We start from the raw sequence: 70,130 nt of genomic DNA, 5'->3' as shown, positions 1-70,130 counted from the left end.
TTTGTTCCCAACGGCTCCTAGCTGCCTTGGGGCTATAAAAGGGACCCCTTGGTGCATGGAGGAGCACACCAAGTATTCCTTGAGCACTCTTGATCACTCACACATCAATCTCGCGCACTTGTTCGACATTCTAGTGATTTGAGCTCCGTTCTAGTGTGCTAGTCTTTTGAGCTCAAGTCTGGGTCTTGTGTGTGCGTATTCGCTGTGATCTTTGTGTCGTGTGTGAGTTGCTAATCCCTCCCTTGCTCTGTGATTCTCTGTGAACATCTTTTGTAAGGGCGAGAGGCTCCAAGCTGTGGAGATTCCTCGCAAACGGGATTGAGAAAAGAAAAGCAAGAACACCGTGGTATTCAAGTTGATCATTGGATCACTTGAGAGGAGTTGAGTGCAACTCTCGTCCGTTGGGACGCCACAACGTGGAGTAGGCAAGTTTTGTACTTGGCCGAACCACGGGATAACCACTGTGTCATCTCTGTGATTGGATTCTTGTGGTTATTGTGTTTTGACTCCTCTCTAGCCACTTGGCATTAACTGAGCCAAGGGATGACAAGTCCAACAACTCGGGCTCGGGACACAAGCGAAAAGATGGGAAGAAGAAGAAGACAAGACGCATCAAGGAGATCGTCTACTACGACAGCGATGAGTCCTCTTCTTCCCAAAAGAACGACGACAACGACTACAGGAAGACGGTTAATTCGAACTTCTCATTTGATTATTCTCGTATTCCACATAGTTCGAATTCGCATTTACTTTCCATTCCTCTTGGTAAACCTCCACATTTTGATGGGGAAGACTACGGATTTTGGAGTCACAAAATGCGTAGTCATTTATTCTCTCTCCATCCAAGCATATGGGAGATTGTAGAGAATGGAATGAAATTTGATAGCTCGGATAGCCCTATGTTTATCAATGAACAAATTCATAAAAATGCACAAGCTACTACTGTTCTCTTAGCATCTTTGTGCAGGGAAGAGTACAATAAGGTGAGCGGCTTGGACAATGCCAAGCAGATATGGGACACCCTCAAGATCTCTCACGAGGGGAACGACATCACCATGCTCACCAAGATGGAGTTGGTGGAGGGCGAGCTTGGACGATTCGCCATGATAAGGGGAGAAGAGCCAACTCAAACTTACAACCGGCTCAAGACCCTTATCAACAAGATAAGGAGCTACGGAAGCACGCGTTGGACGGATCACGACGTCGTCCGCCTAATGCTCAGGTCATTTACCGTTCTTGATCCTCATCTCGTGAACAATATTCGTGAGAACCCCAGGTACACGATGATGACGCCCGAAGAAGTACTTGGAAAATTCGTGAGCGGGCGGATGATGATCAAGGAGGCAAGGTACGTCGATGACGCGTTGAACGGTCCAATCCACGAGCCTCAACCCATTGCTCTCAAGGCATCGAGGAGCAAGGAGGCACTACCAAGCAAGGTGGCGCAAATTGAGGCGGCCGGGCTTAATGATGAAGAAATGGCTCTCATCATTAAGCGCTTCAAGACGGTGCTAAAGGGTCGCAATGGACAGCCGAGCAAGACTAAGACCAAGGGGAAGCGATCATGCTTCAAATGCGGTAAGCTTGGTCATTTTATTGCTAACTGTCCTGATAATGAAAGTGACCAGGAAAAGGGAAACAAGAGGGAAAAGAAGAAGCATTATAAGAAGGCAAAGGGTGAGGCGCATCTAGGCAAGGAGTGGGACTCGGATTGCTCCTCATCCGACTCCGACAATGAAGGACTCGCCGCCACCGCCTTCAACAAATCAACCCTCTTCCCCAACGAGCGTCACACATGCCTTATGGCAAGGGAGAAGAAGATATGTACTCGCAACTCTACCTATGCTTCTTCAAGTGAGGACGAATCTAGTGATGAGGATGAAGTAGATTATTCATGTTTGTTCAAGGGCTTAGATAGATCTAAGATAGACAAAATTAATGAATTAATTGATGCCTTGAATGAAAAGAATATACTTTTAGAAAAGCAAGAGGATTTGTTGTATGAAGAGCATGATAAATTTGTTGAGGCACAAAAATCCTATGCTTTAGAGGTTAAAAGAAATGAAATGCTTTCTTTTGAACTATCTACTTGTCATGAAACCATTTCTACTTTGAAAGGTGTCAACAATGATTTAAATGCTAAATTAGAAGTAGCAAATAAATCCAACTCTTGTGTTGAACATGTTGAAATTTGCACTAGGTGTAAGGATGTTGATATTAATGCCTGTAGTGAACACTTAGTTTCCATTTCAAAATTGAGTGATGAAGTAGCTAGTCTTAATGCTCGACTTAAGACTAGCAAAAGTGATTTTGAAAAACTAAAATTTGCTAGGGATGCCTACACGGTTGGTAGACACCCCTCAATTAAGGATGGACTTGGCTTCAAGAGGGAAGCCAAGAACTTAACAAGTCATAAGGCTCCCATTCCCGCCAAGGAGAAAGGGAAGGCCCCTATGGCTACTAGTGCTAAAAGGAACCATGCCTTTTTGTATCATGATAAAAGACAAACTAGAAATAGAAGTTATGATGCTTTTGATTCATATGTTTATGATTCTCATGCCATGTGTGCTCCTAGTTCTTCTTATGTGTATAATAGAAATGTTACTAGGAGAAATGTTGTTTCTAAAAGAAATGTTGCAAATGTTCATAGAAAAGTAGTGAATGAACCCTCTACAATTTATTGTGCTTTGAATGCTTCATTTGCAATTTGTAGAAAGGATAGAAAAGTAATTGCTAGGAAGTTAGGGGCAAAATGCAAAGGTGATAAAACTTGCATTTGGGTCCCTAAGGAAATTGTGACTAACCTTGTAGGACCCAACAAGAGTTGGGTACCTAAGTCCCAAGCCTAAATTTGCCTTGCAGGTTTATGCATCCGGGGGTTCAAGCTGGATTATCGACAGCGGATGCACAAACCATATGACGGGGGAGAAGAAGATGTTCACCTCCTACGTCAAGAATAAAGATTCCCAAGATTCAATTGTATTCGGTGATGGGAATCAAGGCAAGGTAAAAGGTTTAGGTAAAATTGCGATTTCTAATGAGCATTCTATCTCTAATGTATTTTTAGTAGAGAGTCTTGGATACAATCTGCTATCTGTGAGTCAATTATGTCATATGGGATATAATTGTCTATTTACAAATATAGATGTGTCTGTCCTTAGAAGAAGCGATGGTTCATTAGCTTTTAAGGGTGTATTAGACGGCAAACTTTATTTAGTTGATTTTGCAAAAGAAGAGGCCGGTCTAGATGCATGCTTAATAGCTAAGACTAGCATGGGCTGGCTGTGGCATCGCCGCTTAGCACATGTGGGGATGAAGAACCTTCACAAGCTTCTAAAGGGAGAACACGTGATAGGTTTGACTAACGTGCATTTCGAAAAAGATAGACCTTGTGCAGCTTTTCAAGCAGGTAAACAAGTGGGAGGAGCACATCACAGCAAGAACGTGATGACCACTTCAAGACCCCTGGAGCTGCTGCATATGGACCTCTTCGGACCTGTCGCCTATCTGAGCATAGGAGGAAGTAAGTATGGCTTAGTTATTGTTGATGACTTTTCCCGCTTCACTTGGGTGTTCTTTTTGCAGGAAAAATCCGAAACCCAAGGGACTCTCAAACGCTTCCTCAGGAGAGCTCAAAATGAGTTTGAGCTCAAAGTGAAAAAGATAAGAAGCGACAACGGGTCCGAGTTCAAGAACCTTCAAGTGGAGGAGTTCCTTGAAGAGGAAGGGATCAAGCACGAGTTCTCCGTTCCCTACACACCACAGCAAAATGGTGTGGTAGAGAGGAAGAACAGGACACTCATCGACATGGCGAGGACGATGCTAGGAGAGTACAAGACCCCCGAGTGCTTTTGGACGGAAGCCGTGAACACGGCGTGCCACGCCATCAACAGGGTCTACCTTCATCGCCTCCTCAAGAAGACGTCGTATGAGCTACTAACCGGTAACAAACCCAATGTATCGTACTTTCGTGTATTTGGGAGTAAATGCTACATTCTAGTGAAGAAGGGTAGAAATTCTAAGTTTGCTCCCAAAGCTGTAGAAGGGTTTTTGTTAGGTTATGACTCAAATACAAAGGCGTATAGAGTCTTCAACAAATCATCGGGTTTGGTTGAAGTCTCTAGCGACGTTGTATTTGATGAGACTAATGGCTCTCCAAGAGAGCAAGTTGTTGATTGTGATGATGTAGATGAAGAAGATGTTCCGACGGCCGCTATACGGACCATGGCGATTGGAGAAGTACGGCCACAGGAACAAGATGAACGAAATCAACCTTCTTCCTCAACTATGGTGCATCCCCCAACCGAAGATGACGAACAGGTACCTCAAGTGGAGGCGCTCGATCAAGGGGGAGCACAAGATAATCATGTGATGGAGGAAGAAGTGCAACCGGCACCTCCAACCCAAGTTCGAGCGATGATTCAAAGGGATCATCCCGTCGACCAAATTCTGGGTGACATTAGCAAGGGAGTAACTACTCGATCTCGATTAGTTAATTTTTGTGAGCATTACTCTTTTGTCTCTTCTATTGAGCCTTTCAGGGTAGAGGAGGCCTTGCTAGATCCGGACTGGGTGTTGGCCATGCAAGAGGAGCTAAACAACTTCAAGCGCAATGAAGTTTGGACACTGGTGCCTCGTCCGAAGCAAAATGTTGTGGGAACCAAGTGGGTGTTCCGCAACAAACAGGACGAGCACGGGGTGGTGACGAGGAACAAGGCTCGACTTGTGGCAAAAGGTTATGCCCAAGTCGCAGGTTTGGACTTTGAGGAGACCTTTGCTCCTGTGGCTAGGCTTGAGTCCATTCGTATTTTGCTAGCATATGCCGCTCACCATTCTTTCAGGTTGTACCAAATGGATGTGAAGAGCGCTTTCCTCAACGGGCCAATCAAGGAGGAGGTGTACGTGGAGCAACCCCCTGGCTTCGAGGATGAACGGTACCCCGACCACGTGTGTAAGCTCTCTAAGGCGCTCTATGGACTTAAGCAAGCCCCAAGAGCATGGTATGAATGCCTTAGAGACTTTTTACTTGCTAATGCTTTCAAGGTTGGGAAGGCCGATCCAACTCTTTTTACAAAGACAAGTGATGGTGATTTGTTTGTGTGCCAAATTTATGTCGATGACATAATATTTGGTTCTACTAACCAAAAGTCTTGTGAAGAGTTTAGCAGGGTGATGACGCAGAAATTCGAGATGTCGATGATGGGCGAGTTGAACTACTTCCTTGGGTTCCAAGTGAAGCAACTCAAGGAAGGCACCTTCATCTCCCAAACGAAGTACACGCAAGATCTGCTAAAGCGGTTTGGGATGAAGGACGCCAAGCCCGCAAAGACTCCGATGGGGACCGACGGACACACCGACCTCAACAAAGGAGGTAAGTCCGTTGATCAAAAAGCATACCGGTCAATGATAGGTTCTTTGCTTTACTTATGTGCTAGTAGACCGGATATTATGCTTAGCGTATGCATGTGTGCTAGATTTCAATCCGATCCTAAGGAATGTCACTTAGTGGCGGTGAAGCGAATTCTTAGATATTTAGTTGCTACGCCTTGCTTCGGACTCTGGTATCCAAAGGGGTCTACCTTTGACTTAGTTGGATACTCAGACTCCGACTATGCTGGATGTAAGGTCGATAGGAAGAGTACATCGGGGACGTGCCAATTCTTAGGAAGGTCCCTGGTGTCATGGAACTCTAAGAAACAAACCTCCGTTGCCCTATCCACCGCTGAGGCCGAGTATGTTGCCGCAGGACAGTGTTGCGTGCAACTACTTTGGATGAGGCAAACCCTCAGGGACTTTGGCTACAATCTGAGCAAAGTCCCACTCCTATGTGACAATGAGAGTGCTATCCGCATGGCGGAAAATCCTGTTGAACACAGCCGCACAAAGCACATAGACATCCGGCATCACTTTTTGAGAGACCACCAGCAAAAGGGAGATATCGAAGTGTTTCATGTTAGCACCGAGAACCAGCTAGCCGATATCTTTACCAAGCCTCTAGATGAGAAGACCTTTTGCAGGCTGCGTAGTGAGCTAAATGTCTTAGATTCGCGGAACTTGGATTGAATTGTAGCATACATGTGTTTATGCATTTGATCAGGTTCATTCTGCATTTTGTTGCTTATTGTGGTGCTCAAGTTGTACCAACACTCCCTGGACCTCACAAGTCCGTTGCAAAGTGATGCACATGTTTAGGGGGAGATGTGTTACAACTTGACCCTTTGAGACTAACCATTTGCTTGAGTTTGCTTGATTTAGTCTCGAAGGAGGATTGAAAAGGTGGACTTGGACCATGAAAGACTTCCACTGCACTCCGATGAGAGGGTAACTAATTCCAAGTTCATCTCATGAAATCTTATTGCCATTTGCTCTTAATTGAAGACTTTGGTGAGGCAATGGGGTTAAAAGGCCAAGATTGATCCCGTTTTGGTGCTTGATGCCAAAGGGGGAGAAAATAAAGGCCAAAGCGATAAATGGATCAGCTACCACTTGAGAGATTTTGAAAATAGTAGGATAGAGTTTTTGTTTTGTCAAAAGCTTTTATTGTCTCTTATTGTCTCTATTGTCAAAAGTTGGCTTCTTGTGGGGAAAAGTATTGAGTATGGGAAATAGGGGGAGTTTTTGAAATCTTTGATCAATCTCTTTTGGAATGACTCTCTTTATACTTCAACATATGTGTTTGACTTAGAGATAGAGATTTGAGTTTGATTTGCAAAAACAAACCAAGTGGTGGCAAAGGATGATCCATATATGTCAAAATTGAATAAAACCAATTTGAGTTTTTATTTGAAGTGATTTTGCACTTGTGCTATCTACTTTATGTTGTGTTGGCATAAATCACCAAAAAGGGGGAGATTGAAAGGGAAATGTGCCTTTGGGCCATTTCTAAGTATTTTGGTGATTGAGTGCAAACACAAGTGCTTAAATGTGAAAATATGCCCAAGGATGAACAAAGTGCAAATCACAAGTTAAGGTATGTTTCTAAGCCTTAGTACATTGGTTTTGTGTACTAATATATTTGTCTAAGTGTTAGAAACAGATAGAAGAAGAGAAGAGAAGACTTGGCTGTGTACAGCCAAGGGGCTGCTTCGGTCTGGGGCACCGGACTGTCCGGTGGTGCACCGGACAGTGTCCGGTGCGCCAGGCTGCCTCGGCCGAAGAGGCCGCTCTCGGGTTTTTCTCCGGCGACTTCGGCTAAAATTCACCGGACTGTCCGGTGTGCACCGGACTGTCCGGTGAGCTAACGGTCGGCCGGGCCAACGGTCGGCCGCGCGATCGGCGCGCGACACGTGGCCGAGCCAACGGTCGGAAGGAAGCACCGGACTGTCCGGTGTGCACCGGACTGTCCGGTGCGCCAGATCTGCAACGGTCGGCAACGGTTGGCTTCGCTTTTTATGGAAACAAATCGGGCACCGGACAGTGTCCGGTGTGCACCGGACTGTCCGGTGCGCCACGAGACAGAAGGCAAAGATGGCCTTCCAGATTTGTTCCCAACGGCTCCTAGCTGCCTTGGGGCTATAAAAGGGACCCCTTGGTGCATGGAGGAGCACACCAAGTATTCCTTGAGCACTCTTGATCACTCACACATCAATCTCGCGCACTTGTTCGACATTCTAGTGATTTGAGCTCCGTTCTAGTGTGCTAGTCTTTTGAGCTCAAGTCTGGGTCTTGTGTGTGCGTATTCGCTGTGATCTTTGTGTCGTGTGTGAGTTGCTAATCCCTCCCTTGCTCTGTGATTCTCTGTGAACATCTTTTGTAAGGGCGAGAGGCTCCAAGTTGTGGAGATTCCTCGCAAACGGGATTGAGAAAAGAAAAGCAAGAACACCGTGGTATTCAAGTTGATCATTGGATCACTTGAGAGGAGTTGAGTGCAACTCTCGTCCGTTGGGACGCCACAACGTGGAGTAGGCAAGTTTTGTACTTGGCCGAACCACGGGATAACCACTGTGTCATCTCTGTGATTGGATTCTTGTGGTTATTGTGTTTTGACTCCTCTCTAGCCACTTGGTATAAACTGTGCTAACACCTAATCAAGTTTTGTGGCTATAAGTTTAAGTTTTTACAGGATCACCTATTCACCCCCCCTCTAGGTGCTCTCAAGGAGCCAACCCAAACATACAACCGGCTCAAAACCCTTGTCAACAAGATAAGGAGCTATGGAAGCACACGATGGACGGACCACGACGTCGTCCGCCTAATGCTAAGGTCCTTTACCGTTCTTGATCCTCATTTGGTGAATAATATTCGTGAGAATCCCAGGTACACCAAAATGTCGCCCGAAGAAGTTCTTGGGAAGTTCGTAAGCGGGCGAATGATGATTAAGGAGGCAAGATACGTGGACGACGCGTTGAACGGTCCTATTCATGAGCCTCAACCCATTGCTCTCAAGGCAACAAGAAGCAAGGAGGCACTACCTAGCAAGGTGGCACAAATTGAGGCGGTCGGACTAAATGATGAAGAGATGGCTCTCATCATCAAACGCTTCAAGACGGTACTAAAGGGTCACAAGGGGCAGCCAAGCAAGACCAAGGCAAAAGGGAAGCGCTCATGCTTCAAGTGCGGTAAGATTGGTCATTTCATCGCTAACTGCCCTGATAATGATAGTGACCAGGAACAGGGAAACAAGAGGGAAAAGAAGAAGAATTACAAGAAGGCAAAGGGCGAGGCGCATCTAGGCAAGGAGTGGGACTCGGACTGCTCCTCTTCCGACTCCGACAATGAAGGACTCGCCGCCACCGCCTTCAACAAATCAACCCTCTTCCCCAACGAATGTCACACATGCCTTATGGCAAGAGAGAAGAAGGTATGTACTCGGAATTCTACCTATGCTTCTTCAAGTGAGGACGAATCTAGTGATGAGGATGAAGTAGATTACTCATGTTTGTTTAAGGGCCTAGATAGAACCAAGGTAGACAAAATTAATGAATTAATTGATGCCTTGAATGATAAGAACATACTTTTAGAAAAGCAAGAGGATTTGTTGTATGAAGAACATGATAAATTTGTAGAAGCTCAAAGATCTCATGCTCTAGAAGTTAAAAGAAATGAAATACTTTCTTGTGAATTATCTTCTTGCCATGATACAATTTCTAAATTAAGGAGCATCAATGATGATTTGAATGCTAAGTTAGAGATTGCTAGTAAATCCACCTCTTGTGTAGAAAATGTTGTAGCATGCTCTAGGTGTAAAGATATTAACATTGATGTTTATAGTGAACACCTAGCTTGCATTTCTAAATTAAATGAAGAGGTAGCTAGTCTGAATGCCCAACTTAAGACTAGCAAAAGTGATTTTGAAAAACTAAAATTTGCGAGGGATGCCTACACGGTTGGTAGACACCCCTCAATTAAGGATGGGCTTGGCTTCAAGAAGGAAGCCAAGAACTTAACAAGCCATAAGGCTCCCATCTCCGCCAAGGAGAAAGGGAAGGCCCCTATGGCAAGTAGCACTAAAAGGAATCATGCTTTTATATATAATGATAGGAGACAAACTAGAAATGCTTGTAGGAGTTATAATGCTTATGATGATTTTAACTCACATGCCATGTTTGCTTCTAGTTCTTCCTTTATGCATGGTAGAAATATGCCTAGAAAGAATATTATTCATGCTCCTAAGAAAGTAGTGAATGAACCTTCTACAATTTATTGTGCTTTAAATGCTTCCTTTGCTATTTGTAGAAAGGATAAGAAAATTGTTGCTAGGAAGTTAGGGGCAAAATGCAAGGGAGACAAAACTTGCATTTGGGTCCCTAAGGATATTTGCACTAACCTTGTAGGACCCAACATGAGTTGGGTACCTAAGTCCCAAGCCTAAATTTGCCTTGCAGGTTTATGCATCCAGGGGTTCAAGCTGGATTATCGACAGCGGATGCACAAACCATATGACGGGGGAGAAGAAGATGTTCACCTCCTACGTCAAGAATAAGGATTCCCAAGATTCAATCATATTCGGTGATGGGAATCAAGGCAAGGTAAAAGGGTTAGGTAAAATTGCAATTTCTAATGAACACTCTATCTCTAATGTGTTTTTAGTAGAGTCTCTTGGATATAATTTGCTATCAGTTAGTCAATTATGCAATATGGGATATAACTGTCTATTTACAAATGTAGATGTGTCTGTCTTTAGAAGAAGTGATGGTTCATTAGCGTTTAAGGGTGTATTAGACGGCAAACTTTACTTAGTTGATTTTGCAAAAGAAGAGGCCGGTCTAGATGCATGTTTAATTGCTAAGACTAGCATGGGCTGGTTGTGGCATCGCCGCTTAGCACATGTAGGGATGAAGAACCTTCACAAGCTTCTAAAGGGAGAACACGTGATAGGTTTGACTAACGTGCAATTCGAAAAAGATAGACCTTGTGCAGCGTGTCAAGCAGGTAAACAAGTGGGAGGAACGCATCACAGCAAGAATGTGATGACCACCTCAAGACCTCTGGAGCTGCTGCATATGGACCTCTTCGGACCCGTCGCCTATCTGAGCATAGGAGGGAGTAAGTATGGTCTAGTTATTGTAGATGATTTTTCCCGCTTCACTTGGGTGTTTGTCGGCGTTTCGAGACAGGGGGGTCCCTAAGCCGACGAGTGAGTGTGCTGCGTGCCCCAGCCCAGATGGGTCGAGCGCGTGGGCGAGCGCGAAGGGGGGAGAGGCGAGGTGGCCGGAGTCGAGTGTGAGAGAGGTGGAAGTCCCGCGGCCTTTGTGTTCGTCCCGCGCCCAGGTCAGGTGCGCTTGCAGTAGGGGGGTTACAAGCGTCCACGTGGGTGAGGGAAGCGAGCGGCCCCAAGAGAGCGCCTGTCCCGTCCTCGGTCCCGCGCGGCCAACCTTCTCTGAGAAGGCCCTGGTCCTCCCTTTTATAGTCGTAAGGAGAGGATCCAGGTGTACAATGGGGGGTGTAGCAGAGTGCTACGTGTCTAGCGGAGGGAGAGCTAGCGCCCTAGGTACATGCCAATGTGGCAGCCGGAGAGATCTGGGCACCCTGCTGGCGTGATGTCGTGGCTGTCGGAGGTGCGGCGGAGCCTGGCGGAGGGACAGCTGTTGGAGCGGTCGAGTCCCTGCTGACGTCGTCCTGCTTCCGTAAGAGAGCTGGGGGCCGCCGTCGTCATAGAGCTTGTGGAGCGCCATCATTGCCCCTTCGGCGGAGCTGGCCGGATGAGACGCCGGTCTTGTTCTCCGTGACCCGAGTCGATTCGGGGTAGGATGATGATGGCGCTTCCTGTTGACGTGGCGGTCTGTGCCCTAGGCAGGGCGACGTGGGGGTTCCTCCGAAGCCGAGGTTGAGTCTGCCTTCCGTTGCCGTGGCCGAGCCCGAGCCAAGGGGTCGGGCGAGGCGGAAGTCGTTCGGCCGAGGCCAGGGCGGAGTCCGAGCCCTGGGGTCGGGCGAAGCGGAGTTTCGTCGTCTTCCGGGTGTTAGCCCGAGTCCGAGCCCTGGGGTCGGGCGGAGCGGAGTTCGCCGTCTTCCGGGTCTTAGCCCGAGTCCGAGCCCTGGGGTCGGGCGGAGCGGAGTTCGCCGTCTTCCGGGTCTTAGCCCGAGTCCGAGCCCTGGGGTCGGGCGGAGCGGAGTTCGCCGTCTTCCGGGTCTTAGCCCGAGTCCGAGCCCTGGGGTCGGGCGGAGCGGAGTTCGCCGTCTTCCGGGTCTTAGCCCGAGTCTGAGCCCTGGGGTCGGGCGGAGCGGAGTTCGCCGTCTTCCGGGTCTTAGCCCGAGTCCGAGCCCTGGGGTCGGGCGGAGCGGAGTTCGCCGTGGCGCCTTTGGCAAGGCCTGACTGCCTGTCAGACTCACTCTGTCGAGTGGCACTGCAGTCGGAGTGGCGCAGGCGGCGCTGTCCTTCTGTCAGACTGGCCAGTGGAGCGGTGGAGTGACGGCGGTCACTTCGGCTCTGCCGGGGGCGCGTGTCAGGATAGAGGTGTCAGGCCACCTTTGCGTTAAATGCCCCTGCAATTTGGTCAGTCGGTGTGGCGATTTAGTCAAGGTGGCTTCTGAGCGAAGCCAAGGCCTCGGGCGAGCCGGTGATGTGTCCGCCATAAAAAGGGGGCCTCGGGCGAGACGGAAGTCTCTCGAGGTCGGCTGCCCTTGGCCGAGGCTAGGCTCGAGTGAAGCGTGATCGAGTCACTCGTGTGGACTGATCCCTGACTTAATCGTACCCATCAGGCCTTTGCAGCTTTATGCTGATGGGGGTTACCAGCTGAGAATTAGGCGTCTTGAGGGTACCCCTAATTATGGTCCCCGACAGTAGCCCCCGAGCCTCGAAGGGAGTGTTAGCACTCGCTTGGAGGCTTTTGTCGCACTTTTTTGCAAGGGGACCAGCCTTTCTCGGTTGCATTTCGTTCCGGTGGGTGCGCGCGAGCGCACCCGCCGGGTGTAGCCCCCGAGGCCTCGGAGGAGTGGTTACACTCCTTCGAGGTCTTAGTACTTCGCTTAACGCTTCGGCTGGTCTGGTCGTTCCCTCATGTGAACTGGCCGTAGCCCGGGTGCACGGTCGGGGCCCAAGCTCTCGGGCTGGTATGTTGACGCTGTCAACGATTTGGCCGGAGCCGGTTTTTTGCGAGAGCAGCCCCCGAGCCTCTGCACAGGGCGAGAGGACGATCAGGGACAGACTCGACTTTTTACATATGCCCCTACGTCGCCTTTCCGCAAGGAGGAGGGGGGGAGTGCGCCATGTTACCCTCGATGGGCACCGAACATGGTGTCTCCGGTGAGCTGCAAGCGGGTAATCCGAGTGGACGTCCGTGCCCCGTTCGTTGGGGGTCGGCTAGGGGCCCAGAGGCATGCCCAAAAGTACATGCGGGTGATTTGCCGGACCCGGTCCCCTGGCGACGGGGTCCGAGGGCTCGATGCCTCCCTCCGATGGGATTCCGTTACAAGATCGTTCCCGCTGGTCTCGGAAATGTCCTAGGGTACCTCGGGAGCGCAGCCCGAGCCTCGGTTATGTATCAAACGTACCCCTGGTCATCCCTCGCTCGGTGTCTGAGGCGACTGTGAACCCTTCGGGGGCCAGCCTTCGAACCCCTGATCAGTAATGGGCGCGGAGCCCGAGTAGCCTGAGGCGGCCATGGAGCCCTTCGGGGGGCTGGCCTTCGAACCCCTGACCAGTAGTGGGTGTCGGGCCCACGCGATCTGAGGCGACTGTTGAACCCTTCGGAGGGCCAGCCTTCGAACCCCTGATCAGTAATGGGGGGCTCGGAGCCCGGTTCCTTCGCGAAGAAGGATCCCTTTCGGGGTATCCCCCTTTCCCGGTCCCTGTTGCAAGAGATAGAGAAAGAGGAAAACGGAAAAGGATACGAAATCGGACGACGTGGCGTACCTTTTCTGACGCGGTTATTACGGCGAAGGTGAAGCGTCGCGCGCTCCTCCTGCCAGAGGCGCCGCGTGTCCCGCCGCGGAGTTAATGCGACGGGGCGAGTGGTTGGCGGGGCGGCCGTTGCGCGCGTGCGATCTGTTCGAGGAACGGGTCACGGGTGCACCGTCTCCACGCCTTGAGAGGAGGCTCTCTTGCTGTCCCAGGATGGGACGTGAGCCTGGTTGACGACGTGACCGCTGCGCCCGCCCGCCTGCCACCGCTATTACTGCCGGCCCACTTTCGGTCGCTTTGACCGACGCGCCAGTGTGGTGCTGTTGGGTCGCCTCGAGTCGCGGCACAGGCTTCGCAACCGAAGAGGCGCGATGGTGGCACAAGTGGCGGTGCGGTTGCTTGCATGCAGCAACTGGCGCGCCGGTTGCTCGACGCGTGGGCCTGGGTTCCCAAGCTGGCGTGTCAGAAGTCGGAGAAGCGCGTCCATCTGGCGCGGTTGCATGCCGCCTGCGTGGCTGCCCGCCCCTTCTGCCCGTTGGTCTGGGCGAAAATGGGGGGTCGCTTGTAACCGCTGGACGGTCGTGTGCACCACGCGCGGCGGTTTGGCTTCTTCTGCCCTGAGCCGGCTTGCATGACATGCGGGACCCAGCCCCCGAGTCGCAGGGGAGGGCCTTGGAGCGTGTTGGAGAAGACTCAGCCCGCGGCGCCTGGGGGCGCACGTAGGGAGAGTTGCCTTTAAAAGGAGGGAGACTCCTTTCGGAAGGCAACCATGTCTTCTTCCTCCCTTAAGCGTCGTGTCTTTCCATCTTCCAAGCCCCCGGATGGGGGGTATCCGCCGCCTTTCCGCCTCCTCGTTGGAGGAACGCAACCCCATGGGAGTTGGTACCTCTCAGCCATCGTTCGGCTTCAAGGATTTTCATCATGCTGCCCGGCTGCTCCCCTCCGCCGGTGGTCACCCGAGATGGCGACCTCCGGCTTGATGGTGGGGAAAAGCGAGCCGGGCTGCGGCCTCTTCCCCTCCCTCAGCCTCAAGGATTTTCATCACCAGGGCTGGGGAGGGGAGTGCGCAGAGTTGAGGTCGGCCCCCGCGTGGGCGGCGGCCCGCCCCTTCACTCAGTGATCGGAGGGAAAGGCGGCCGTCGTCCGCGGCGCTGGCAGCTGCAGCGTGCCTGGCTTTCAGGCGCGAGTGGCTTCGGAGCCGCTCGCGGTGCCGGCATCCGCCACGGCAGCTTGAAGAGGTTCTGCTGCCGGCGAGATAGCCGGGGCCGGCCACGGGCTGACCTCCAACTCTACGGCCTTCTGCCCGTCCTTGCCTTACGAGTTTCGGCATGGGCGGGGGCCTCCTGGCAGCGGCATCTAGCCCGAGGTCGGCGTTGCCGCTGCTTGGTCCCTCGGAGCAGAAGGCGTCGTCGTCGCCGCTGCTGGAGCAGGTGACGGCGCACCATTCGTCGGCCTTCCGTTGCTCCGCAGGCCTTCCCCCTCGGAGTGGGGTCGTTCGTGCCTGCGGAGGGGGAACCGGAGTTCCGTTCGTAATGGCACTTCGAATGCCAGTGTTTTTGTTCATTGTGGCTGTCGAGGCCTGAACATGTATGTAATTTCGGCACGGAGCCGTGTTTTTTCCTCATTTTCGAGCACTAAGTCTCGCCTGTTGATTATCTGAACCGCTTTACCAAGCATGAGTCGCCCCGTGTCAAGGTGACGGGTGAGGTATCCGTATCCCGGAGGCGTAGGAATCCCTCGGCCCGTTCGGCCTTGTTGTCTGGGGCTCTTCTAGCTTAGTTAAAGAGACCCCTCGGCCGCCCTTCGGTGGACCGAGGCCAGGGGTAGCGATATCAGTATGAACAGAGGCGGAGTTGGCTCGAGAATGGGAACCTGGTTGGCCGGAGCCTAGCCATGTTGTCCGTCAGCGGAGCCGACGCCAAAGTCGATCAGTTGAGGCCTCGGGTCGGGCTTTGCTGAAGACGTCGTCGATGCCGAGGGTGCTACGACTCCCTTCAGCGTGAAGACCCGAGCCTGCAGGATCAGATCATCTTGTAGCGTGTGCTTTCTGCGGCCGCCGAGGCCAGCTGCGGCCGCCGAGGCCAGAAAAACACACCCTCGCCGCGCTTGCGAAGCTGCGTCTTTTTTCCTCTTGTTTCGAGCATCTGGACTCTGTCGGTAACAGGGATGTTTGTGTGAGCGAGAGTTGCTTTTCGCGGAAGGGACGAGTGAGGTATCCGTATCCCAGAGGCGTGGGAATCCCTCGGCTCGGTCGGCCTTGCCACTTACGCGTACTTTCACCCGTCCATGAGGCCCTATCCCCGACTTAGCCGAGAGAGCTTGAAGGACTGCTTCGGCAGGAGAGCTTCCGAACGTGAAGACTTGTTCGGTCCACGGAGTCGCTTTATCTGAGCGCAAGTTACTTATCGCAGAAGGTGATGAGTGAGGTATCCGTATCCCGGAGGCGTAGGAGTCCCTCGGCTCGGTCAGCCTTGGCTGCTTACGTGTACCCCGTCGTTTCCAGGATCCGCTTTCCGAAGTAGTCAAGAAGCACGAAAGAAATCCTGCTAAAAAGAGATCCTTTTTCGAGGAAAAACTCGACGCAGAGGGGGTCTCCCCCCTTTTAGCCCCCGAGGGAGGGTCGGGCTTTGCCGAGGCTAGGCCGACCCTTCCTTGACGACTAAACTTTGCGTAGGTGCGAGGTATATGAACAACTTGAAAACATCTTAAGGGTAGAAGCGACGTAGCTGTTTGATGTTCCAAGCGTTGCCGTAGATCTCGCCTTGATTGTTGGCCAGCTTGTATGTTCCGGGCTTCAGAACTTTGGCGATGACGAATGGCCCTTCCCAGGGGGGCGTGAGCTTGTGCCTCCCTCGGGCGTCTTGTCGCAGCCGAAGCACCAGGTCGCCCACCTGGAGTTCTCGGGACCGGACCCCTCGGGCGTGGTAGCGTCGCAGGGACTGTTGGTACCGCGCCGAGTGTAGTAAGGCCCTGTCCCGAGCTTCCTCCAGCTGGTCCAACGATTCCTCTCGGCTAGCTTGGTTGCTTTGTTCGGTGTAGCCCTTCGCCCTCGGGGAGCCGTATTCCAGGTCAGTGGGCAAGATAGCTTCAGCCCCGTAGACCAGGAAAAACGGCGTGAAGCCCGTGGCACGACTCGGCGTCGTCCTTAGGCTCCAGACCACCGAGGGGAGTTCCTTCATCCATCGCTTGCCGAACTTGTTGAGGTCGTTGTAGATCCGAGGCTTGAGCCCTTGTAGAATCATGCCGTTGGCACGCTCTACTTGCCCATTCGACATGGGATGAGCCACGGCGGCCCAGTCCACCCGGATATGGTGATCCTCGCAAAAATCCAAGAATTTTTTGCCGGTGAACTGGGTGCCGTTGTCGGTGATGATGGAGTTCGGGACCCCGAAGCGATGGATGATGTTGGTGAAGAATGCCACCGCCTGCTCGGACCTGATGTTGTTCAGAGGTCGGACCTCGATCCACTTGGAGAATTTGTCGATGGCGACCAGCAGGTGCGAGTAGCCCCCGGGCGCCTTCTGCAAGGGACCGACGAGGTCCAGACCCCATACAGCGAAGGGCCAGGTGATGGGTATTGTCTGCAGAGCCTGAGCGGGCAGGTGTGTCCGCTTCGCATAGAATTGGCACCCCTCGCAGGTGCGGACAATTCTAGTGGCGTCAGCCACCGCCGTTGGCCAGTAGAAGCCTTGCCGGAAAGCATTTCCGACAAGGGCTCGGGGCGCCGCGTGGTGGCCGCAAGCCCCCGAGTGTACTTCTTGCAGCAGTTCCCGACCTTCGGCGATGGAGATGCATCGCTGGAGGATGCCCAAGGGGCTGCGATGGTAGAGCTCCTCTTCGTCGCCCAGCAAGACGAATGACTTGGCGCGTCGCGCTACCCGCCGAGCCTCGACTTGGTCGAGGGGTAGCTCTCCTCGACGGAGATATTGCAGGTACGGGGCCTGCCAATCTTGATCTGGCGTGGCCCCGCTCTGCCCTTCCTCGACGTTTAGTGCCCCGCCCTCGGGGGCCGAGGGTACCTCGGGCTGGGCCGAGGGTGCCTCGGGCTGAGCCGAGGGTACCTCGGGCTGAGCCGAGGGTACCTCGGGCTCGGGCGCGTCGTCGAGCTTGACGGAGGGTTGATGCAGATCCCGGGAGAAGACGTCCGGGGGGACTGTCGTTCGCCCCGAGGCTATCTTAGCCAGCTCGTCTGCGGTTTCGTTGTAGCGCCGAGCGATGTGGTTGAGCTCGAGCCCGAAGAACTTGTCTTCCAGGCGCCGAACCTCGTCGCAGTAGGCCTCCATCTTCGGGTCGCGGCAGTGGGAGTTCTTCATGACTTGGTCGATGACGAGCTGCAAATCACCGCGGGCGTCGAGGCGTCTGACCCCTAGCTCGATGGCGATCCGCAATCCGTTGACCAGAGCTTCGTACTCGGCCACATTGTTGGACGCCGGGAAATGGAGGCGCAGCACGTAGCGCAAGTGCTTTCCGAGGGGCGAGATGAAGAGCAGGCCCGCGCCGGCCCCCGTCTTCATCAGCGACCCGTCGAAAAACATGGTCCAGAGCTCCGGTTGGATCGGAGTCGTTGGCAGCTGGGTGTCGACCCATTCGGCCACGAAATCCGCCAACACCTGGGACTTGATGGCCTTCCGAGGGGCGAACGAGATCGTTTCGCCCATGATTTCCACCGCCCACTTTGCGATCCTGCCCGAGGCCTCTCGGCACTGGATGATCTCCCCCAGGGGGAAGGATGACACCACAGTTACCGGATGAGACTCGAAGTAGTGTCGCAGCTTCCGCCTTGTCAGGATCACAGCATACAGCAGCTTCTGAACTTGTGGGTAGCGGATCTTAGTCTCGGACAGCACTTCGCTGATGAAGTAGACCGGCCTCTGAACGGGCAATGTATGCCCTTCCTCTTGCCTTTCGACCACAATCGCGGCGCTAACCACCTGAGTGGTCGCGGCGATGTAGACCAAGAGGGCTTCTCCGTCCGCCGGGGGCACCAAGACAGGCGCCTTTGTAAGGAGCGCCTTCAGGTTGCCGAGGGCTTCCTCGGCCTCAGGGGTCCAAGCGAAACACTCGGCCTTCCTTAAGAGGCGGTACAGAGGCAGACCTCTTTCGCCGAGGCGTGAGATGAAGCGGCTCAGGGCCGCGAGGCATCCCATGACCCTCTGTACCCCTTTTAAGTCCTTGATGGGTCCCATGCTGGTGATGGCCGCAATCTTCTCCGGGTTGGCTTCGATGCCTCGCTCGGAGACGATGAACCCTAGGAGCATGCCTCGGGGCACCCCGAAGACACACTTCTCAGGATTAAGCTTGACTCCTTTCGCCTTGAGACACCGGAATGTCACTTCAAGGTCGGAGAGGAGGTCGGAAGCCTTCCGCGTCTTGACTACGATGTCATCGACGTAGGCCTCGACTGTGCGACCGATGTGTTCGCCGAACACATGGTTCATGCACCGCTGGTACGTCGCGCCCGCATTCCTCAAACCGAACGGCATGGTGACATAGCAGTACATGCCGAACGGCGTGATGAAAGAAGTCGCGAGCTGGTCGGACTCTTTCATCTGGATCTGGTGATACCCTGAGTAGGCATCGAGGAAGGACAGGGTTTCGCACCCAGCGGTGGAATCCACGATCTGGTCGATGCGAGGCAGAGGGTAGGGAACCTTCGGACATGCTTTGTTGAGACCAGTGTAGTCTACACACATCCGCCATTTCCCCCCTTTCTTCCTCACAAGCACAGGGTTGGCAAGCCATTCGGGATGGAATACCTCTTTGATGAACCCCGCTGCCATTAGCTTGTGGATCTCTTCGCCAATCACTCTGCGCTTCTCCTCGTCGAATCGGCGCTGAGGCTGCCTGACGGGTCGGGCTCCGGCCCGAATATCCAGCGAGTGCTCGGTGACATCCCTCGGTATGCCGGGCATGTCCGAGGGACTCCATGCAAAGACGTCGGCGTTTGCGCGGAGAAAGTCGACGAGCACTGCTTCCTATTTGGGGTCGAGCCCGGATCCGATCCGGATCTGCTTGGTGGTGTCGCCACTGGGGTCGAGGGGGACGGCCTTGACCGTCTCCGCTGGCTCGAAGTTGCCGGCATGGCGCTTCACGTCTGGCACCTCCTTGGAGAGGTTCTCCAGGTCGGCGATGAGGGCCTCGGACTCGGCGAGGGCCTCGGCGTACTCCACGCACTCCACGTCGCATTCGAACGCGTGTTTGTACGTGGGGCCGACGGTGATGACCCCGTTGGGGCCCGGCATCTTGAGCTTCAGGTAGGTGTAGTTGGGGACGGCCATGAACTTCGCGTAGCATGGCCTCCCTAGCACGGCGTGGTAGGTTCCTCGGAACCCGACCACTTCGAACGTCAGGGTCTCCCTTCGGAAGTTGGAGGGTGTCCCGAAGCAGACGGGGAGGTCGAGTCGCCCGAGGGGCTGGACGCGCTTCCCAGGGATGATCCCGTGGAAGGGCGCAGCGCCTGCTCGGACGGAGGACAGATCGACGCGCAGGAGCTTGAGGGTCTCGACGTAAATGATGTTGAGGCAGCTGCCCCCATCCATCAGGACCTTGGTGAGCCTGACATCGCCGACAACGGGGTCGACGACGAGCGGGTATTTCCCCGGGCTCGGCACATGGTCGGGGTGGTCGGCCTGGTCGAAAGTGATGGGCTTGTCGGACCAGTCTAGGTAGACTGGCGCCGCCACCTTCACCGAGCAGACCTCCCGGCGCTCTTGCTTGCGGTGCCGAGCCGAGGTATTCGCCGCATGTCCTCCATAGATCATGAAGCAGTCGCGGACCTCGGGGAACTCTCCTGCTGGGTGATCTTCGTTCTTGTCGTCGTCGCGGGCCCTGCCACCCTCGGCGGGTGGCCCGGCCCTGTGGAAGTGACGCCGAAGCATAACGCACTCCTCGAGGGTGTGCTTGACGGGCCCTGATGGTAGGGGCACGGCTCCTTGAGCATCTTGTCGAAGAGGTTTGCACCTCCAGGGGGCTTCCGAGGGTTCTTATACTCGGCGGCGGCGACAAGGTCCGCGTCAGCGGCGTCGCGTTTCGATTGCGACTTCTTCTTGCCTTTCTTCTTGGCGCCGCGCGGAGCAGACGCCTCGGGAGCTTCTTCCGATGGGCGGCCCTGGGGCTGCTTGTCCTTTCGGAAGATAGCCTCGACCGCCTCCTGGCCAGAGGCGAACTTGGTGGCGATGTCCATCAGCTCGCTCGCCCCGGTGGGGGTTTTGCGACCCAGCTTGCTCACCAGGTCGCAGCAAGTGGTGCCGGCGAGGAACGCGCCGATGACATCCGAGTCGGTGATGTTGGGCAGCTCGGTGCGCTGCTTCGAGAATCGCCGGATGTAGTCCCGGAGCGACTCCCCCGGCTGTTGCCGGCAGCTTCGAAGGTCCCAGGAATTCCCGGGGCGCACGTATGTGCCCTGGAAATTGCCAGCGAAGGCTTGGACCAAGTCGTCCCAATTGGAGATCTGCCCCGGAGGCAGGTGCTCCAACCAGGCGCGAGCAGTGTCGGAGAGGAACAGGGGGAGGTTACGGATGATGAGGTTGTCGTCGTCCGTTCCACCCAGTTGGCAGGCAAGGCGGTAGTCCGCGAGCCACAGTTCCGGTCTCGTTTCCCCCGAGTACTTCGTGATAGTAGTCGGGGGTCGGAACCGGGTCGGGAATGGCGCCCGTCGGATGGCCCGACTGAAGGCCTGCGGACCGGGTGGTTCGGGCGAGGGACTCTGATCCTCCCCGCTGTCGTAGCGCGTCCCACGCCTGGGGTGGTAGCCTCGGCGCACCGTTTCGTCGAGGTGAGCCCGACGGTCGCGTCGATGGTGCTCGTTGCCGAGGTGGCCCGGGGCCGCAGGCGCGGTGTTGCGCGTGCGCCCGGTGTAGACCGAGGCTTCCCGCATGAATCGGGAAGTCGCGGCATGAGGTTCCAAGGGATATCCTTGCCTTCGGGACGCAGTGCTCTCGGCCCGCCGGGCCGCAGCGCCTTCCAGGAGATTCTTGAGTTCTCCCTGGATTCGCCGACCCTCGGTGGTTGACGGCTCCGGCATCGCGCGAATGAGCATTGCTGCGGTTGCCAGGTTCTGACCAACCCCGCTGGATGCGGGCGGCGGCCTGATCCTGACATCGTTGGCGACGCGGTGCTGGAGACCTTGGGGCAGATGACGTATTTCTCCGGACAGGGGTTGGCCCACCTATGCATGTCCGACGTCCCGACGGATCGGCTCAAGCGCTCCTGTTCCCTCGTTGAGCCTGGCCTGCGCCTCGCGGACTTGCTCGAGTTGTGGGTCGTAACCCCCCGCCGGAGCGGGGACCACAGCTAGCTCCCGTGGGATGTCGGCGCGAGGCACCGGCCTAGGGAGATCACCGTCCTCCGGCATGCCAAGATGGTTGCCTTCGGAGGGATCCCCTAGCTCGATGTGGAAACATTCGCGGCTTGGGCCGCAGCTCTCGTCGCCAAGGCTGCGGCTTCCATCGGAACAGTCGGATAGGCAGTAGTCACATGCGGTCATGAAGTCCCGCACGGCACTGGGGTTACCAAGTCCGGAGAAATCCCAACCGATGCTGGGATCGTCATCTTCCTCGGACCCAGAGGGCCCGTAGGTCGAGACGTCCGTCAGTCGGTCCCAAGGCGACCGCATACGGAACCTCAGTGGGGTTGCACTCGCCTCAATGAGAGCGCCCGCCAAAACGAGGTCGTTTGGCGGGTTGAGGCCGAGTCGAAATGACGCAAGATGGGAGTTAGTCGGTACCTTTTGGTCGACGAGGAGCGACGTAGTCACTTCGGGGACTGGTTGCACCGTCATCTCTGGTTCGAGGGCGACGTCCTGCAGGCTTTCCGCGAGCGCGCCGGCGTCGTCTTCTTGCTCGGGGTCAGCGTGCCGCGGGGGGACGGCGCTTGCCTCCGTCTTGAACGCGAGGTCGACGTCCGGCGTGCCTTCCGTCGGGGCGTCGATTCGCTCGACGGCCGACGAAGCGCGGCCTCCCGCCTGGCCTTGACGGCCCCGCCTCCTCCTCCGTTGGCGGGGGAGAGAACGGAGCGAGCCCGAATGTTGCTCTTCCACCACGCGGGGAAGACGTCGTCGATTCCGCCGCCGGCGGGCGGGTTGTCGGTCGCCATTGTCGTAGTCGCGCGGCGGTGGAAGAAGTATCATGTCGTAGCTGCCGTCGAAGGACATGAACTCAAGAGTCCCGAAACGAAGCACCGTCCCGGGCCGGAGAGGTTGCTGGAGACTGCCCATCTGGAGCTTGACGGGGAGCTGTCGTCAGCACGCAGCAGGCCCCTACCTGGCGCGCCAACTGTCGGCGTTTCGAGACAGGGGGGGTCCCTAAGCCGACGAGTGAGTGTGCTGCGTGCCCCAGCCCAGATGGGTCGAGCGCGTGGGCGAGCGCGAAGGGGGGAGAGGCGAGGTGGCCGGAGTCGAGTGTGAGAGAGGTGGAAGTCCCGCGGCCTTCGTGTTCGTCCCGCGCCCAGGTCAGGTGCGCTTGCAGTAGGGGGGTTACAAGCGTCCACGCGGGTGAGGGAAGCGAGCGGCCCCAAGAGAGCGCCTGTCCCGTCCTCGGTCCCGCGCGGCCAACCTTCTCTGAGAAGGCCCTGGTCCTCCCTTTTATAGTCGTAAGGAGAGGATCCAGGTGTACAATGGGGGTGTAGCAGAGTGCTACGTGTCTAGCGGAGGGAGAGCTAGCGCCCTAGGTACATGCCAATGTGGCAGCCGGAGAGATCTGGGCACCCTGCTGGCGTGATGTCGTGGCTGTCGGAGGTGCGGCGGAGCCTGGCGGAGGGACAGCTGTTGGAGCGGTCGAGTCCCTGCTGACGTCGTCCTGCTTCCGTAAGAGAGCTGGGGGCCGCCGTCGTCATAGAGCTTGTGGAGCGCCATCATTGCCCCTTCGGCGGAGCTGGCCGGATGAGACGCCGGTCTTGTTCTCCGTGACCCGAGTCGATTCGGGGTAGGATGATGATGGCGCTTCCTGTTGACGTGGCGGTCTGTGCCCTAGGCAGGGCGACGTGGGGGTTCCTCTGAAGCCGAGGTTGAGTCTGCCTTCCGTTGCCGTGGCCGAGCCCGAGCCAAGGGGTCGGGCGAGGCGGAAGTCGTTCGGCCGAGGCCAGGGCGGAGTCCGAGCCCTGGGGTCGGGCGAAGCGGAGTTTCGTCGTCTTCCGGGTGTTAGCCCGAGTCCGAGCCCTGGGGTCGGGCGGAGCGGAGTTCGCCGTCTTCCGGGTCTTAGCCCGAGTCCGAGCCCTGGGGTCGGGCGGAGCGGAGTTCGCCGTCTTCCGGGTCTTAGCCCGAGTCCGAGCCCTGGGGTCGGGCGGAGCGGAGTTCGCCGTCTTCCGGGTCTTAGCCCGAGTCCGAGCCCTGGGGTCGGGCGGAGCGGAGTTCGCCGTCTTCCGGGTCTTAGCCCGAGTCCGAGCCCTGGGGTCGGGCGGAGCGGAGTTCGCCGTCTTCCGGGTCTTAGCCCGAGTCCGAGCCCTGGGGTCGGGCGGAGCGGAGTTCGCCGTGGCGCCTTTGGCAAGGCCTGACTGCCTGTCAGACTCACTCTGTCGAGTGGCACTGCAGTCGGAGTGGCGCAGGCGGCGCTGTCCTTCTGTCAGACTGGCCAGTGGAGCGGTGGAGTGACGGCGGTCACTTCGGCTCTGCCGAGGGCGCGTGTCAGGATAGAGGTGTCAGGCCACCTTTGCGTTAAATGCCCCTGCAATTTGGTCAGTCGGTGTGGCGATTTAGTCAAGGTGGCTTCTGAGCGAAGCCAAGGCCTCGGGCGAGCCGGTGATGTGTCCGCCATAAAAAGGGGGCCTCGGGCGAGACGGAAGTCTCTCGAGGTCGGCTGCCCTTGGCCGAGGCTAGGCTCGGGTGAAGCGTGATCGAGTCACTCGTGTGGACTGATCCCTGACTTAATCGTACCCATCAGGCCTTTGCAGCTTTATGCTGATGGGGGTTACCAGCTGAGAATTAGGCGTCTTGAGGGTACCCCTAATTATGGTCCCCGACAGTGTTCTTTTTGCAGGATAAGTCTGAAACCCAAGGGACCCTCAAGCGCTTCCTCAGGAGGGCTCAAAATGAGTTTGAGCTCAAGGTGAAAAAGATAAGGAGCGACAACGGGTCCGAGTTCAAGAACCTTCAAGTGGAGGAATTCCTTGAGGAGGAAGGGATCAAGCACGAGTTCTCCGCTCCCTACACACCGCAGCAAAATGGTGTGGTAGAGAGGAAGAACAGGACGCTCATCGATATGGCGAGGACGATGCTAGGAGAGTTCAAGACCCCCGAGTGCTTTTGGACGGAAGCCGTGAACACGGCTTGCCATGCCATCAACAGGGTCTACCTTCACCGCCTCCTCAAGAAGACTTCGTATGAGCTGCTAACCGGTAACAAACCCAATGTATCTTACTTTCGTGTATTTGGGAGCAAGTGCTACATTCTAGTGAAGAAAGGTAGAAATTCTAAGTTTGCTCCCAAAGCAGTAGAAGGGTTTTTATTAGGTTATGACTCAAATACAAAGGCGTATAGAGTCTTCAACAAATCATCGGGTTTAGTTGAAGTCTCTAGCGACGTTGTATTTGATGAGACTAATGGCTCTCCAAGAGAGCAAGTTGTTGATCTTGATGATGTAGATGAAGAAGATGTTCCAACGGCCGCTATGCGCACCATGGCGATTGGTGATGTGCGACCACAGGAACACTTGGAGCGAGATCAACCTTCTTCCTCAACTATGGTGCATCCCCCAACTCAAGACGATGAACAGGTTCATCAACAGGAGGCGTGTGATCAAGGGGGAGCACAAGTTGATCATGTGATGGAGGAAGAAGCGCAACCGGCACCTCCAACCCAAGTTCGAGCGATGATTCAAAGGGATCATCCCGTCGACCAAATACTGGGTGACATTAGCAAGGGAGTAACTACTCGATCTCGATTAGTTAATTTTTGTGAGCATTACTCCTTTGTCTCTTCTATTGAGCCTTTCAGGGTAGAGGAGGCCTTGCTAGATCCGGACTGGGTATTGGCCATGCATGAGGAGCTCAACAACTTCAAGAGGAATGAAGTTTGGACACTGGTGCCTCGTCCGAAGCAGAATGTTGTGGGAACCAAGTGGGTGTTCCGCAACAAACAGGACGAGCACGGGGTGGTGACGAGAAACAAGGCTCGACTTGTGGCAAAAGGTTATGCCCAAGTCGCAGGTTTGGATTTCGAGGAGACTTTTGCTCCTGTGGCTAGGCTAGAATCAATTCGTATCTTGCTAGCATATGCCGCTCATCATTCTTTCAGGCTGTACCAAATGGATGTGAAGAGCGCCTTCCTCAACGGGCCAATCAAGGAGGAGGTGTACGTGGAGCAACCCCCTGGCTTCGAGGATGAACGGTACCCCGACCATGTGTGTAAGCTCTCTAAGGCGCTCTATGGACTTAAGCAAGCCCCAAGAGCATGGTATGAATGCCTTAGAGACTTTCTAATTGTTAATGCTTTCAAGGTTGGGAAAGCCGATCCAACTCTTTTTACAAAGACATGTGATGGTGATTTGTTTGTGTGCCAAATTTATGTCGATGACATAATATTTGGTTCTACTAACCAAAAGTCTTGTGAAGAGTTTAGCAGGGTGATGACGCAGAAATTCGAGATGTCGATGATGGGCGAGTTGAACTACTTCCTTGGGTTCCAAGTGAAGCAACTCAAGGACGACACCTTCATCTCCCAAACGAAGTATACGCAAGATCTGCTAAAGCGGTTTGGGATGAAGGACGCCAAGCCTGCAAAGACTCCGATGGGAACCGACGGACACACCGACCTCAACAAAGGAGGTAAGTCCGTTGATCAAAAAGCATACCGGTCCATGATAGGTTCTTTGCTTTATTTATGTGCTAGTAGACCGGATATTATGCTTAGCGTATGCATGTGTGCTAGATTTCAATCTGATCCTAAGGAGTGTCACTTAGTGGCGGTGAAGCGAATTCTTAGATATTTAGTTGCTACGCCTTGCTTCGGGCTCTGGTATCCAAAGGGGTCTACCTTTGACTTGGTTGGATACTCAGATTCCGACTATGCTGGATGTAAGGTAGATAGGAAGAGTACATCGGGGACGTGCCAATTCTTAGGAAGGTCCCTGGTGTCGTGGAACTCTAAGAAACAAACTTCTGTTGCCCTATCCACCGCTGAGGCCGAGTATGTTGCCGCAGGACAGTGTTGCGCGCAACTACTTTGGATGAGGCAAACCCTCAGGGACTTTGGCTACAATCTGAGCAAAGTCCCACTCCTATGTGATAATGAGAGTGCTATCCGCATGGCGGAAAATCCTGTTGAGCACAGCCGCACAAAGCACATAGACATCCGGCATCACTTTTTGAGAGACCACCAGCAAAAGGGAGATATCGAAGTGTTTCATGTTAGCACCGAGAACCAGCTAGCCGATATCTTTACCAAGCCTCTAGATGAGAAGACCTTTTGCAGGCTGCGTAGTGAGCTAAATGTCTTAGATTCGCGGAACTTGGATTGAATTGTAGCATACATGTGTTTATGCTTTTGATCATGTTCATTCTGCATTTTGTTGCTTATTGTGGTGCTCAAGTTGTACAAACACTCCCTGGACCTCACAAGTCCGTTGCAAAGTGATGCACATGTTTAGGGGGAGATGTGTTACAACTTGACCCTTTGAGATTAACTATATGCTTGAGTTTGCTTGATTTAGTCTCGAAGGAGAATTGAAAGGGAAAAGGTGGACTTGGACCATGAAAGACTTCCACTGCACTCCGATGAGAGGGTAACTAATTCCAAGTTCATCTCATGAACTCTTATTGCCATTTGCTCTTAATTGAAGATTTTGGTGAGGCAATGGGGTTAAAAGGGCCAAAGTTGATTCCGTTTTGGTGCTTGATGCCAAAGGGGGAGAAAATAAAGGCCAAAGCAATAAATGGATCAGCTACCACTTGAGAAATTTTGAAAATAGTGAAATAGAGCTTTTTGTTTTGTCAAAACTCTCTTATTGACTCTTTTGTCAAAAGTTGGTTTCTCGTGGGGAGAAGTAATGATTATTGGGAAATAGGGGGAATTTTTGAAATCTTTGATCAATCTCTTTTGGAATGACTCTCTTTATGCTTCAACATGTGTGTTTGACTTAGAGATAGAGATTTGAGTTTGATTTGCAAAAACAAACCAAGTGGTGGCAAAGGATGATCCATATATGCCAAAATTGAATAAAACTCAAATTTATTCTATTTGAAGTGATTTTGCACTTGTTCTAGTTGCTTTATGTTGTGTTGGCATAAATCACCAAAAAGGGGGAGATTGAAAGGGAAATGTGCCTTTGGGCCATTTCTAAGTATTTTGGTGATTGAGTGCAAACACAAGTGCTTAAATGTGAATCCATGCCCATGAATGAACAAAGTGCAAATCACAAGTAAAGGTATGTTTCTAAGCCTTAGTACATTGGTTTTTGTGTACTAATATATTCGTCTAAGTGTTAGAAACAGAGAAAAGAAGAAAAGGAGATTGTTGGCTGTGTACAGCCAACAGGCTGTTTCGGTCTGGGGCACCGGACTGTCCGGTGAGCCAACGGTCGGCCGAGCCAACGGTCGACCGCGGAATCTGCGCGCGACACGTGGTCTGGCCAACGGTCGGAAGGAGGCACCGGACTGTCCGGTGTGCACCGGACTGTCCGGTGCGCCAGATCTGCAACGGTCGGCAACGGGCGGCTGCGCCTGTTAAGGAAAGAAATCGGGCACCGGACAGTGTCCGGTGTGCACCGGACTGTCCGGTGCGCCCGACGACAGAAGGCAAGGATGGCCTTACAGATTTGTTCTCAACGGCTCCTAGCTGCCTTGGGGCTATAAAAGGGACCCCTAGGCGCATGGAAGAAATAACCAAGCATTCCTTGAGCACTCTTGATCACTCACACATCAATCTTGCGCACTTGTTCGACATTCTAGTGATTTGAGCTCCGTTCTAGTGTGCTAGTCTTTCGAGCTCAATTCTGGGTCTTGTGTGTGCGTATTCGCTGTGATCTTTGTGTCGTGTGTGAGTTGCTAATCCCTCCCTTGCTCTGTGATTCTCTGTGAACATCTTTTGTAAGGGCGAGAGGCTCCAAGCTGTGGAGATTCCTCGCAAACGGGATTGAGAAAAGAAAAGCAAGAACACCGTGGTATTCAAGTTGATCATTGGATCACTTGAGAGGAGTTGAGTGCAACTCTCGTCCGTTGGGACGCCACAACGTGGAGTAGGCAAGTTTTGTACTTGGCCGAACCACGGGATAACCACCGTGTCATCTCTGTGATTGAATTCTTGTGGTTATTGTGTTTTGACTCCTCTCTAGCCACTTGGCATTAACTGTGCTAACGCTTAATCAAAGTTTTGTGGCTATAAGTTTAAGTTTTACAGGATCACCTATTCACCCCCCCTCTAGGTGCTCTCAGGTTCGACCCTTCACCTTCGGATATGTTGTAATACCGAAGCTTCGTGAATGATACCTTCGGCGTCACGTACGAGCAGCTTCAGCCGAAGCTGTTTCTTTCTGCAGGACCTTCGGCGACAAAACATGGTCCCAATAAGTATCTTGATGGGAGCAACACACCCTTTCTTTCCCTCCTGCATTCGCTCACCTTTCTTATGCCAATGTTGCACCCTCCTCCAACCAAAATGGAAAGCTCTCACCACTATGGTCATTGAAATGTAATGGTCAAAAATCCAAGACGTGTTACTAGCCTTTGGAGTGAAAGATTCCAACTGGAAAACAAATCACAACTTACACAATGATTACCAATATAAAATCGTCGAAACCGCTGGAATCAAGCAAAATCGACCAGAATCGATCGACTATATACCTGCCATGTATCTTGAATCTAGGCCTCAACTCGCTCGAGCTGGTTGTTGACGAGGAGATTGAGCTCGCTCCGACAAATCACCACCAAAAGAATATATCGAGAGTGAGCAGTGGTGGAAATCGATGACAGGTGCACACAATATTCAATGGACGAAGGGGATCATGAGCTTCGAAGCCACCCGAAGCGCTTTGGATGCAGTCACAACGCAGGGGAGGGGACCAAGCCTGCATCCAGTGGCGGATCCATGATTGGTCCAAGAGGGGCTACTAAACTAAGGCTACAAATTTTTTAAATCAAACAAAAAAATATAAGTGATGTTTAATATGACACAAGAAGCAAGATATAATTTAAACATTCAAGAAATTTGTAGCCCAAAGTAAATCGATATGGATTCTAGACATACAATAATCAATGTGTACCTGGCAGTCACGACTTCACTGCTTGCTTTGATTGTCTGCAGTCTGCTCGGCTTGCTTGCTTGCTTGTCTGCAGTCCGCGCCCGCCCGGCCGTGGACTTGCTCTTCGGGCTTGATTGCTTTGCTTCACGACTTCACTGCTTGCCAGGAGGCTTCACTGCTTGCTTGCTTTGCTTCACGGAAGGAGGCCAGCCGGCCAAGAGCCCAGGACCAGGAGGGAGCGCCCGTGGCGCCGCGAGCCCGCGACGGTGCTCCGGCCTTCGGCCTCCGGCCTCCGTGCGCGAGACGGCACGAGGCGAGTAGGCAAGTGGCGGCTGGAGCTTGTGGGAGACGTAGATGCGTAGTGGCGGCTGCCGGCTAGAGATGGAGGGAGACGTAGATGCGTACTGGCGAGCTGGCGGCTGGACGACGACTGCGTGACCTAATGGGCTGCGACCGCCTATTCGTTGTAGTTGGGCCGCGACCGGGGCTGCAGCCTAGGCAGCCCCGGACGCAGATCCGCCCCTGCCTGCATCTTCAATCGACATACATCAACAACCCCGTAAATGTCGACGGGGGGCGAATCCGGACGGTGGCGCGCACCCGAACTGTCGGCCGAAGGGGAGCGAGAAGCGCGGACTCCGATGCATAGTATGCTGTAAAATAGGAAGGGCACCAACGGAATACATGTGGGTCCCACATGTTTAGATACAATATTTGGGGTTTGGGATGCAGAGTCTGCTGGACTTGGTTTTATCAATAAATAAAAATATATTTTGATGAATTATTTAGCAAAAATAACTTTGCAAAATACATTTTTTTATTTAAAACATACTATCACAGAATTCAACATAGGGTCGCTGAGAAAAAAACTACTATTTTTTAGCTTCATTATGTTCCATTCTTACATGAGAGTGTTCCATTCTTATATGTGAGAGTAATAGGTGGTTGGCTGTTACCTCTCATACTTTGGTAGCTAGAATTTAATCATTTTTAGTTCTAAAACTGTCAAATAATATGACTAAATGGGACCTTCAATAGAAATTTTATGAACTAAAGTTTAGTCCATAAAGTCTAGAAGAGTGACTAAAAGAACCAAACATCAGACTAAATCTGTTTGCAAAAGATCAACCGTAAATGGCTTCATGCCAATGGTAAAGTTGTTCAATACAAAATACATAACAAACAAATGATTTTATTACTAGAGATTCCGAAATGGTGGTGTTTTTAGAGAAATATGATATGATTCAAGACTAACGACATTTTTTTTCAGGTGGTCTACCACGCACTCTATCTCAAACAAATACTGAGTTCTGACCAGACGCTTGCCACTCAATTTCGACTTGTATTTTATATGGAGTATTAATATGTTTTGGGAGGACCAGGCGGGAAGTTATAACAGTGGAAATTGGAAAACATATGGGCCCCACGATCCACTTCTTTAGCAGCGTTTTTTTATGTGTCAAAAAGGACACTCCGTACCTATATAAATAGAAAAAAACATGCCATTCAAATCAACTGCACGTCAATGTAATGGAAAAAAAATACGGAGCACTATTTTTGGGCCTTTTTCACCACCATCCGATGATCCATTCCACCCAGCTGCACGTTCGTCAATGTACTACAGGCAATCGCGGTGGGCCATGGAACAAAACCAAGCAACGCGCGGCCCCACTCGCACCCGGTCCCGGCGCAAAAGCAAACAAACCCTAGCGAGCCGGACCCGGACCCTCCCGCTGATCAGGTGCGCCCGGTCAAACCCCCCAGACTGCCCCCAAGCCGGTCACACGCTCCCCCTCCGCCCCACTCTTCCCCCCACCCAACCGTACCCTCCCGCCCCTCTCCTCCTCCTGCACCTTCGCCGGAGCACCACCCCCTCGCCGTCTTGCGCCCCCGCCTCCCTCGCACATCTCACTCCTTACCGTACCCTCCGCCTACCTCTGCTCCCCTTATCCATCCTCGAGCTCACCTGCCGCGTGGATCGCCTCGGCACATTTTGCTTCTTATTATTTTTTTTTACCTCCCCGCCTGAGCGTTAGCTGGTTGGCGGATGTACGTGTCCTGACCGGAGATGAAGATTCCTCTGTCTTGAGGGGTTGATCTCGGGGAGCCGCCTTTAGTGGCCGGCCGTCCTTGGCCCCGCCGCGTCGGCCATGGACATGGAGAGGGGGGCGGGAAGCGAGCAGGGGTCGCCCGATAGCGAAATGGGCGAAGGCGACAACGATAGCGTCGGCTACGGCGCGGAGATGGAGGTGGACGCCGGGAGCGGCTCGGCTCCGGCGAGCTCGGCGTCCGCATCGGCCTCGGTCTCCGCGTCGGCGTACGCGGCGCGCGCCGGCGCCTTCGACGGGGTCGACCCTTTCGAGGGCATGGAGTTCGACGACGAGGAGGACGCCTGGACGTTCTATAACGTCTACGCCCACCGCGTGGGCTTCAGCACCCGGATCAGCGTCATGCACCGGTCGCGCCGGGACGGCTCCGTCATGTCGCGCCAGTTCGTCTGCGCCAAGGAGGGCTTCCGCACTTACCGCGGGAAGAATGAGGTTTCCCGTGCTGATGCCGCAGACGCTGGCGACGACGATAGTGGGAGGGGTCGGAGGACACGCGCTGTCACCCGGGTTGGCTGCAAGGCCATGATCCGGGTGAAGAAGCAGGACAATGGCCGCTGGAGTGTGACTAAGCTGGAGACTGCACATAACCATCCCCTGGTCCCCACGAACCAGGCACACTGCCTGCGTCCGCACAAGCCACTGTCGGAGTGTGGAAAGCACCGTCCTTTTGGGGGCCATCGAAATGGCGGCTCGCTTCTGGCAATTGAGCCACCGCCACCACCTCTTACGCCGCCTGTGCCTCACACAAGCGTAGCTCAAGTGGTTCCTCAGTATTTTTCGGATGGTATCGGGAATGCCACTAGAGTAATTTTGGATTATGTCAAACGCATGCAAGCTGAAGATCCAGCGTTCTTTTATGCCATGCAATTTGTTGAGGGGCGTCCAGTGGGTAATGTGTTTTGGGCTGATGCGAGGGCTAGGACGACATACAAAGACTTTGGAGATGCCGTTGTCTTGGATGACTACTGCAAAAGGAGCAAGCATGAACTGCCACTTGTCGCTTTTACTGGAGTTAATCACCATTGCCAGCCAATCCTATTTGGCTGTGCCATCATGGCACATAACAATGAAGTATCCTTTGTTTGGTTGTTTGAGACATTTCTCTTAGCAATGTCTGGATGCCACCCTACATCTCTTATTATGGAGCATGATAATGTTTTAAAACCAGCTGCTTTGAAAGTATTTCCTCTAACTAGGCTCCAGTTTTGTAAGTGGCACATCATGAACGAAGCACATGATAAGCTGTCATATCTCCTAGATGCATTTCCATCATTCCATGACGACTTTATTAATTGCATCAATATGTCTGAGACAATAAATGAGTTTGAAGAAAATTGGAAGGCATTAATTTCTAAGGCCAGCTCTCAAAAAAGTGAATGGCTTGACTTGGTGTACAATTGCCGTCATCATTGGGTCCCGGTATATCTGAGAGATACATTCTTTGGGGATGTGTCGTTAAAGCTGCAGTGTTCTAGCAGGAGTTCGTTGTTTGAAGGTTATATTAGTGCCAAAACTGATTCACAGTCATTCATTCAGCAATATGAAAAAGCTTTAGACTGTTGTTATGAGAAGGAGGTGAAGGAAGAATTTGAAACAAAATATTCACTTCCGGATATTAAGACATCATCTCCTATAGAAAAGCAAGGAGCAGAGTTATATACGAGGTCAATGTTTTTGAAATTCCAACAGGAATTGATATGTGCCACTGCTTACACTGCTGAAATGGTGAAAGAGGAGGGCAATGCTTCAATTTATACAGTGGCCATATCTGAAGGAAGTGAGAAGTCTGTAACAGTTCAGTTCTGTTCTTCTGGAAGTTCTGCGACATGTAGCTGTCGGATGTTTGAATATTTTGGTATTGTCTGCAGGCACATACTTACTGTGTTTGGTGTAAGAGGTGTCTCTGCACTTCCTTCTCATTATTTTGTAAAAAGATGGACAAAGAATGCATTGGATAGAAGCTTAGGCAAGAATGTTGATGAAGTTAGCAGAGAGGAGCTCAAGGAGGAGCCAAGAAGTAGCGCTGAAGATGGTGAGCAATCCCTGACATGGCGTTACAACAGTTTGTGTCATGAAGCACTAAGGTATGCTGAAGAGGGAGCATCATCATTAGAGGTTTATATTGTGGCGATGCAAGCTCTTCAAGAGGCTGCTAACAGGGTTAATATGGCCAAGAGAGGTATTGGACAGGTAGCACCATTAGCGGTAATGCCAATTGCAGCACAACCACCAGAAAGTTTTGCAAGAAATCAGGAGATTACTTCCAATAAGCAAAAGAAGAGAAAAAAGAATTCAAGTAGCTCAAGGGAGAACGCCACATCAAATCAACTTATGTATGTGCGACAACCTGTTAATTTTCTTTTTGTTGCTCCTGGTTCATCAAGTGCTTTACAAGGGCCTAGTCAACTAGTTGCTGCTCCTCCTGTTTCTTTGAGTAGCAAATATGGACAAACATCTGGTGCAAATAATTCAGTAGATGACAATATACCTCCTGCTTCTGTAGTTGATAAGTTTTCTGGGTTACCTGACCAAAATGCACCAGCAACTTCAACTGGAAATCTGCAAGGTGGAGTAACAAAATCCATAGGGGCTGATTCACGAATAAAAGAGGTAGACTACTTTTGCTATGCTGACCACCGAAAGTTCATACCCTGCATATTTTCAAATGTTCTATTCTAGCCTGTTCTTATAGAATGACGAGGAAAAAGACGCCATGGGAGTAATTATAGCTGAATTAGTAAAGTACACATTTTTCCCAAGTTGTTTAGGGTAAATTCTCATCCATTTATAAGTGATCATGCTACATCATCCATAGGGAATCTACCATGTTACCCTTGTCTTTCCTTACATACTGTGCTGTGTTTGTCCATTGATCACCTTGTTCATTGGTCACTTACTCACTTAGGGTAAATGGTACGATAAGGGTGTCATACTTGATAAACAAGAACTAGTGAACTACAATATTGTATTAGGTTTATTGTATTGCATATGTCTTTAATATGTGCCTGTAAGTCTAAGATGGAAGGACATTATGTCATAGGAAGGCTTCTCATAACTTCTCTACACTTGTCTGTGAACATAGAGTACATAGAAGGTGAAAAAAATGCATACACAGGGATTCGTTTGTTAGAAAAATAATATATTGTTATGTATTATTTTGCTTATTGGCATACTTTCCAATAGGATTAATGTTTTAGATACATTCAATACAATCTTTTTATTTTAGACTTGCATTATGTGCAATCAGCGTTTTTTTAAGAGCAGCAGGAGCAGAACTCGGTCCTTTTATAAATTCATCGCACCATAAATTCTTATTTTATGACATATATAAAAGGCAACACTGATTCAGTTTTATTGTCATGTACGGGCAAACGTATAGGCGCCGTCGTGACATCAGGCGCGCGGCAGAGTGGGCTGCTCGCGCGACACAGGAAGGTGCCACCGTTAGTGGCCAGATTTAGAAATAAAAGATTAGTTTCCTTTCCATGCCTTAAATCCAGGAGTGATTAGTTGAGATTAGTTTCATTTCCATGCCTTAAATCTAGGAGTGATTAGTTGAGATTAGTTTCCTTTCCATGCCTTAAATCTAGGAGTGATTAGTTGGGGCATTGGCCTATATATTGTAACCAAACTTGGAGGAAAGGAATCAAGCAATCAGTTATCCTAAACCTGCTCTCTCTCTACTCTGTACTCTCAAGCCGCCGGTGGGGATTTCCATCACGGTGAAGGCCTGGAGCGTGACTACGGACTGCGTAGTCGCGGTCTGGTGTTGTTAGGTGCTGAGGCGCTTGACAACCTGGTATCAAGGTCATGTCGATCCTCTACCACGCGCTCCAACCAGTCCTCCACAGCCGCCGCACCTCATCGTAGCCCACCACCATCGCCGCCAACCTCCACTGCCTCCTCCACGCAGCCGCTACCGATGGCGGAACCCACCATCAAGGATGTCATGGAGGCGCTGCAATCAATCACCACTGAGATGTCCACCCTGAAGGCCGAGATGGCTGTGATGAAGGAAAAGTCGTCCCCGTCATTGGCGGACAGCAGGGGCGCTCGACAGGAGGGGCCTCACGATCTCGAATGCCCTCCCAGATTCCAGAAACTGGGTTTTCCCCGCTACGACGGCAAGTCTGATCCGATGATCTTCATCAACAAGTGCGAATCGTACTTTCACCAACAACGCACCATGGCGGTGGAGCGCGTGTGGATGGCGTCATACAACCTGGAGGATGTCGCCCAACTCTGGTACATTCAACTCCAGGAGGACGAGGGCACGCCACTGTGGGCGCGTTTCAAAGAACTGCTCAACCTTCGGTTCGGGCCGCCTCTCCGATTAGCGCCCCTGTTCGAATTGGAGTGCCGCCGCACGGGACGGTGGAGGACTACTCCAACCGGTTCCAGGCTCTCCTGCCCCGCGTGGGTCGCCTCGAGGAGGGCCAACGCGTCCAGCTGTACACGGGCGGTCTCCTCCCTCCGATGAGCCACGCCGTCCGCATCCACAACCTGGAGACGCTCGCCGGGGCCATGAGTCTCGCCCGACAGGTCAAGATGATGGGGTTGGCCCAGTTGGCTCAGCCCCTTGCCCTCGACGCCCCTCGCGCCTTGCTGGCCGCGCCTAGCGCGCATGGCCCTCGCCCACCGCTACCTGCACCACCGGCGGGTGCAGCGTCGCCTCGGCTGGAAGGCCAGTCGTTGAAAGCGCCTATCACAGGAGGAACAGGCGGAACGGCGACGCCTCGCTGTTGCTTCAATTGCAATGAACTGTACTCCCGCGGACACAACTGTGTCTGCCGCCGCATTTTCTTCGTGGAAGGCGTCGAGATCGCGGACGCCGAGCGACGATCGGGCCGCCAATGAACAGGAAGAGGCTGCTCCTGTCTTCTCACTTCAGGCTATTGCGGGCGTCCCCATCTGCAAATCCCTGCAGTTGCGAGTATCGTTGGGCGCCTCCACCCTCGTCGCGCTCCTCGATACGGGTTCCACGCACAATTTCATCGCCGAAGCTGCGGCGCGCTGCACCGGACTGCAGATCCAGCCCCGTCCACGTCTCACGGTGACTGTGGCCAACGGGGAGCGCGTCACCTGCCCGACGTCATACGGCGCGCCTCGCTCATCATCGAGGGCGATCGGTTCTCCGTCGACCTCTTCGTCATGCCGCTCGCCGGGTATGCTTTGGTCTTGGGGACCCAATGGATGGTCACCCTTGGCCGAATCAGTTGGGATTTCATCGGCCGCACCATCTCCTTCACTCACCAAGGTCGGCTGGTGTGCTGGTCCGACATCGCAGAGCGGCCGAGGCCGCTGGTCGCTGCAGCCACATCAACGGAGGGCCTCCTCGATGACCTGCTCCACGCCTTCGAGGGCGCCTTCGTCGAGCCAGCCAAGCTCCCCCCACAGCGGACTCGGGACCATGCCATCGTCCTCAAACCGGGGGCTGCACCGGTGGCGGTTAGGCCCTACCGCTACCCAGCGGCGCACAAGGACAGGTTGGAGCGGCAGTGCGCTGCCATGCTCGCCCAAGGCATCGTCCGTCTCAATGATTCGGCTTTCTTCTCGCCGGTGTTGCTCGTCAAGAAACAGGTTGGACTTACGCTCCAGACCACCAAATTCGGATGCGGCCGGCTGATGTCCAAAAGACGGCGTTTCGCACCCACGGGCCACGACGACCTCTATAAGTTCTTGGTGATTCCGTTCGGGCTTAGCAACGCCCCGGCAACATTCCAAGCGCTCATGGACGACGTCCTTCGGCCGATACTCCGCCGATTCGTTTTGGTCTTTTTTGATGATATTTTAATTTATAGCAAGACATGGGCAGATCACTTGCGACACATCCGCGCCGTCCTCGATGAGCTGCGCCGCCACGTCCACTTCATCAAGCGGTCCAAGTACACCTTTGGCTCCCCCTCGGTGGCATACTTGGGCCACATTATCTCGGCTCAAAGGGTGGCCATGGATCCGACCAAGGTGCAGGCCATCCACGACTGGCCGGCTCCTCGCTCGGCGCGCGCGGTGCGCGGCTTCTTAGGCCTCGCTGAGTATTATCGCAAGTTCGTCCACGACTACGACAAGATTGCGGCACCCCTCACCTCGCTCCTCAAGGAGGGGTTCTTCTGGAACGACGATGCTCAGGCGGCCTTCTAGGCGCTTAAGGCCGCTGTGACGTCGGACCTCGTGCTGGCGTTGACGGACTTCACCAAGGGGTTCATCGTCGAGTGCGACGTGTCCACCCATGGCTTTGGGGCGGTCCTTCTCCAAGATCAGCATCCGATCGCCTATTTCAGCAGGCCGGTCGCGCCACGCCACCGCTCCTCCGCCGCGACTTCCACTCCCCCCCATGCGCCGGGTGGTGCAAGACTTCGTCCGCGCCTGCGCAACAAATCGGAGCACCTCCATCCGGTGGGACTACTGCTGCCCCTACCTGTTCCCCAGGCCGTGTGGATCGACATCGGCCTAGATTTCGTAGAAGCTCTGCCCCGCGTGGGGGGCAAGTCGGTGATCCTCACTATGGTGGACCGTTTCAACAAATATTGTCATTTTATCCCGCTGGCTCACCCCTACAGTGCAGAGTTCGTGGCACAGACGTTCTTCAGCGAGATTGTTCGCCTCCATGGGATTCCTCAATCCATGGTGTCGGACTGATGGAATAAGTCTTGAGTTTCTAGAGGACAGCGGTCGCTTTTTGACTGTCCTCTGTAGTCCTTTAGCATCTAGAGGACAGCTTGACTGTCCTCTGTAGTCTCTTTAGCATCTAAAGGACAACAGTCGCTTTTTGACCGTCCTCTGTAGTCTCTTTAGCATCTAGAGGACAACAGTCGCTTTTTGACTGTCCTCTGTAGTCGCTTTAGCATCTAGAGGACAGCGGTCGCTTTTGACTGTCCTCTGTAGTCTCATTAGCATCTAGAGGACAATCCTGTTGTGTAGTGTGTGTGAGAAGGTGCGGTAGTGCAGCCTCTAGGGCTATAAATATGGGTCTCCAACCCTTAGATGGGTATGGCATTGTGTAGAGTTTGAGGAAATAAACAGAAAATTGCCCCAACTCATAGTGTCATCCTCTTGATGAGAGTTAGAGTCCCTCTACTTGCAATTGGTATCAGAGCTAAACTATCCTGCAGCCTAAACATCTCGTGCTCATCTCCTTCCCGCGCCTCTCCCCACACTCAGTCGGCAGCAAGAGCTCCAACTGTTCCTTCCTCCCCTGCTCAGACGAGCAGCCTTTCGTCTGAGACAGCCTCTTCCACACGCAGCGACCCCTCACTAGCCCACCATGTCCCTACGCTCGGCCACTTCGAGTGCGCGGCGCCAGCAGGAGGCCGAGGTCGCCCCGGCACAAGAACGCGAGCGAGCAGCAGCAGCGGCTGCAGCGACAGCGGCGAGGGCAACACGGTTGGCGGCGACGGAACTGGCAGCGGCGAGAGCGGAAGTAGAAGCAGCGGAGGCGGCGGATGCTGCACGTGCGGCGACAACATAGCTCGAGGTTCTGCGCGCAGTAGAGCTGGCAGCTCTGCTTCTGTCGACGACAACACCGACGAAGAGCTCAGGCTGGCGAGGGAAGCAGCGCGAGAGCAGGCGGCACAGTGGGCAGCCGCGCATCCCCATGGGGGCGCGCGTGGCGGCAGCCCGGATAGGCGCCGACGCGCTGACGACGCTCCAGGCGGGGGCGCACGCGGCGGCAGCCCAGACGGGCGTAGACGCGCCGGCGGTGCTCCCGGCAGCGGCGACCGAGTCGACGGAGATCGCGGCCTCTACAGGCGGCGCGGTCTCCCTCCCCGGATCGGTACCATGGTCGCTGCATGGCCCAGGCCATTGTCAGGGACATCGGTCCCGGCGGTGGGTGGCCTACCCTCACCAAGACCAACTACGTCGAGTGGGCCGCGGTGATGAGGGTACGTCTCCAGGTTCGCCACATGTGGGAAGCAGTTCGTTACGACGACGTCGACTACCACGAGGATCGGCGGGCGCTGGATGCCCTCATTGCTGCAGTCCCGCCCGAGATGCAGTTTTCGCTTTCCCAGAAGCGGACTGCCAAGGAGGCCTGGGACGCCATCGCTGCGACCCGCATTGGCAGCGATCGTGCCCGCAAGACCACACTGCAGGCACTTCGCAAGGAGTGGGAGAACCTGGCCTTCAAGCCAGGTGAGGATGTTGATGACTTTGCTCTCCGCCTCAACACTCTGTTGCAGAAGATGGTGCAGTTCGGCGACGACACCTACGATGAGGAGAGAGCTGTTGAGAAGCTCTTCCGTTGCATCCCCGAGAAGTACAGGCAGATTGCTCGCTCGATCGAGTCTCTGCTAGACCTCTCCACGATGACAATCGAAGAGGCGATTGGTCGCCTCAAGGTGGTCGACGGCGACGAACCACAGGCTCTCTCTGGGCCTATCACTATCGGCGGGAAGCTACATCTCACTCGGGAGCAGTGGGAGGCCTGCCAGGGTGACAAGAAGGGGGAGTCCTCCTCGACACGAGGCCGCAAACGCGGCAAGCCGCGCAAGGCGCGTGGAGGCGCCCAGGCCGGGGCGCGAGGACATGCTGAGGGTGGTGCACGTGGAGGTGCCCAAGGTGGCGCCGTCGGCAACAAGAAGCCGGCACGAGACGACGGCTGCCACAACTGCGGCAAGCTTGGCCACTGGGCCAGGGATTGTCGGCAGCCACGACGTGGCCAGGCCAACGTCGCACAGGCGGAGGCGGAGGAGGAGGCCCTGCTCCTGGCACATGCAAGCATCGAGCCATCTCCAGCGGCACCGGCCGCAGCGGCATTCCTCCACCTTGATGAGTCGAAAGCACGCGCTTTCCTCGGCGACGGCTCCAACAAGGACATGATCGAAGGATGGTGCCTCGACACCGGCACCACTCATCACATGACCGGCCGACGGGAGTTCTTCACCGAGCTTGACTCTAGCGTCCGAGGCTCCGTCAAGTTTGGGGACGCCTCCGGCGTAGAGATCAAGGGCGCCGGCTCAGTCATCTTCACCGCCGCGTCTGGTGAGCACAGGCTGCTCACCGGAGTCTACTACATCCCCGCATTGAGGAACTCTATCATCAGCTTGGGACAGCTGGATGAGAACGGTTCACGCGTGGAGGTCGAGCACAGAGTCATGAGGATTTGGGATCCCTCTCGTCGCCTTCTTGCCAAGGTACGCAGGAGTCCAAATCAGCTATACATCCTCAATGTGAAGGTGGCACAACCTTGCTGTCTTGCTGCTCGTCGAGACGACGGGGCATGACAGTGGCACGAGCGCTTCGGGCACCTTAACTTCAAGGCCCTGAAGCGGCTCAGTGCCAAGGAGATGGTACGAGGCCTGCCGTGCCTTGACCATGTGGAGCAATTCTGCGATGTCTGCGTGTTGACAATGCAGAGACGACTCCCCTTTCCCCAGCAGTCGAGCTTCCGAGCCAAGGAGAGGCTTGAGCTCGTGCATGGGGACTTGTGTGGCCCGGTGACACCAGCCACACCGGGAGGACGACGCTACTTCTTGCTGCTCGTCGACGATCTCTCCCGCTACATGTGGGTGATGATCCTTGGCAGCAAGGGAGAGGCTGCGAACGCCATCAGGCGTGTGCAGGTCGCTGCGGAGGCGGAGTGCGGCCGCAAGCTGCGCGTGCTGCGCACCGACAACGGCGACGAATTCACGGCGGCTGAGTTCGCGTCGTACTGCGCGGATGAGGGCGTTCAGCGCCACTACTCCGCGCCGTACAACCCGCAGCAGAACGGCGTCGTCGAGCGGCGCAACCAGACGGTTGTGGGGATGGCTCGGGCTCTCCTCAAGCAGAGAGGAATGCCAGCTGTCTTCTGGGGAGAGGCAGTGGTGACAGCGGTTTACATCCTCAACCGCTCGCCCACCAAGGCTCTCAACGGGATGACACCGTACGAGGCTTGGCATGGGCGCAAGCCGGCGGTCTCTCACCTACGGGTCTTCGGCTGCCTCGCGTTCACCAAGGAGCTTGGCCACATCAGCAAGCTCGACGATAGGAGCACCCCAGGGGTGTTCATTGGCTACGCGGAGGGCTCGAAGGCCTACCGCATCCTTGACCCAAGAACACAGCGTATGCGCACGGCGCGCGACGTAGTGTTCGACGAAGGGCGAGGATGGGCGTGGGACAAGGCGGTGGACGACGGCACGACTCCGACGTACGACTTCACCATCGAGTACGTCCACTTTGAGGGAGCTGGGGGAGTAGGCCACTCTTCTCCGAGCAGGCCTACCCCAGCCCCCAAGTCTCCACCGACTCCAGCGCCACACTCTCCAGCTCCTGCTACAACGAGCTCTTCACCACCACGCACTCCAGCCACGACTCCGGTTACAGCGAGCTCTTCGCCACCACGTACTCCAGCACCGACGGTACCCTCTCCGGGAACGTCCTCTTCGACACCAGCTCGTGTCGAGCACGACCCAGTGGAGCTCGTGACCCCTCTGTCCCGCGACGAGGAGCGCGTCGACGCGTGCTACGACGGCGAGCCGTTGCGGTATCGAAGGGTGGAGGGCCTTCTCATCGACCCGTCGGTGCCAGGCCCTACATCTCGCATTCTGGCAGGAGAGTTGCATCTTGCATGCGACGATGGTGAGCCTCGGTCTTTCGCGGAGGCCGAGAAACATGCGGCTTGGCGTGCCGCGATGCAGTCGGAGATGGACGCGGTTGAGACGAACCGCACCTGGGAGCTCGCTGATCTCCCTCATGGTCATCGCGCGATCACCCTTAAATGGGTGTTCAAAGTGAAGAGGGATGAAGCCGGCGCCATCATCAAGCATAAGGCTCGCTTGGTGGCACGCGGTTTCTTGCAGCAGGAGGGGATCGACTTCGACGATGCCTTCGCCCCTGTAGCACGGATGGAATCCGTGCGACTCCTCCTCGCGCTGGCAGCCCTGGAGGGCTGGCATGTTCATCACATGGATGTCAAGTCGGCGTTTCTTAACGGCGACTTAAAGGAGGAGGTCTACGTACACCAACCGCCAGGTTTTGCGATCTCTGGCAAGGAAGGCAAGGTGTTGCGCCTGCGCAAGGCTCTCTATGGCCTGCGACAGGCACCGAGGGCGTGGAATGCCAAGCTGGATTCCACGCTCAAGAGGATGGGCTTCATGCCAAGCCCGCACGAGGCGGCCATCTATCGGCGGGGCAATGGAGAAAATGCCCTGCTGGTGGGTGTCTACGTCGATGACTTGGTGATCACCGGCGCCAAGGATGCAGAGGTGGCAGCGTTCAAGGAAGAGATGAAGGCCACCTTCCAAATGAGTGACCTGGGGCATCTCTCCTTCTACCTGGGGATTGAGGTGCACCAGGGAGACTCCGGGATCACACTTCGCCAGACCGCCTATGCGAGGCGCATTGTTGAGCTGGCTGGGCTCACCGACTGCAACCCAGCTCTCACTCCGATGGAGGAGAGGCTGAAGCTGAGTCGTGACAGCACGACAGAGGAGGTGGATGCTACTCAGTACCGGCGTCTTGTGGGGAGCCTTCGCTACCTCGTCCACACACGGCCTGACTTGGCATACTCCGTCGGCTACGTTAGTCGGTTTCTGCAGCGACCGACGACGGAGCATGAGCAGGCTGTGAAGAGGATCATCCGCTATGTTGCGGGGACTCTCGACCACGGTCTCTACTACCCGAGGTGCCCTGGGGAGGCACACCTTGTCGGGTACAGCGATAGCGACCACGCTGGCGACATCGACACCAGCAAGAGCACAAGCGGGATCCTCTTCTTCCTCGGCAAGTGCCCCATCAGCTGGCAGTCGGTCAAGCAGCAGGTGGTGGCCATGTCCAGCTGCGAGGCCGAGTACATAGCGGCGTCCACTGCTTCGACTCAGGCTCTCTGGCTGGCTCGACTGCTCGGTGATCTCCTCGGGAGAGACACTGGAGCGGTGGAACTCAGGGTGGACAGCCAGTCCGCTCTGGCATTGGCCAAGAACCCCGTGTTCCATGAACGGAGCAAGCACATCCGGCTGAGATACCACTTCATCCGAGACTGCTTGGCAGAAGGGAGCATCAAGGCGCTCTACATCAACACCAAGGATCAGCTTGCAGACCTGCTCACCAAGCCCCTTGGGAAGATCAAGTTTGTTGAGCTTTGCTCCAGGTCCGGGATGGCCCAACTTTCTCACAAGACGACGCCCAAGACTTAGGGGGAGAATGATGGAATAAGTCTTGAGTTTCTAGAGGACAGCGGTCGCTTTTTGACTGTCCTCTGTAGTCCTTTAGCATCTAGAGGACAGCTTGACTGTCCTCTGTAGTCTCTTTAGCATCTAGAGGACAACAGTCGCTTTTTGACCGTCCTCTGTAGTCTCTTTAGCATCTAGAGGACAACAGTCGCTTTTTGACTGTCCTCTGTAGTCGCTTTAGCATCTAGAGGACAGCGGTCGCTTTTGACTGTCCTCTGTAGTCTCTTTAGCATCTAGAGGACAATCCTGTTGTGTAATGTGTGTGAGAAGGTGCGGTAGTGCAGCCTCTAGGGCTATAAATATGGGTCTCCAACCCTTAGATGGGTATGGCATTGTGTAGAGTTTGAGGAAATAAACAGAAAATTGCCCCAACTCATAGTGTCATCCTTTTGATGAGAGTTAGAGTCCCTCTACTTACACGGACAGGGACCCCGTGCTCACCTCGACGTTTTGGCAAGAGTTGATGAGGCTATTCGGGGCCAAACTACAGATGACGTCCGCCTTCCACCCCCAATCGGACGGCCAAACGGAGGCGGCCAACAAAGTCATCGTCATGTACCTCCGGTGCTTCACAGGGGACCGGCCCAAGCAGTGGCTGCGTTGGCTGCCATGGGCGGAGTACGTCTACAACACGACGTACCAGTCGTCGCTCCAGGACACCCCCTTCAAGGTGTATGGCCGGGATCCTCCATCCATCCGGTACTACGAATCGGGGGAGACGCGGGTGGCTGCTGTGGCCAAGACCATGGCTGCTCGGGAAGAGCTCCTCGCGGATGTCCGCTATCGGATGGAGCAAGCTCAAGCCGTACAGAAGAAGTTCTACGACTGGCTGCACCGCCCGGTCTCCTATGCCGTGGGCGACTTGGTGCTTTCCTACCGCAGCTGTCTAGGGGCAAGCTCAAGCCGCGTTTCGTCGAGCTGTACCGCATCACCGAGTGCATCAACGAGGCTGCTGTCCGCCTCGCCCTGCCTCTGCGTGCCAAGCTGCACGATGTCTTCCATGTGGGGTTTCTTAAGAAGTTCATCGGCGATCCACCGGAGGTGCCTTCCCCACTGCCATCCATGCTTCACGGGGCTGTGACTCCAGAACCGGAGCACGTTGTACGCTTCCGCTCGGCACGTGGTGTCCGCCAGGTGCTCATCCACTGGAAGGGTCAGTCTGCTGCGTCTGCAACTTGGGAGGATGTGGCTGATTTCCGCGACAAGTTTCCCCAATTTCAGCTCGAGGACGAGCTGGACGTCGAGGGGGGAGAGATGTCATGTACGGGCAAACGTATAGGCGCCATCGTGACATCAGGCGCGCGCAGAGCGGGCTGCTCGCACGACACAGGAAGGTGCCACCGTTAGTGGCCAGATTTAGAAATAAAAGATTAGTTTCCTTTCCATGCCTTAAATCTAGGAGTGATTAGTTGAGATTAGTTTTCTTTCCATGCCTTAAATCTAGGAGTAATTAGTTGGGGCATTGGCCTATATATTGTAACCAAACTTGGAGGAAAGGAATCAAGCAATCAGTTATCCTAAACCTGCTCTCTCTCTCTCTCTCTCTCTCTCTCTCTCTCTACTAGTCTACTCTCAAGCCGCCGGTGGGGATTTCCCTCAGGGTGAAGGCCTGGAGTGCGACTACGGACTGCGTAGTCGCGGTCCGGCGTTGTTAGGTGCTGAGGCGCTTGACAGTTATCACCAATGACAAATTTGGCAATAAATGACATTGTTCTCTTGTACCTTTTCCCTTTTCCTTCTACTCCAAAATGAACAATCTGCAGTCTTGTTGTTCACTGGGGTACTATGCTTGATTAGATAGTGTGTTGTCTTGTTTTGTTTCTTTTACTTCCAAGTGACCGTGTTGGTAATTTATAATACTGTGGATAGTTGGGTGGGGGCATAATCAAGGGTTTATATCTTTTTTCCAAGTATGCAATAGCAAACATGAAGTAGTTTCATTTGATTTAAATCTTACAATTATGCTACTTTCTCAAAGTTACTTTTAATGATTCATCAGTAGAGCACTGAGAAACACTTCAGCTTGTGGTTTTCCTGCTATGAAATATAGCAATTAGTAAATGATTAGAATACCTATGGATGCAGGATTGTTGTGGCAAATCCAGATTAAGTGGGCACTATGGTGGGTTTGATATTTTCTATCAGGATATCAGTGCATATTGGTTTTTCTTGGATATGGTATGATGAGCTGCATGGATACATCAGGTCACCCGCTCCTGTATCCCATAATGGATACATGTGGGATATGGTATGGAGACCAAGGTTTTAAAGTCGGCGAGTCGACCCTAGTCACCTAAGCACCAATAAGGCGACTAATCGCGATTAGTCATCGATTTGCTCGATAAATCGAGCCTAGTCGACTCCTAGTCGTCCACCTATATCAAGATCATATGTATAAATATATATCAATATATATAGCTGTAGCAGTACTGCAATACAACAGTACACTATAGTTGTAGCAGGACAACAATATATTATAGCTGTAGCAGAACAACAGACTCTGAAAGTCTAAACTGTGAACTCAGAAGAAGTCTGAACTCTGAAGTTCTCTGGACGCCGAAGTCTGAACTCTGAATTTCTGATTTCTGAAGTTCAGAACAGACCCTAAACTAATTCACTCTGAAGAAGTTTAATGGAGGAGGCGGAGTGGATCAATGGAGGACGGCCGTGCGCTGGAGGGTGGACTCCGGTGGAGGCCTGGAGCAGAGGCGGGCACCACACACTGGAGGGGCTCGAGCAGAGGCCTCTGCAGCAGCCACGTGCTGGAGCAGAGGGGGTGCAACCCGAGCAGAGGGTCGCCGGAGCAGAGGGGGCACAGTCGCGCGTTGGAGAAGGGCTACAGAGGGTGCGCAGCCACGGGCTGGAGAAGGGACGATGGCTACTGTGGTACAGGTAGGGGCGTAGGGCAACACAGGTTTTCTACTTTCTGCAGAGATGGTTGGCCGCCCGCCGGCCCATAGAACAAAGGACGAATTACTGGCCCAAAACAGGTGTTTTTTGGATATGGCCCAGTCCAGTAGGCCTGCTATAATCCTCGACTCCTCTGCGCATCACACAGCAGGGATCTAGGCAGCCAGCGACACAACACGCATGCCACCGCCTTCCCGCTCGACTTCCTGCTCACCCAGCCATCTGCCCATCCTGCCCGCGAGGAGATCCAATGCCAGCAGCATTCTCAAGCAGGCTGCGGCTGTGATGACACACATCACCTGCAAGGCACACACCACAAATTTGTGGACGCCTCATGCATGCAGCGCCTCAACGAACTTCACCACCCACAGGCGATAAATCAACATCAAGCTGGAGATGAGTTAGCGGTGATTTCTTCCCTGTTTCCTCTCCTCTCCTCTCCTATAGCCTCTTCCTGCCATGTTCCTCATGTCAAATTAATCTCGACTGGAACTGGAATTGAAAGGGGAAAGGGATTGGATCAGTGATTTACTCATCTCCTACAAGCTTGAAGCCTCTCCCCAAGTTAAAAAAAAATGATGTACTTATTTGAATCCTCCATCAATTGGACAAGTTCTACTTCTGCACTATGCACATACATGTTCTCATTTGGATTTTGCAAGTTTGACCTTTGAGATTTGGATGGAGATGCTGGTCAGGCTTGGCTCTTGGAGTGTTGACTACATGGAAATATGGAAAAGATGAGCAGAACAACACAATTGAAAGAATGAGACAATTTCAAGTTCCTGCTAGTGTGTTGCAGCTTTTAGAATTTTAATTGATTTATTATTTATCTATTAAAAAACTTAAAATGTATGCACGTGTTGTTTTTTTATAGAAATTTTGATGTATCCACGTGTCTGTATCCTTGCTGCATAGATGGCATGTTTTCCTGGTAACTATCTCAGTGGAGTGTGAGAAATATGTTATTCTTCCCACTTTTAGTCCCAGGGCTGACATTTCAGAAATGTTGCATGCCATTTATTGCAGTTGTAGCATATTTTTATCTTTAACTTTAGGTAAGTATTATTAGCTTATGTGACTTTCAGAAGGGTAGGCCTGATGCTTAGATAAGAGCTGTCTCACTGAGTCATCAAGTCACGAGTTCGAAGTAGTCTCTCCGCATTTGTGGGGGAAAGGTTTGCGTCGGTTTATCCTTTTCCCAGACACCACTCATGTGCCCGCCTTCGGCTAGCGTAATGCTTAAGGCTTTCGAGTAGCACCTCCAGGTCACGGGTTCCCTTCGAGGGCGAATTTCGGGTTTGGTTAAAAAAAATCCCCTCGTTGTGTCCCGTCCGCTCCTGGTTACGTCCTGCGCGCCACCCTTCGGCTGGCCCGTTGCAGAGTGGGCGGTGACGGCCCGCTAGTGATGGGGGCCAGGGTTCTTGGATTTTCTCGGCCGGGACCATGTTTAGTCTCTTCTTAGTATAATACCGGGGGCCGGTCTTTCCCTCCCCGGCCGATTTTTTTTTGTTGGGTCTGCCTTGCCCTTACTTGACTCTCATTCTTTAGGTGAAAGAAATTGTTTGATGTCTTCGTTTGAGCCAAATTGTTATTTGCTGCAAGCATGTAATATGGTTTTCTTGACATCTTATGGGTATCATATTGCCTCTTTCATTTGTGTCATTCCATCAAACATTTTATCTTTGGTCCTCTCTTTAGGTACCTTTGCATACGAACTTAGCGCGGCAGCTTAGTTCCCAGTTATTACTGAGAGAGACTATAAAATTCCTTATTATAAGCCTCGGCTTACAGCTTAGTTTAGCTGCAATATCTTCTTTTGCACTCGTCGCCACGGGTAACTTATATTTCCTTATTACGGTTACAGAATGATCGGAATTTCAATCATAATGTACTTCACTAGCTTCAGGTTCCTAACAAGTCTATGGAATCTGCAGAGTCATGAATTATCCCAAGCTAATGGTAACAGGGGATGCAGTGTAAATACATTAAACTCTAGTGCTGCGCGACAGCTCGTGACTGTCCCTATTGGATTGTGCCTTCCACCCACTGATGGCTCCGAGATATCTGCGGGTATGTGGGATTTTACTTTGCTACTCAAATCTATAAACTGTTCCAAGCATCCTATCCCAGTTCTTTTTGTCCATATCATAACTTGTACAAGTTTATGCCTGAACATTTTCTTAAGCTGTGGCTGTGATATATATGAGGCATTTTTCTTTTTTTTCGCTAAAAGCTATTGCATATATGATAATCGATTTTACTAACGAGGCCATTTTGAGTTTTTGACATCACTTTTGATGCAGCTTGTTTGAACTCTGTAGACTCTGGAGATATCAGTAGCAATGGCAAGTTATCACTTGGTCTTCATCAATCTCAGTCATCTGCACAACAGCCAGCTACACCGTCACAGACAAAAACACTTGACAGTATTGATTGTCGTGCAAATCCTGAGGGTTCATCTATAAGGGCTGCAGCCATTGCAGCCGGTGCACGCATTGGATCACCATCTGATGCAGCTACAATCATAAAAGCGGCTCAGTCAAAAGGCGCCATCTACATTAGGCCTGGGGAAATAATCCCGAATTACCTGAAACCACTAGCACCAAAACCACTTTCCTCGCTACCACCGATGAACCCAGGGCAGCTCAGACGATTTGGTGATTCTGCTGCCGCGAAGGATGCAATCTTCGGTTCTTCGGATGGCACGGACGATGACGACGAGGAAGACACTGATGACGAGGAGGACGACGAGCTGACTGACAACGATGCAGAACATGAATAATCTTCTCCCCCTGCACTAACCTCTCCTAATGGTATGTGACGTGGTGATCTTCAACAACCTCTTCAACCAATGGAATCTTGTAGAGCATAGCTGTATACATGTTTATAGTCTGTATTTAAGGCCCCAGCTGCCACCTCCATGAGCCAAGAATTCTTCTTTGATCTCTCTCTCTCACTTAGCATGCCTAGAAGCCCCACTTATTTGACCTAAGGACAAACATTGGACTCCTTAATCTCCTTTTTTCTTCTGTTGGCTCCTGGCGAGGTTGGTGGTGGTGGGTCTGATGGTCAGTTCACATGTGTAGCTGGTTAGCTATGTTATGTACAGCATGAGTTGTACGCTGGCGAACTGCTTTCAACAGTCCAAAATTTTGTACCCTGTTTTTCTCTTGCTGGAAAGGGATTTGTTGGAACTGAGCTCACAGGTCCTTTGTTGATTGGACTTGGCTTGGAAGAGTGGTTGGTTCGTTGCTGGAAAAAAAAAATCAAAATTGATTCTTTGATCATGTTCATTCTCCCGCGACTTGCGGCGGGGGTGTTGAGGAAACTTTGTATAGATAGATCTGTTTCGTTTGATTGGTAAGTGTTGTTGCTCGCTGACACATGCGCGTCAGCCAGATACATTTGTTTTTGAGACCCATGGCATGTCAGGGAGGTCAACTTTTGTCTGATTAATAACATGATGGTAAGTGGTAAGAGCGTGGTACTGAGCACCAACTAATGCATTTAGCAGCAGCAGCAAACTTGAATAATGCGTGTATTCAGATTCTAAAACCAGCCCAGTCAAGATCCAAAGGTAAAATCAAACCGCATTGATCAGGTTTCAATCCAAAAACTATTAGCAGCCTTGACATTGTCATCGTCCTTGAAACGTCATGAACCCGTTGACCGTATGCTAATTCTGAATGATCTTAAGACTGAACTGGCGTCGCATGGTTCGTTTCCCAGGCACGAGTGCAGGACGAGTTTTGGAAGCTGGAGAAGCAAAGCAAACCTATTGGCTATTGCATTGTTTGTATTGGCAGCATGTCGACCACCAACCCCCGGAGGTAGGAGCACCTACCATGGCCCCCTCATTTTGTCGTCCCTGATGGCCAAGTAGGAGGCTACATGTCATGTATACTGTAGCAGCCGTAGCAGCTCTGATGATGATGGAGGTGGACCAGCTCCAAGATCCAAACCTATGATCGAACTACCTTTTTATTTCAACCTGGAAGACAAATGCGCATACACTCGCGCACTGTGTTTTGAGTGTGATGTAAGCCAGATTCAAGGAAGAATAGTGTTGCTGGATGGAGCTTGAGCTTTCATGGTTGGCGGGGGCTGGGAGATGCTTCTACTCCCCACTCCACTTGAGGTTCAGGAATCAGGAGTGGTTGGTTGGAATCGGAAAGTCGCGGGCCGCACATCCTTTTCTTTTTCTGAGCACCACTACGCCTCTTTATCCAATTAGAATACCACACATGCTTGGATGGAACTCGTGCTGTTCTGCACTGACATCGGCATCTGTCACCACTTTCGGCCCCTAGTAGAAGATGGATTTGGGATGTATAGGTTTTCAAAGCTACAAATATCGCTACAGTATTTCTCATTAGACAAATTTTTTTAAAAAATATTATTTTATAATATGATTATTTGGTTTTATGGATATTTTAAATATTTTTTTAATAAATTTGGTCGGCCATTAAAAAAAGGCTCGACTTACCAATTCTTTAGAGTATCTCCAAAAGACTAGCTAAATAGCTTGTCAAGCTAAATTTTAGCTATTTAATAGCTCTCCAACAGACTAGCTATTTAACTTGCTAAGCTATTCGGCTCTCTAAATTAACTCTCTCACTAGCTAAATTTGGCTAGCAACTCTCGCTAGCTAAGCTTACTTTATGTTAGAGAGTCTGTTGTAAAGAGATGTTATATATATATAGTTTAATATTTATAGAGAGACAAATAAAAAGTTAAATAGAGAACTAAAAATAAAGAGTCTCTTAAAGATACTCTTAGATACAGAGGGAGTACCTATCTTGAGCCTTCTTAATTATTCCCCTCTGTAAAATCAAAAAAGTTAAACATCCGTTTGTGTTCCATTAGTTGGCATTTGACTCCAAAAGATGTTTATTTTTCGTTACATGGCTCGTGGATGTGACAACTACTACTAGCACGGTTGTTCAGATTCACTGCTTGCCATTCCGAGCCGGATTTCCTAATTAAAACGAAGGTTGTTACCACCTCTTATTATAGAAAATTGATTGTTCCACGAGAAATTCTCCCAAGTTTTAACAGCGCAGAAAATCTAGATTGCATGATATTTTTAGAGTTTCTGATATCATAAGGCCGGTTTGTTTTCGCCTATAATCAATTTATTTATAATTGTTGTATCACGAGTTTTTTTTCTAATTCTTGAATTTCGATCGTGCCAGTTCAAAAAAATTATGAAGAAAAATTATCGAAACTGACATTTTTTCCAACTAATATATAGTCCATACTAACGTTATACTGTGATGATTTGGATGGTTAGGTAAATAAGTAGATTATATAGTGGTATAAATATAGACAAGAAGAGAAAAATCTAAGTGGATATTTAGTTTTAGGGATTAATTTTTAGTTCCTACATTTTATTCTATTTTAGTTTTAAAATTATTAAATATATAGTTTCTATATTTAATAATTTATAAAATAAAATAAAATAAAATGAAAAAACCAAACATTAGTCCTTAGAAACCAAACAAATCATGAGCACCGACGGATTTGGCAGCTGGGAAATGGGATCTCACCAGATCCCGTAAGCGCGCGCCACGCCGCCACCTAACGCAGACACTGCATCCTCTACCTCTACAAATGAAACCCCTCAGACAGTCAGACGTCCCGTGCTCGTCATCACCACCCACATCTCAGTTCACCCCGGCGTCGTCCTCTTCCCCCGGAGCTACTCTCCCGCTCCACGTTCCAAAGGGTAAGCGCGCCTTCCCCCCCTCCCCCCTTGCTGTATATGCCCCCTCCCACTCTCCCGCTCGCCCATTCCCTCGCTTCCGCTATCTCCCCGCGCCTCTCGGATCGCCTCGGCGCGCGGTGAGTCTGGCATGCTGCTGCCCCCCCGCCTGCCTGCTCGGTCTGTCTGGATTCGTAGCCATTGTTTCCTTCCCTGTAGGGGTTGCTTTGCTGCGCTACGCTGTGCGGAATTGGTGGTTTTGGTGGGGCTCGATATTTTTTGGTCGAGTCGTTGAGATCGCCGCTGGGTTACTGCGGGATTAGAGTCGATTGCCCCCCTTTTGTTTTTCGAGGAGATGTTTCGAGTCGTAATTATATGAAATCCATCATTGTGATTTGAGTTGGCTAGCATCTCAGGCCCCCAGATTTTTGTTAGCAGCGTAACGCGCTGTTAATTTTTAGATCGTTTCCGAAGGGCGGGCGGGCTCTGTTAGATCTACGGGAACATTTAAAATTTCTTCATGTATGTATGATCCGGAAGTTAGTTGGCAGATTCACTGAATGGACAGTGATAGTTTTATACTGATCAATTTGTTTTCTGTGGCTGTAGTTTAATATATCATTGCTTCCTGTAGAACTGTACAAGTGCGCATTTTATTTGCAGCTTTGTTGAGACAAATATTCAGCTAGCTTCTTGTTGATGTGAATCAAGCTGATTTTAACATTTTGCTGTTATATAGAAAGATGGTGTCCCATATTGTTGCATACGCTTGTATGGGCCCCTAGAGCTAGAGAGAGCTCTTTTAGCTTATTTGCAGTTTTTTTTTGGGACAAATATTCAGCTAGCTTCTCTGTCAACCTGATTTTAACATTTTTCTGTTATATAGAAAGATGGCGTCCCATATTGTTGGATACCCTCGCATGGGCCCCAAGAGAGAGCTCAAGTTTGCCTTGGAGTCTTTCTGGGATGGGAAGAGCAGCGCCGATGATTTAGAGAAAGTTGCCTCTGACCTCAGGTCTAGCATCTGGAAGCAAATGTCAGAAGCTGGGATCAAGTACATTCCCAGCAACACCTTCTCGTACTATGACCAGGTCCTTGATACCACGGCCATGCTTGGTGCTGTCCCAGAGCGCTACTCTTGGACTGGAGGCGAGATTGGCTTGAGCACCTATTTCTCAATGGCCAGGGGAAATGCCACTGTCCCTGCTATGGAGATGACCAAGTGGTTTGATACAAACTAGTAAGTCAACTTCTGTCTCTTGAATGTTTACTTGGTTTTTTTGTGGTATTGGTCTAACATTTTTTTTATTACCTTGCTCCTCGCAGCCACTTTATTGTCCCTGAACTTGGCCCAAGCACCAAGTTCACATACGCTTCTCACAAGGCTGTTTCTGAGTACAAGGAGGCAAAAGCGGTATGTTGCTGTAACAACAGATACTGTCAGCTGTTTGTAATTTAGTTCATTTACCCTTCTCATCATTGTTTGCTTGCATGGCTGCACGGTTTAGTAACAGGGAAAAATGCAGCAACCAATATTTATGTCTCCCAGCTTAGAACCCACTTCTTTTTGGTAAAAGCACTTCAGCTGTACTGAACCTATGGCTTATTTAAATCCTTGACTGGTTTGATGCCTTCAATACATTCCATAACATTGAAGTAAATTATAAGTTAACCCACTGCTTTGCTAGCCTTATTTGAAGTCAAAGATGGACAAGCTTGGAACACACTGACTTTTCCATCTTGACAGTAATGTACTAATGCATAACTGTCACAAAACTATTTTCTCATTCAACTTTGCATAGCAATATGATAGGATTCCCTGCAGTGCTCTTTTTCTTAATGTCGGTAGTTTTCACCCTGTAAAGGAAGGGGCATGCTATTTTCAATTATGAAAAATAATGCCTGCAAACTTTGTTTTTGCCCCTCATGCAGCTCGGTATTGATACTGTCCCAGTGCTTGTTGGACCAGTGTCATACTTGCTCCTCTCTAAGCCTGCCAAGGGTGTGGAGAAATCTTTCTCTCTTCTTTCGCTTCTTGGCAGCATTCTTCCCATCTACAAGTAAGCATCCACACAAAGCAGCCAACATTTTTTCCAGCATGATTCTCGTTAATTGATAATGTGATATTTTATGAAATGAAGGGAGGTTGTTTCTGAACTGAAGGCAGCTGGTGCTTCATGGATTCAGTTTGATGAGCCTACCCTTGTTAAAGACCTTGATGTTCACGAATTGGCAGCATTCTCTTCAGCATATGCTGAACTAGAGTCGGCATTCTCTGGATTGAATGTGCTTATCGAGACATACTTTGCTGACATTCCTGCTGAGTCCTACAAGTATGTTTTTTTTTAGTTTTAACATAGTCTTCGCCACGGTCTTCCTCTCAGAGTAATATAGTTGAGAAAGAAAACTGAAAACTTATTTCTTTTGCAAACGCAGGACCCTCACGTCATTGAGTGGTGTGACTGCTTACGGTTTTGATCTTATCCGTGGAGCCAAGACCCTTGATCTTATCAGGAGCAGCTTCCCCTCTGGGAAGTACCTCTTCGCTGGTGTTGTGGATGGACGCAACATTTGGGCTGATGATCTTGCTGCATCTCTTAGCACTCTTCAGTCTCTTGAGGCCGTTGCTGGCAAGGGTAAGCATTAAAGGATATACTGTTGTTTATTTGTTCCCTTTGTCTGTACGTTGTTCAGTAACCAAATACATGATGTTCAGACAAACTTGTGGTGTCAACCTCCTGCTCACTGATGCACACCGCTGTTGATCTTGTCAATGAAACTAAGCTGGATGATGAGATTAAGTCATGGCTTGCATTTGCTGCCCAAAAGGTTGTCGAGGTTAATGCCCTTGCGAAAGCTTTGGCAGGCCAAAAGGATGAGGTATGGCACTGTTCTGTACTCTTCATTCTTCTGAACCCCTTAACTTGAGTTGAGTGATTACTCCCATTCCGCACCTAAATAACTTACCATTTGTAATATTGGACATGTTCGCCAACAGGCTTACTTTGCAGCCAATGCTGCTGCTCAGGCCTCAAGGAGATCATCACCTAGAGTGACAAACGAGGAGGTCCAAAAGGCTGTAAGTAACATTGATCTTTATCGAATAAATGCTTGTTTTTTTTATGTTAGTACAAACCAATTCTAAACCAGAAATGCATTTCATACAGGCAGCTGCTTTGAAGGGTTCTGACCACCGCCGTGCTACCACTGTTGCTGCTAGATTGGATGCTCAGCAGAAAAAGCTCAACCTTCCTGTCCTTCCCACAACCACAATTGGTTCATTCCCTCAGACTGTGGAACTCAGGAGGGTCCGTCGTGAGTACAAGGCAAAGAAGTAAGTGTCTGTGGAGATATTATAACTGTTATATCTTTATCGTATTCTTTATTTTAATGAAAATATATCGTTGCAGGATCTCCGAGGAGGAATACATCAGTGCCATCAAGGAAGAAATCAGCAAGGTTGTCAAGATCCAAGAGGAGCTTGACATTGATGTGCTTGTGCATGGAGAGCCAGAGGTGAGCATTTTAGTGTCATGGTTTGTTTATTGTAGACTAACTGCATTAGCTTTTTTTTTTCTATGGATCACTTAAATTAGCAAGATCTTTTAGGATATTGATAATATTGTTTGCTGAAGATGAAACATTTACTTATTTATGTCAATGCCTATGTTTTACAGAGAAATGACATGGTTGAGTACTTCGGTGAGCAATTATCTGGTTTTGCATTCACTGCCAACGGATGGGTGCAATCTTATGGATCACGTTGTGTGAAGCCACCCATTATCTATGGCGATGTCAGCCGGCCGAACCCCATGACTGTTTTCTGGTCCAAGACGGCACAGAGCATGACCGCTCGTCCCATGAAGGGAATGTTGACTGGTCCAGTCACAATCCTCAACTGGTCATTTGTCAGGAACGATCAGCCTAGGTTTGTTACATGTTCCAAAATATGCCTAAAAACAGTTTGGAACACTGTTTTGCGCTTCTCGTCCATCTGTAACTGATCCCACAAAAAGAACGTGATAGATTATGCTTTGTTGGTGTACAGGTTTGAGACATGCTACCAAATAGCTCTTGCAATAAAAAAGGAGGTTGAGGATCTTGAGGCTGCTGGTATTCAGGTTTGTATATTCCTGTTTTATAAGTTTGATTTCTAGTTCTTATTTCATCAGTATGTCCATGTGCAACAACATCTCTTTTTTTCTCTCTCTTTGCAGGTGATCCAGATTGATGAGGCAGCTCTAAGGGAGGGTCTGCCACTGCGCAAGTCAGAGCATGCATTCTACCTGGACTGGGCTGTCCACTCTTTCAGAATCACCAACTGCGGAGTCCAGGACACCACCCAGGTATTAGCCTTGAACTATTTTTTTCGAAAGGAAGCCTTGAACTATTTTAAGACAGTACCATGAAACCTGTGTTAGGATCCCTACTGATTGCCCTTTTTTTTTCTTGGATAGATCCACACCCATATGTGCTACTCCAACTTCAACGACATCATCCACTCCATCATCGACATGGACGCAGATGTGATCACCATCGAGAACTCCCGGTCCGACGAGAAGCTACTGTCCGTGTTCCGCGAGGGTGTGAAGTACGGAGCTGGAATCGGTCCAGGTGTCTACGACATCCACTCGCCCAGGATCCCCTCCACCGAGGAGATCGCGGACCGCGTCAACAAGATGCTCGCCGTGCTCGACACCAACATCCTCTGGGTGAACCCTGACTGCGGTCTCAAGACACGCAAGTACACGGAGGTGAAGCCTGCCCTGACCAACATGGTCTCCGCCACCAAGCTCATCCGCACCCAGCTCGGCAGCGCGAAATGAGTCAGATTTGGTAGATCCATGGTTTGTTGAACACAAAAGCCAGCAGGGTCATTTGTTTCGAATAATTTGGGTCCTTACTCCTGTTCCATGGCGTTAGGTTAGCCTCATTGGTGTTGGTGGGGTACGGCGTTACGTGTCCGTGTTCTAAGTTTGGAGTGTGTGTTTCTCTTTTTTGTTGGGGTTTGTGTGCTTTGGTTATATAAACAGAAATGGAGTACGCAGTCTTCGAATCGCAACACCAACTGCATTGTCATGTTCTCCTTCCAGAGGGGAACGCCATGCCCCGTGCTATTGCACATGATACGTGCAGACATAGAATTGTTCCAGGCTCAACGTATGTACAGGACAGTGGCACCAACACCCACCAATGCAAGAACCAGGACGAAGCCAAGAACATCTTTCCTCCACCATCTCCTGTCCTCACCCTTGCCATCACCGTCGCTGCTCCTAGCTGCATTTCTCGGTAAATCTTGTATGTTCATTACTTGACCTTTCCTCGGTTCGTTCCTCCATAGCCCAAAACAAATCAGATGGATGATCGACGCCGACGGGATCCTCATCGACATGTAGACGATCGCTCGACCAAGAGCAGCCGTAGTGTAGGCGGCTTTCCGAACGAGGTAGATGGGAGACTTTGCATCGGTGCGACCGTCTCCGATCACCGGTCCAACCAGAAGCCGACCAACATCCTCCTCGGCGGTGGATACATGACGTGGGCAACTGGACACGGAGGTACAAGGGCAGCTTCGGGTACCTGGACTCGGAGTACTTCCGGACGCACGGCACCGGCCGACGAGGACGTGTACTCCAGGGAGAACCTCACGCTTCTCAGAGCATCGTGTACATCAACACACAAGGCTCAAGTCTATTTCATAACATGTCGTTTGTTCTTTCAGATTACAACTGCCAGACACTACAGTCGTTGTTCCATACACATTCAGTTTAGTGCGCTTGATGCTCTCTCCGAAATCTGAGTTACGTTCTAGAGCACTGTCGATGTGTGGCTATTGCAAAATCCTCGCACCGGCTTCTTTCAACTATCACCTATGGAACACACAAAAACACACACACACACAAACAAACACACACAAAAAGGTGCTAGGATACCTATGGTTACATGCATCCTACATATTTCAATGTTTGATAATAATATCATAAGAGAATTATGAATTAAGTTAGTAGTTAAGTTCCAACAAAGACCAGGTCCTAGGTAATTCAAACACGCTCTGCACTGCCACTGCCACTGGTATGAACCCTCCACTTAAAAATGGGCGGGACAACATAGCCAAGGGATCAAGCTGGAGCTATATAATCTCTGGAAGAAAAAAAAACTGACTACCCAACTATATATATGCATAAAGATCAGCAAAAACTCTTCCACAGGATTCTAATGGCCTCCTTTAGAATGGACGAAAAGCAAAGGAATTTTTTAGAATATTCAATCCCTATGAAAAGTTTTCCTACGAGAGCCTTTGGAACAGAATAAGCATGAGATTTGAAACCTGTTAATTCCTTTAAAATTTCATATGGAATGGTATATCCCGTGGCAATTTTGGAGAAAGATATGCATGAGGTCCAACCTCATGTTTTCTTTCCTTTCTGCCTTATCATTCCTATGTTTTTCCTGCGCATGATCTGAACATATGTTTTGTGGCTTCCCTGTGTTATGATTCCTGTAGGATTCCAATGACATGGACATTATAACCCTGTGTGTTTTCCTATTGCTATGTTTTAAGAAGCCTGTGTTATGATCCAAAGGAGTCCTATGGGTATGTTTAGTTGCGGGATAGCCTGAGACAGCCATATCCCCGGCGTCCCCTCTCGTGCATCCAATTCTAACAGAAAGCTAGGGACAACACTAAGATGATCATGTCCAATCTCTTACTCTAAACCAAACAACATTATATAAAGGATCGGGTCGTCTCATTCCATCCCGTCCCATGGTAACCAAACCCACCCTAAATTTTCAGCTACAGCTGAGCACTTTTAAGTACGAAAACTGTCAAATATCTCAATATCTCTTTTTATAATTGATTAGTTCTGCGAATAGATCTTAAACAGGTTGAGTCAGGTCGACCAAGAACACACACATCGACCAACTACTTGTTCTTCCCGGACCTCTTCTTACCCCCTGCCGCGGGGGCGGCGCTGACCTGGGGCCGCGGGTGGCGCTCGGCCTCGGCAGCGTCGAGCCACTTGAGCGGGTTACGGTTGTAGAAAGGCCAGTTGGGGACGGTGACCAGAGCCGTGAGCACGACGCCGCCGGCGTAGACGAGCAGCATGAGCTGGAAGTCCGCGCGCACGTAGCCCACCAGGAACGCCACCACCGCAGACGCCACCAGCAGCACCTGCATCAGCATCTCCGCGCGTTTCTGCCCCAGCCAATCCATAATCCTCTGCCAAGAACCCGAGATACAGAAGATCCGGGTGAGATGGATCGGACCTAGTACACTTGAAATTGGATCAGATCCGAATGCAAATGGCTTAAGCTAGGGTTTGGGCGCTCGGCGAAGGAACGGAGGAGGAGAGGTGGGCGTACCTGGCGGGTGCTCGTCGCTGGAGAAGGGCCCGAAAATGGAGAATTGGGCACCTGACGTAGGGCGGCAACGGAGAGAAGAAAACAAGAGCGCACGAGAGTGGAACGGTAGAAGTGTAGAATCACGAGATGGGAAACGCAGACCAGCGAGGGTTCTGGCCACTGGATCCGGCCGCGCGGAAGTTTGTTTGTTTCAGGGTTAAATGTTGGGACATATCGGTGTTGTCGCGGTTGTCTCTCAAAATTAAAAATTATAAAGACAAAATAGAATGTCAGGAGACATCTTTATCCTGACTGTCCCGCAACCAAACGTACCTTAAATACAGTGGATCAAACAGTTTTCTACGTTCTTCAGCAGCGTACTCTAAACAGTCCTCTAAATTTAAAGGACCCTGTTCAATTCTCTCTATATATAGTTTCTCTAAACGGTCCTCTATCCATTTGAATATTTTAAATAACCGGTTAGCAAACCTAAAATATGTACAATACATTTGAGAGTATAACAAATATGTATGTAAAAAATGAATCTAATATAGATGTGTATAGAGGACGTTGTTGGAGAGGAAGAAGATATAGATGATGAAATTTTTTAGAGGAGACCGTAAAGGATGAATATAAATGGTGGATATAGAAGATATTGCTAGAGACGGCTAGCTCAGTTCAACACAATACACCTTGTTTCAAAGCCACGAGCTAAACTAGTATTTTAGCTCGGTTTGTTAACCACGCAGCTCGAACTGAGTTTAAATCAACTTATTAGCTAGAACGAGCTAGCATTTGCTAGTTGAAAAGGAATTAGGCTTACACCTATTTCTTAAATGATTTTGGTGGTTGAATTGCCCAACACAAATAATTGGACTAACTAATTTGCTCTAGTGTATAAGTTATACATGTATCAAAGGTTCACACTTAGCCAATAAAAAGACCAAGTATTGGGTTCAACAAAAGAGCAAAGAGACAACCGAAGGCACCTCTGGTCTGGCGCATCGGACTGTCCGGTGCACCACCGGACAGTGTCCGGTGCACCAAAGGACTCCAAGTCGAACTCGTCACCTTCGGGAAAATCTAGAGGCGAATCCGCTATAATTCACCGGACTGTCCGGTGTACACTGGACAGTGTCCGGTGCTCCAAGGAAGAGCGGCTCTGGAACTTGCCTGCTTCGGGAATTCAAAACGGCTAGTCCGCTATAATTCACCGGACATGTCCGGTGTACACCGGACTGTCCGGTGTGACATCGACGCAACGGATACTTCGACGCCAACGGCTACCTGCAGCACATTGAATGCGCGCCAGCGCGCGCAGAAGTCAGGCACGCCCATGCCGGCGCACCGGACACTCTACAGTACATGTCCGGTGCGCCACCGGACATCTCGGCGGGCCCAGCAGTCAGAGCTCCAACGGTCGGAACCCAACGGGCTGATGACGTGGCTGGCGCACCGGACACTGTCCGGTGCGCCCTTCGCCAGCACAACATTCCAAGTCATCTAGTTGACATACCACCCCAACCGGCCACTTCAAGGTGTGGGAGCCCAAACAACATTCCAAGTCATCTAGTTGACATACTCAAGCCCTCCCAACCACATATATTCATTGATACATCCTATACGCAAGATCTAGACCACTACAACCAACACAAGTGCCACAAAAGAGAGAGCAAGCAATTGAGAGCTGCTCAATTAAGTTTAGCCCTAGTGCCTTGTGAGATTCATTGAGAGATAGTGTGTACTACATCCTTGTGTTCATTTGCGCGTGGAGTATTGACTCCCATCCAACTTCCTCCAAAGTTTTGGAGGCTTGTAAAAGCTAGCAAGAGACACCAAAGAGTGTGGTGGTCCTTGCGGGATCGAGAGTGATCCTTGAGAAGAAGAGCTCGCCGATCCTTGTGTGATCGGTGGAGAGAGGGAAAGGGTTGAAAAAGACCCGTCCTTAAGTGGACTCCTCAATGGGGACTAGGCCTTCGAGGGCCGAACCTCGGTAAAACAAATCACCCGTGTCCATTGTGTTTATTGCTTGTGATTTGTTTGTTTTCCCTCTGAAAGTTGCCTAGAGGGGGGGTGAATAGGCAAGTTAAAACTTTTTCAACAAAAACTAGAAGCAAACTGGGTAAAACTGAATAGATCTCGAAATTCACCCTGTTAACTTTGGAAATGAGATGTTCTAAATGATCCACAGGGTTCAAAGTAGTAGATCTGAGAAGGGCACTTCTCAAAATCCACACACCAAAAAGATATAAACAAATCTTTTACGGAATGGTGAGAGAACGAAGAACACAAACAAACACAATGAGCAAGAACACAAGAGACACAAGATTTATCCCGAGGTTCGGTCACACCACAAAAGGTGCCCTACTTCCTCGTTGAGGCGCCCACAAAGAGCCGGGTCTCTTTCAACCCTAATCCTCCCTTTGCCGACCACAAAGGTCAAGCCCACACAATAATCTTTGCTCAAACGAGCGGGTAATACAAACTTTCTTGTGGTCTTCCACAAGATTTGGAGACTCACAAGAGACACCTAGACGTCTAGGAGCTAGAAGCTCCAAGAGTAATGAATCCACAAAGAACTCGATGTAGTACCAAAGCTCGAATGAAGAAGAAGAGCAAGAGAGATTTAGAGATGAAGCACAAAACCGCAGCTCTCAAGCTCACTCAAAGATTTCTCTCCAAAGATTTGAAATGGGAGAGGCAAGAGATGTGTGAGAGAGAGAGGGAGGTGTTTCTTGAGTTAGAAATGGAGTTCAAATCGTGCTCACTACTGTGGGGAGAGAGGTAGGAGGTAGTATATATAGGTGGAGCTCAAAACTAGCCGTTGGGCAGATTTTTCTGCCTGAGGGCGGTTGAGCCTCCCCCTAGGGCGGTTGAGCCTCCCCTGGCAGGCCTGGCAGCCTGTCTGCCAGTCTGACTGGCAGACTGACGCGCAGACTGACCGCAGACTGGTCAAAGTTGACCAAAACCAGTTGAACCGCCCAGGGGGGGCGGTTGAACCGCCCCTGACAGCTCCTGGCGACCTGTTTGCCAGTCTGACTGGCAGACTGCAGATCAGAGGTCAGAGGGGTCAGAGACCAGCTGAACTGCCCCTCAGGACCAGTTCAACCGGTCTTGACCAGAGAGTTTAGGAGAGAAAACCCCAGCTCAACTGCCCAGAGGCAAGTTCAGCTGGTGTATGGTCAAAGAGGTTCACAGCTGAAGTTGAGTTCAGCTGAAGTTCAGCCCAGCTGAAAAGCTCAGCTGCAGCTGAAGAAGCTCAACTCAGCTGAAGTTCAGCTCAGCTGAAAAGCTCAGCTGTAGCTGAAGAAGCTCAGCTCAGCTGAAGTCCAGCTCAGCTGAAAAGCTCAGCTGCAGCTGAAGGAGCTCAGCTCAGCTGAAGTCCAGCTCAGCTGAAAAGCTCAGCTGCAGCTGAACAAGTTCAGCTGCTTTTCAGCAAGAACACTCTAGGTTTCTCAAACCTAACCATGGTCAACCATAGAACGATAAAGAGATTTTTGCTTTTCATAAATAGCTTTTGAATAGAGAGGTTTGAGCTTTGGCAAACACCAACCTTCTTTTTGGATCCCCCTTTATAGTACGACGATTCCTATACTCAAGTTAAATAAAATAAAATGAAGTAAACTCCTTGAGTCATTGGTGTCTCATGTGTGATTTCTCCATGGCATTGCTTCATAAGGATCACAAACATCTTTGTCTCACCTTTTGAAGCAAACTCAAATCAAACCCTGTGACTTGTACCATATCACCTTATATGAGTTCAAATCATGGCTTCAAGTCACCTTACTGATGCATCAACATGTTGTAACTCTTCATAGCTGATTAGTTCATCGACTTAGTGCAAGTACTCTCTTCTTCACCTTAGCCATGGTACCTCGGTCTACAAGCCGTCGCTTGGCCTTCACCTTCGCTTAGTTCCTCGAAGCCCTTTCCTTGCTATCTTCACCCTATCAAGCCATTCTTGAGTCACATCCTATTGAGCATCCATTAAGAGAATCATTTCTTCAATATTGTGAACCTTGCTTGAATGTCTTCTAGATATAACTATTAAGATTAATCAAGCTTTAGTTTGATTCTCATATATTCATATATGGACTAATAGTAATATGGTCAAGCCAATTCACGATTCCTCATATCTTATTCACTTTGGCTTGACCAATCCTCTTAATCACTTCAACCTCTATTATGATCATATTTATGCATAGTGATTTCTCAGGACTTGTCCATATATTCAAACCAATATAGAGATCATATTATATCCATTTGCATTGTCTCATTGGTTATATAACCTCGTGTTGAACCTTTGTTCACCGATCATTATACACTATTCAAGTATGTTCATCATACTGAATTTCCTGTTCAACACTTAGCAAACTCGTTAGACCTTTAAATGTGTTGTTATCCAAATCACCAAAACTCACAAAAGGGATGAATGCACTTTCAATCTCCCCCTTTTTGGTGATTGATGACAACACATTTAAAGCTTACATAAGATTTGATAAATAAGATTTTAAATCCTATGATATAGTTTCCTCCCCCTAAATATGTGCATTTCAGAAAATAACACTTTTGTACTCAAATGCCAAAAACACATATTTAGGTCAAAGTATAGACAACTTATATCATACTATCCATAGGGTGCAGTGTGTCATAAAATAAATGTGATGCTCATGACATGGAATGCACTTATCAACTTTCTTCATCTTATGTTTTTCTTATGACTTCCCCTTTTTGTTAATTATTTCTCCCCTTTTTAAAAGTCTTCTAACACTTAGTTACATAAGACTAAAGGTAAGCTTTAATGCACAATTTCTCCCCCTTTGTCATAAATCTCCAAAAAGGATACAAAGAATATAAGGGATAGAAATTATGATTAAGCGAGATGTGAACACACTATCATGAAAAGGATCCTTAGATGGCACAAAGGTAATGGATAAGTGTCACAAGTGATGTACCTTTGCGTTTTACCTTTTCAAGGGGTTTCCAGACTTGTGTTGTATTTAGAGTTCATTTTGCAATCTCTTGTCGGCATAATTGTGACATAGGTCCAAGATATCAAATGAATATTGTCATACTAATTGAAAGATAAATCTTGATACCTGGAGTCTAGATGTCACCTAGCATTTTCTTATCATAACAAGAGGCAGCATGAAAATTGCACAAGTATGGATTATACAACTAGTGATCATGTATGAAAAATATCAATTAAAAAAAACACCAATTGATACAATTTGATAGATAAGCAGATCACTAATAGCATATTACACTAAGTTCTCCTCAAGTTTTTAGGGCACACATATATATGAATTCAATTGATATCTGTTGAGAGTACTTATTTGTAACTTAAAGTACCATTGGCATAAAAGGAGTATCAATTGAATATAATCATGCAACATAAGAAATATGTGCACTATTTAATCAATTAAGTTCTAGACAGGAGAATTTATAAGCTATGCTACTTTAGACATTTGCAATCCAAAAGAATATGATACATGTTTACCAATTTTAGATGACATTGGAGTAGCATATACAAGAGAAACTCATTCTCTTATGAAATGTATAGAAGATACATTTATTGGAGCAAAGAATCTTTAATACCCATCAAATTTGCAGTGGAAGCGATTGTCTTTGCCCGAAAATTCCTTTCTAATTTGAGACTACACATATAATAGACTTGGAAATGAAGTTAGTCTCAAAGATTCAAATTATAGACCATTCTCCCCCTAAATGTGTGCATACAAGTGATGAATACTTGTTTAGCTTATGCACTTGGACTCGTGAGGTCAGGGAATTAAGTTCTATAATTTGAACCTTGGTACAAATAAAGTATGAAAATATGAAAATGCACCAATTTAAGGAATTACTCATAATCAAAAGGTATACTAATAGACATGATATGCAATATTTTAAGCCAAGATTCTTGATAAGTTAGCATGTTTGACTCATACCTCACTAAGATGACTTAAGACTAACTTATGATATCACCACAAGAGGTATTAATCAAATATCTAGAGATTCTTTAATCGTCACCACAAGTGCAACCTTAGGGTGTGACTTAAGATATTGCATATACATGCACACACTAGCATGTAAGAGCCTAGATGTACAAAGGTAATACAATAGTTCATGGAATGACACACCTTTGTTCTATGCCACATGGTCTCCATTATAGTCATGAATTTCCATCTTAGCTTTTGATAGGCTTGACATTTCAAAGAGAAACTTATCCTCTTCAAACGATCAAGAGAAACTCATTTTCATTTCTATGGAACCATTCATCCTCATTTGATGTTCTCCAAGGTGTGAGACTACACAACATGAACTTGAAAGAAATCATTAGCCTCACAAGATATAGGCTAAACTCTCCCTCAATTTGTGCATGCAAGAGTACACAAAGTACACTTATGCACATTAACAATGCGAGGTTAAAGGAGATGTTTGTACTATATCTTGGTTTAACATAACATGCTTTACATAGATGATGAAAATTAAACCAATTGAAAGTTTAAGAACTTAAAGTATATCAATTGAAATTCTGAAGGGTAAAGCATGCTAATATGAACCTCAAACCTCATAATGAAGGATATCATATAAATATGTCACTACATCTTCATTATTAGGTTGACAAAAAGTGTAACTCCCTTCTTGAATCACTGTGATTTCTTTTCTCTTTAGGATTTCATCCAACCAGGCGATCTTGAACTTCATTGATCTTGGCTTGGTTCAATCATACTTGATATGAGACTCATTGAAACTAAATGATTGAAACAACCAAGACTCTTATATCCGTGGATTTTGAATCCATCTTGAAAGCACTTGGAAGGACCTTATTGAAACACTTAGAAAAGAGAGCATTAGAAACACAAGGGAGGGTTTCACAAATGATGATCCTTATATGTGGATGGCAAATGAATCATCATTATTGAAACCGAAAAGGATAGACTAAATTCCTTTAAATTAGTGCACACATATAGTTAATGTCAAAGTTATATGCACTATTGAACATTTTACATTGCAAGGAATTTAACCTATAATATGGTACATTCCACTAAGGATAGAATACTAAAACAACCGAAGGAGAGGAAGTTTTCATACCTTGGCCTCTTATCAACTTCATCTTACTTTAGTTGAATAGTATCCTTTAAGCTTGTGGTTTGTCCAATGTAAAACAAGCACCATCTCTTAACATAGATTTTCTATGGATAAACTCAACATAAGAGATGGCATTAGTAGCACAAGCACTTGTTTCTTATTTAGCAACCATTTTATATGTGGGAGGCAAGCGAGTTGCTAAAATAGAGAAACCTCATAATATGGACTAAATTTCCTTGAACCCTCATGCACAATATATTTTGAATGACATGGATAATATGCATGGTTATTCAATGAAGCCTAGAGGGATGACTTAATCCATATTATGGTGTGTGTCTAATATAGAAGAATCAAATCCAAATTAACTATATAGAGAATACGTCACATAATTTTGGATTGTTCACCATATGATAATATTCATTCAACTTCCAATTAGACCTTTATTTCATAATCAACAACTGATGTATATCCTCAAGTGCTTATTTTCCCTTAGTGGCTACACAAGTCACAAAAGAGATAAGATTTGAAAATAATTTGCACTTAAGATTCAGTTGTTACCACCCTTGCTACTATCTCCAAAGATGATTTATACATTCATTATCGAGCACCCAACTTGATCCATTGAAGGAGTGATCCTGCAAAACAAGTTTAAGCCTCATATCTTGGTACCCAATTTGAATTGGGTCCTTTGAGATTAGTAGGAAGAGCCTTGAGTACCCACACATTCCTTATTGTGGCCTTTCTCTTTGTGTAGGCATCCACATATACTTGACAACCATCTTACATGGTTTCAAGTCAATATTTAATCACATATATAAAAGCTAGAGTTAAGAATAGGAGCCTTTTCTCCTTTTCTTGATACATCATTGTGTTGCCTTCTTGATGATGAACCTAGCTTGACCTTGGGTGCACCTACCTTATCAAGGTTAGTTGCACAAGCATTCATATCATAAAGACAAGTTATGCATGGAATTTACAACTTAGTGATCCAATTCAATGTGAAGCATATGGATACCGATTGAAGTAGATTTCTAAGATATCAAAATATGGGTTTCCAAAATTTAGAGAGTATGGATCACTAATTGTACCTTTTACAGTTTAAAAATCATATCCATGTTAGTGCATATGTATGTGATGAATATCAACAAAAAGATTCTTATGCACTTTTAGAATTAACGATAAGGGAATTTTAAACTGCATCAAGAGTAGCTATTTAGAAAACAAAGATTACAATCCATATAAATGAGATACAAATTTACCAATTTGGATTGTCTTAGTATACTCAAGGGAAACTTATTCTCTATGACACAAGATATATAATGTTCTCCCACTAGATATGTGCATCAAGTATTTGAATGACTTGCCACATGCACTTTCAATTCATTTAAGAGTCTCATGAGGAGTATATTACATATCATGGTCAAGGCATGACAAATTTGCAATGAATTAACTTATGCCTAAGAATACTTACCACCATATAAATGTACCATTTGTTATACCAATTTGACAGATCTTACTATCTGTGGTGGTGTCACTTTAGCATTCTTCTTTTCATCATTTGTGGAGACTTCCTTCTTTGTTATCTCTTTTCCTTTTAAAACTAGTCGATAAAACACTTTGAAAAGAGATATTAGTAGTACAAGGAAGTATTTAATGAATGATGATATCTATATATGAATGGCAAACAAATCATCATTTATCAGGCGTAAAGGTATAAATTAAATTCCTTTTAAATTAATGCACATGGATGAGTGAATTAATAATATGCACCAATTTACAAATTTAAGCCAAAAAGAATTTAACTTTCATATTGACATTTTTTTCACAAAATAGATTATTACCAATTGAAAGAATGCCACTTGAAAGGAACTATTATTGGTCACATACCAAATGAAACAGTAAAAGTCTGCAAAGATAAAGCTGAAAAGGTACTGCAGAAAAAGTGAAAAAGCAATTGACGCGTTCTGAAAAGGTGACCTGACGCGAAAAAAAATGACTGAAAAAATGCTGCAAAAGTTATTGAAAAGGTGCTGCAAAAGTTGCTGAAAAAGGTGCTGCAAAAGTTGCTGAAAAGGTGTTGTTGCAGACTGAAAAAGGCGTCTGAAAAAGGGCTGACGCAGTCTGAAAAAATGGTCAGACTGGCCGGTCAAACTGTGCCAGACCGGTTCAACCGGTCCTAGACATCAGTTCAACCGGTTTCAGCCAGGGGGTTTCCTGGTGAATACCAGCCGAACTGAAGTTCAACTCAGAAGTTCAGCTGGTCTCCCCAGCTGAGCTAGAAAGTTCAGCTGGTCAGACCAGTTGAGCTTGGAATGAAAATTTTAAAATAATTTTTGCACAATAAACCTCATTTCAAATTTTAAAATGTACGCATAGATTGAATGACACACTCTATTTTAGAAACACATTCTCATGTTGTGAAACTACATAAATCACTCAGATAAGAACATTAGTCTCACAACTTTAGTCATATAGAGAATTCCCCTTTTGATAAGTGCTTTAAGAATTTGAATTTCTTACTTAGCACTCTATTCATTTAAGAACATGGGATAATACTCTTTATGTCTAGGTCATGGCAATAATATGATGATTAACTTGAAATATGCCACAAGATACATACAATCAATTTAAAGCATGTAGATTGTCACAATATAAAAATATGAACTTGCAATCTACCATATAATTAGATCCTTTCCAAAGCAAGGTAAAATCTTTTAAGTTCATTCTTAAGTGCTTCATTTTTCCTATGTGGATACAAAAGACACAAAGGAATATACCAATTAAAAGCAATGTGCACTTAAGAATTAATTGTTACCATCCTTTGGATATCACTTGGTTGTAGGCCTTTTGCTTGATTCCCACAAAGATTAATCCTTATTCCCTACAACACAAGTTCTTGCTAGAGATGAATATGAAGTTAGTGATATAACAACACAATTCATCTTTGGGTCAATCTTAAAGGATAGACAATGTAAGATTGATAGCTTGAGGTAAGAATTGAGTTAAACCGCTCAAGCACCCCAAAGCTTCATATCATCTCTGGGTACCTGCAAAACTTATTAAGTACATTTTGGTACCCATCTCATGATAGGTCAAGGTTAGCCAATAAGGACTTAGGCACCCAAATAGCCTTGGTCCTAGAATGTGGTGAACTCATCACCTTTCTAGCACAAGAGTCAAATTTGGGTCTTCTAAGCATATTTAAGTGTATTGACAAGTTAGGCTTAGGAGTTTTACCCTTTGGACAAACCTTGAATAGATGACCTTTTTCACGGCAATTGTAGCAAATGCGATGCTTGTCCTTGCAATGCTTTTGCCTTTTGCTTTCATCCTTTTTGATGGTCATCTTTCTTGATCGTGCAAGGTCTTGAT

General features: G+C 49.8%; 3 protein-coding genes across 10 annotated transcripts; 2 read left to right on the top strand and 1 right to left on the bottom strand.

Annotated features, from left to right (window-relative positions):
- Positions 1-31,175: 31,175 nt before the first annotated feature.
- Positions 31,176-49,821, top strand: LOC103643784 (protein FAR1-RELATED SEQUENCE 5). Of its 5 annotated transcripts, none has more exons than XR_004855565.1 (4): positions 31,214-34,163; positions 48,317-48,452; positions 48,553-48,688; positions 48,922-49,812. XR_004855565.1 is itself a non-coding variant. In XM_008666945.3 (3 exons), the coding sequence occupies exons 1-3, from the start codon at positions 31,596-31,598 to the stop codon at positions 49,398-49,400; spliced, it is 3,165 nt and encodes a 1,054-aa protein (XP_008665167.1). In that variant the 5' UTR covers positions 31,176-31,595; the 3' UTR covers positions 49,401-49,821. The 5 variants fall into 5 exon arrangements, 3 of the variants coding, with proteins under 3 accessions (XP_008665167.1, XP_008665166.1, XP_035820243.1); XR_002266496.2 differs by having other exon boundaries at positions 31,488-34,163; positions 48,940-49,821; XM_008666945.3 differs by lacking the exon at positions 48,317-48,452 and having other exon boundaries at positions 31,176-34,163; positions 48,940-49,821.
- Positions 49,822-52,223: 2,402 nt separating this feature from the next.
- On the top strand, positions 52,224-57,390 carry LOC100286153 (uncharacterized). Of its 2 annotated transcripts, none has more exon segments than NM_001159041.1 (14): positions 52,224-52,346; positions 53,209-53,562; positions 53,649-53,736; positions 54,255-54,382; positions 54,464-54,655; positions 54,759-54,958; positions 55,039-55,202; positions 55,321-55,401; positions 55,490-55,656; positions 55,733-55,838; positions 56,000-56,250; positions 56,371-56,443; positions 56,540-56,668; positions 56,780-57,384. In NM_001159041.1, coding segments are annotated over 13 exon segments (2,298 nt in total). In that variant the 5' UTR covers positions 52,224-52,346; positions 53,209-53,212; the 3' UTR covers positions 57,149-57,384.
- Positions 57,391-59,111: 1,721 nt separating this feature from the next.
- Positions 59,112-59,905, bottom strand: LOC100280989 (uncharacterized). 3 transcript variants are annotated; one of them, XM_008675691.4, is made up of 2 exons: positions 59,688-59,905; positions 59,112-59,544 (listed from the first exon to the last, which is right to left on the bottom strand). In XM_008675691.4, exon 2 carries the CDS (start codon positions 59,536-59,538, stop codon positions 59,248-59,250), a length of 291 nt encoding a protein of 96 aa, XP_008673913.1. In that variant the 5' UTR covers positions 59,539-59,544; positions 59,688-59,905; the 3' UTR covers positions 59,112-59,247. The 3 variants fall into 3 exon arrangements, with proteins under 3 accessions (XP_008673913.1, XP_008673917.1, NP_001147381.1); XM_008675695.3 differs by having other exon boundaries at positions 59,112-59,591; positions 59,688-59,877; NM_001153909.1 differs by having other exon boundaries at positions 59,156-59,815.
- Between the last annotated feature and the right edge of the window lie 10,225 nt (positions 59,906-70,130).

This window comes from Zea mays, chromosome 1 (assembly GCF_902167145.1).
Source record: "Zea mays cultivar B73 chromosome 1, Zm-B73-REFERENCE-NAM-5.0, whole genome shotgun sequence".
Taxonomy (NCBI): domain Eukaryota; kingdom Viridiplantae; phylum Streptophyta; class Magnoliopsida; order Poales; family Poaceae; genus Zea; species Zea mays.
The sequence above is the reverse complement of the archived record's forward strand: the minus strand, read 5'-3'. Positions and strand labels throughout refer to the sequence as shown.

What these genes read in the sequence shown, in the direction of transcription:
- LOC100280989 (XM_008675691.4), bottom strand. Translation starts at nt 59,538, where the DNA reads ATGGATTGGCTGGGGCAGAAACGCGCGGAGATGCTGATGCAGGTGCTG.
- LOC103643784 (XM_008666944.3), top strand. Translation starts at nt 31,596, where the DNA reads ATGGACATGGAGAGGGGGGCGGGAAGCGAGCAGGGGTCGCCCGATAGC. An exon ending in CTGATTCACGAATAAAAGAG is followed by an intron (nt 34,164 to 48,552) that starts GTAGACTACTTT and finishes TGGAATCTGCAG; the next exon opens with AGTCATGAATTATCCCAAGC. An exon ending in TGGCTCCGAGATATCTGCGG is followed by an intron (nt 48,689 to 48,921) that starts GTATGTGGGATT and finishes CTTTTGATGCAG; the next exon opens with CTTGTTTGAACTCTGTAGAC.
- LOC100286153 (XM_008682736.3), top strand. Translation starts at nt 52,383, where the DNA reads ATGCCCCCTCCCACTCTCCCGCTCGCCCATTCCCTCGCTTCCGCTATC. An exon ending in ATTCCTGCTGAGTCCTACAA is followed by an intron (nt 54,656 to 54,758) that starts GTATGTTTTTTT and finishes TTGCAAACGCAG; the next exon opens with GACCCTCACGTCATTGAGTG. An exon ending in GTCAGGAACGATCAGCCTAG is followed by an intron (nt 56,251 to 56,370) that starts GTTTGTTACATG and finishes GTTGGTGTACAG; the next exon opens with GTTTGAGACATGCTACCAAA.